Raw genomic sequence first — 72,089 nt, 5'->3', positions numbered from 1 at the left:
ATATTAACCAAATTAATCCTAATCTAGTTTAATAAAAATTGGTTGTTTTAAAATTAAATAAACTAAGCAAATAGTTAAACTAAGCAAAAGATATAAAGCAATAAAAAGATGTAAACAATCAAGGGAAAGGAATTAAGGTTTTGGAATCCGCCTTATAAGTCATATCAGCATATATTTATGATCATTAATTTTTCCCAACTACTACATGATAATCTAGAAATCAATCTTACTATCATGGAAAATATTCTCATTAAAATCCTTATTTTAAAAATCAAAAGCATGTTCTTCTTCGCTTCTTAAGTATAAAATCAAATCATCAATTGTATCTATAGCCAAACAAATTACAAGATATATCCAATTCTAAAAATCAAATCATAAATTGTATCCATTGACAGATAAATCACAAACGATATCCAATTTTATAATCAAGAATTAATAAACCAAGCATTCAATTAATTAAGACAAATCCTAAATCATGAGAAAAACATTATTGAACTCGTATTTAGAATCTCATCTTAGTCAATTGATATGAAGCAAGAACAATTTAAATCATTAAAGAACAACTATTGTGGGAAAAATTAAATCACATAAATATTACTAATAATCTTTAACAAGGTTTCATCCTCAACCCTAATTATAAATTTAGCTACTCATAGTAATTAAAATAAAACACAAGAATAAAATACTAAACATTAAACTAGACAAATAAAATAAAACTAACTGTCATGGAAGAAAACTAAAGAAGTAGCCGCACTCTCTATGTTCAGCCCCCAGCCCTAGCACTCGCCCTCCTTGAATTTTGCCCTAAAAAGCCTTTAAATAGGTCAAGGAATCCTATTATAAGTTGAATTCCCGTTTGGAGAAAATTCCAGATTTTTAGGCTTCACTTAACCGACAATTTTGGCCTATTTAACGTCAGAATTCGAAATTTTGGTAAACTACAAAGTTGTAGCCCTTTAAGTTAAACTTCCAGGTCAACTTGAATCATCTCGATTGGACATCTGAACCGAAAGTTATGCGAAAAATACTAACTGATGTGCAGGCTGGAATCCTAATCCGAATTGAACTTGGATTTGATGCAAATTTCCTTTGATTCCCTGCTCCAATTGGACTTAAATTTAATTGAGTTGGTCTTTTTTAACTTCATCATGGCCCTTGTAAAAGTAAAGTCCATTAGTTTTATTCTTTGCACAAATCCACTTATTTAATTCCATTCTCCTACAAAAGATAAATTCACGCAATAAGATTCAATTAAGCACAAAATTGATTATTCACCATTATTCCAAAACCAAATATAAAATGCATGAATTACCTCAAAATAAGTATGATAATACTTTCTAACAATGATATAAATATGCAAAATTAAGCTATTATCAATGCACATCAGTCACCTACTGAGATTCGTGCAAAGGAGTGAGTCACGTACTGGGATCCGTGCATCAAAGGATGGCGTTCATATATTGAAGAGTTCAGAGGTTCTGAAGCAGTAGAAGGTTTCTGCTGTAAGTTCATCTATGGGGATTGTAGAGTTTAGGGACAAAGGTTTTGTACTAGATCTGAAACTTCTCTTTACTATAGTGAATTGCTTTTTGGGAAGGTTTCCCCCCAGGTTTTTTACTGTGAAACTGGTTGGTTTCATTGGTTTTCTTGGGTCATCATATCTTGTCTTATTTATTTTTCCGTTGCACTTAGTTTTGACATAATATTGATGTTTGTTTGTTTTAACAAGTTTTATGCATTATAAATCTAATTAACAATTTGGATTTAAAATTTGTTAATTCTATCAACCGGTTTAAATTTTCCAACATGTGGTATTAGAGCGGGTACACTATGATTGGATTAATTTCCTGAGTGTGATCCTTGACCCCCGTTGTCATGGATCGTGGACAATCTCTTTTAATTCCTCCTTTATTTGATAGAACTAATTATGCGTACTGGAAAGTTCGTATGAAAATTTTCTTGCAGGCTCTAGGCGAACAAGTATGGCAAGCTGTTGAAGTTGGCTAGATTAAGCCAAATGAATCACCAATGGATTGGGATGATGCAACAATCATAGCGGTAAATTTCAACAGTAGGGCCTTGAATGCTTTGTTTTGTGGGGTGACCAATGAGGAATTCAAGAAAATATCATCCACGGAAGTTGCTAAGGAAGCATGGACCATTCTTGAGACCACCTATGAAGGTACCATGGCTGTAAAGACTGTGAAACTTCAAAGACTCACTAATAGCTTTGAAAAAATAAGGATGAAGGAGGATGAGACATTTGATGAGTTTTATGCTAAACTCAAGGATATTGTGAATTTTGCCTTCAACCTTGGAGAGTCTATAGCAGAATCCAAAATTGTTAGAAAAATCCTTAGGTCCTTACCCGAAAAATTCCATGCCAAGATCACTGCCATTGAAGAAGCAAAGGAAATTGATCAAATTCCTTTGACTGAGCTTGTAGGGAACCTCCAAACCTATGAGATGGGATTAGGCTCAATGGAAAAAGGTGGAAAGAGTAAAAATTTGGCTCTTAAGGGTATAGAGGAAGAGATTGAGGACTCTGAAGATGAAGATGAAAGTAAAGATGAAGATGATGAGGAGGATGAGGATCTAACTTTCATAACTAATGAGATTATCAAGCTTCTTCAATTTAGGAAAAAGGATAAGGGCAAACCTCCTAGGAAATCAAAATCCTCTAGGAATGGTAAGAATGAGAAGCCCATCATCCAATGCCATGAGTGCAAATGTTTTGGTTATATAAGGATAAAGTGTCCAAACTACATTATGAGAGAAAAGGCCAAGAAGTCAGAAGATAAAGGGTTGGTTGCTACTTTGAGTGACACTGAGAATAACTCTTCTGATGAGTATATGAATGAATGTGATCATGTTATGGCCTTTGCTGCCTCAACCGATAAGGTGGTTGTGGAGAGTGCTAGTGACAGTGATGATTCTTCTGATGATGAAGTGTCCAAGAAGATGACCCTTCAGGAAGCCTATGATAAGCTATGCACTGAATTCATAAAATCTGAAAAGACTTCTCATCTTTGTAGAAAAGAGCTTAATGAGGTAAAAACTAAAAAAGCTGAATTGTTAGTCAAATTAGATGAGACTACAAAGTTAGTTGAAACTCTCATTGTAGAGAACACTTCATTAGAAGAGAAGGTTAAGAATCTTGAGGTTAAGCTTAGTCAAGCTAGAACTCAAATAGAGAAGATGTCTAGTGCAAAGCTTGAAGAAGTCTTAAGTGCTCAAAAGCCTAGTTCAGATAAGACTGGCTTAGGATATACTATCTCCTCCAGCCCCTCCTCTTCCACGGCTTTTGGATCAAGGACTGTCATTGTGCCCCAGTTTGAGAAAGGTAATAAAGGTATGAAATCCAAAAATGTTTTGGCTAATTCAAAATCCTTTGTTAGACCTCATGTTTGTCACCATTGTGGTGTTTCTGGACACATTCGTCCTAATTGCTTTAAGTTGTATCCTCAAAAGCAAGTGTCCAAACGGTCACAAGTTTCCTTTCAAGGACCTACACCTTTGTTTGGAGAGTTATTAAAAGCCTTGAGCTTTTTAACTCAATTTCAGGAGAATCTTAATTATTCTATGTCCTTTAGTGGACATACTAGGACACGTGTCTTTTCATCTTCACGGCCAAAAACTCGTGTTGTATGGGTGAGAAAGGAGTCTAAGACTTAATTGTCTTTTCTGTTTGTCCTATGCTTTAATTCTTTCTATCTAAAGTAGGACTCTCTTTGCTTGATTTCTTTTCTACTTTTAAAATCATGCTTTCATGCATCTGCATTCTTCTATCATGCCTTCATGCATTTGCATCTTTCTTTCATGCATTTGCATCTTTCTTTCATGCATTCATGATTGTTTGTTTGTTTTTGTTTGGTTGTTTAGTTTTTTATTTTGTTTTGTTTTTAAAATTAAAAAAAAAAAAAAAAATCAGAAAAATACAAAAACAGTGTGTGTTTGTATACATCGGTTCTTGTGAACCTTAAAATGGCCTTTGAAACAGAGTTTTCTAAATTTTGTATCTCTTGTAACTTAGATAAGCATTCTCTATGCACAACTAAGCAAGTGAGCTTTGTGGCTTTTTGTTTGTGATGAGTAAGATTAAGTAATCTCTTGTACTTAACACTCGTATCACTCTTTTTGACGGGTAGGACTAAAAAATCCTAAGAGAAAGGCATAAATAACCATCTCACCACTGTTACCTGCCAATCATGATATGTCATCTGTATGCTTCGGCATAGCAAAGTGCAATGTCAATGACATTTGTATGCTTCGACATAGCAAAAGTGCAATGTCGAAAGCTTAACATAATTAGGTATTTCTTTTCTCTCCTTTGTATACCCATGCATAGCTTGCTTAATAAAAAGAAAATATGCAAAGAAAATAAAAGCAGAAAGAACAAAAATGCTTTAAATATGATTGCAAGCGTGTTTTCTAGGAGATGTGGGAGTTATAGGATGTACCTCAAAGGTGATAGTCTCCATCAAACAGTTATGATTGTGTGTGAGTTAAAGTGATTTTCTCATGTTTGAAATCGTCATAACATAGAGATACTTATTCATTCTTGCGATGTTTTCACATACAACACGCAATATTCTTTGCTACTTTGGATACATGTGCAGGTACAATGTGATTTGGCCATCACAAGATTTACATGTGTTAATGTATACTCACAAAACTGTCTTGACTTGTTTTTGAAATATAAAATTGGTTAGACCTGTTTAGTGTGTGTATGTGTGTGTTTTGGAATCCATGTGCTCAAAATTGTTGTTGAGAGATGATTTTGAGAGTCTAATATGTTGATTGGATCATTGGTTAAGTTGCATGCGTGATTGCATTCATGTCTGTGTTTTTCTCTTCTCGAAAAACTGCTTTTAAAAGCTGCCTCGACACCTCCTCGATACTTGGCTATCTGTCGAGCTTCTTAGCTTTTTCTTATCGCAATCTTGACATCTTCTCGACACCTGGTGGATCGATCGAGAAAGTTCCTGTCCCCTCGATAGCTTCTCGACAGTTGTTCGATCCATCGAGGTATGCTCGATAGCTTCTCAACACCTCTCAATCTATCGAGATCCTCTGCATGCATTGTTTTTCACATTTTTTGCATGTTTCTCTTATCTTGTCATCCATAACATCTTATTTCATTACATTCATGCATTCTTATGGATTCTTTGTGCCCCCTTTATCATCCTTGATCATCTTTATGTTTCTCAGGTGAAGCTTTCTGGCTTCTTGTACCTTTTGTCAATCGTGACAAAAATGAGGAGAAATTGGAGAATTTGTAGTTTCTTTCTTCTTAAGATTCTACAAGTTAGGGGAAGAAATACATTCCTTGTAAAGGGGAGATGTGTTTCATCTTGTTAGGGGGAGTGTTTACCTCCTTCTTGTTGTAGAAACTACTTTTAGCTTCTTGTTCTTGTACCTTAGGTCTTGTGACCATGTTTACATACATGATGCTTATCGAGTGGTATATGTGATGATGCATGTTTTCTTCACCTACCTCTACATGTGTTGTTTCTCTTCTATCTTTATACACATGTTTCTTGTTTGTATGCAATCTATTATTTCTGTCTCATACTAAGATGACTTGATGAGTTTTGTTTAAAGTGTTTCAGAAATACAGGTTGTCAAAGTCTTCCATGCCATGAACTCTCTTCTTGCAAAAATTTTCAAGAGTTTGTGTTAAGGTAGATTTTATTGTATTCAACAAGTGAATATGAGTTGAGTGATTTATGACTTCTCTCATATGTTCATTTGTTTATTGTGGTTTTGTCACGGATTGCCAAAAGGGGAGATTGTTAAGGACATATTTTATGTAGTTGGTTAATCCTTTGATAAAACGCACTTTACTTGTATTTGGGTAAATCTAGAATGTGCTTAATACTTCAAAGAACATGTTGTTCAAGTCTAGTATTAAAGCCATGAAGATTGGACCAAGAAACAAGTGAAGAAAATGTGTTTACTAAAGCTGGACACCTACTGGACACTTGTGGACACCTGCTCGACAGCTGCTCGACAGATAGCTATTTATCGAGGTTTAATGAGACTCGACACCTGCTATCTATCGAGGTATCTATCGAGGTTACGGAAATCAGAATTTTCAGATCTAATTTTTGGGCCAGGCTTTTGTATTTGTGTAGTGTTTCTTTTCTCACAACCCTAGACATATATAAGGCTTATTTTAGAGGCCGTCACACAAGAGAATACAAGGAGAACATATGCAAAAGGTGACCGAAGCTTTATTCTCTTTGAAAGAAGCTACTGCGTCTTTGCGCCTTAGAGTTTTGTAACCAAGTACTTCTTGATCTTCATTGTTGATGAAGTGAAGAACTTTGCAGCCAACATTCTTTTTCCTCAAGTTGGTGTGTGAGTCACGTACTGGGATTCGTGCAAAGGAGTGAGTCACGTACTGGGATCCGTGCATCAAAGGGTGGCGTTCATGTATTGAAGAGTTTAGAGATTCTTAAGCGGTAGAAGGTTTCTGCTGTAAGTTCATCTACGGGGATTGTAGAGTCTAGGGATAAAGGTTTTGTACTAGATCTGAAACTTCTCTTTATTATAGTGAATTGCTTTTGGGGAAGGTTTCCCCCCTAGGTTTTTTACTGTGAATTTGGTTGGTTTCATTGGTTTTTCTGGGTCATCATATCTTGTCTTATTTATTTTTCCGCTGCACTTAGTTTTGACATGATATTGATGTTTGTTTGTTTTAAAAAGTTTTATGCATAATAAATCTAATTAACAACTTGGATTTAAAACTTGTTAATTCTATCAACCGGGGTCTAAATTTTCCAACAATTTAGATAAAAGGTAATTTTGAATTTCTATATTACTATATATGCATTGTTGTTCTTGTGTTGCCCTATCATGGTTTGTGAGAGAAATAATGATTGGCTAGCATCCAATAAAGGTTGATGGGCATCATCTATTTTTATGTACCTTGACAAATTATTGATTAAACTAATTAGACACTTCCCAAAAACTTATCACTAAAAGCTGAGAAATCAGTGCCTTTTCACAGAAACCTGTTGAACTTGCTCTCAATCTGCTTGATTATCTTTGTTCGTAGAACAAACATGTTGGCTCAATAGACGTGAATACCAAACAACAATACAGCACATTGGATGTTTGGATTTGTTGAAGTCTACCATCAAATGACAAAACATTTGATATCCATGAATTGATTCTCACCAAAATCTTGTCAATTACAGGGCTGCAATCTTATCGCCTATAGCTTCAAACAATTTGATAAACTGGATTTGGTTTGTTATCCATTTATGCTATTTAAGTTTTCTATATTGCTATTTTAGGTTTTTATTAAGTTACAGGAAAGGTTAATTTTAGAGATACCTCAAGTCAAATAGCAAGAAAATTTGCATTTGGAAGGTTTAATTGTTTTTTCTCTCTCTATGAGATATAAACATTATTATGCATATTCATTTCTTCTTTACATGTTTATGACATAAGTTCTTATGCTCTAGGGTATAGGAAAATTATGTACTTTCTAGAATGTTAATTTATGGATTTTTATTTTTATTTTCCTTAAATCGATGGTTGTGTTGTAACACTTAACCAAATTATCTATCGAATGAAAATTTATGGCTATATATGTTTTCTATGTTGGTGCTTCTACTTTGCTTGAACTTGCAAAACATGATCATTTCAGAGATATCTTGAGGCTTGACCACTGAAGCCAAGGGTTTGCATCTAAAAGGTATAATTTTTTCTTTTTCTCCCCGTGGGATCTAAACATTTTTATTTATATTGGTTCCCTTTTACATGTTTATGGCATGGGTCCTTATGTTTCAAGATAAAAGAAAGTGATCAAAGTGATTTTTTAAGTGGCATTGTGAGATGGAGTTAAGGTATTTGGGTTAGAATTTGTTTAACCCAAATAGTGGTCACCTTAGTATAAATATTTAGCCAAAAAAAAGTATTTTGCATATGCATAATAAATTAGACAATTAGTTGAGTTGCTATTTATATATATATATATATATATATATATATATATATATATATATATATATATATATATATATGTAATGTTTAATGTTATATACAGCTTCATCACTACCAAAGCCCCCAATTCCTTTAAGTCTACAACAATTTCTATTCATATGAATTAAATATTCTATACACTATCTACAAAAGAAAGTTTTGAGCCCATGAATGATAGATTATCATTTTCTTAAGCATTCATTTATAAATGTCAAAACTTGAAAACAGTATAATAACGCATAAATTATTAAGTAATCAAATTTATACAACCAAAATAAACCAATTCCATTTCTTATGAACATGGTTTTTTTTTTCAATGGCATATTATTATTTTCTTTAGTGTCTCAATGCTATGAACTTTGTCCCCCCCGGGGGGTTTCTTTTAATGGCAAATTATTATTTTCTTTAGTGTCTCAATACTATTAATTGGTTTTTCCTCTTTGTTTCTTAATTCCTTTCAAAGTTTTAGAAGAGATGCTTTAATCAAATGTTTTTAATTGGGTTTTACAAATTTTTGTAGATTAGCTTTGACTTTGCGTATATTTTTTTTTCTATTTCAAACTAGTGCCATTTGGGTTCTAAATTTTTCACTTCCTTTTCCTGGAGAAAGTTACTCTCAAGAGATTTTGATTGGTAAGTTATATATATATAAAAATATATGTGAATTTTGTTGATAGAATAGTCAAGCCTTATATTACTAAGAAGAATATCCTCCTAACATGCAACAAAATAAGCCTAATATAGCATTTTTCTTTTTATTCTTTCAATTATTATAAAAATGTATGGAATGCAAGCTATTCAAAAAGAGAATTTGCGATTTTCCTTATGTGACAAAAAGCTTTTAGTTTCACTTTTGAATATTTTATTTCTTTTGCATGCAATGATTGATGCTCAGTTGAATTGTAATTCTATTTAGAGTTTTATGCATTGATTTTGTTTAAGATTTGTTCACTTTATTGAACTAACATCATCTTATGTTGATGTTGTTTGATGATGTGCAATATTATAAGATATCAAAATCCAAAAAAGTCTAAGATCTTTTTTATTTTGGGCTACTACATAGTAAGAGCACATAACTATGAAAGACAAAACCTACACGTATTATGCATTTTAATGAGCAGGAGCTTTGTGCATTGAATTTGACCTTTTAATGAGCAAGATGCTATAGCTATAAGATGAAATTATAAGATGTTATTAGCTTAATTATAAGACCTAAAGTGAGTTAGGTTGCTTAGATTTTGTGTAAGTTTGATTTTTACTTGAAATCACTTTTGAAAACTTTCTTATTAAAATTGTTGACGTGCAAGTTTAAAGAAAAGATATAATATTCTAGAATGAGAATGCTTGGGTCAAGATTGTTATAGCATTGAGCAACAATGGTAGTTATAGCTATTGGCTTGTGTAATTTAAATGCCTAAAGTAAAGATAGATGTGGCAATAATGTTTATTGAAATTCTTGATAGTATATGATTTGCAAAATAAGTTAGAGTGAAAAGTGGATTTGTGTAGTGAGGCTGTTGTATGATTTTTTTTTTTTTTTTTTTTTTTGTTGCAAAATTGAATTTGAATTTTGGCTTTGAGCCAAGTAAACATATAAAGGTTGCAATCCTCTTTGCAAATAGTTACCCCATTGTCTTTAATGTTGCTTTAGTTTCCAACATTGCACTCTTTTTTTCTTTTTTTGGGTGGGCAAATCAGTCTCTCACTTATTATTTTAGCTTTTTCTTTTAACTTTTAATTAACATAACATTACACTTTTTTTTCTTTCTCAATCTCTTCTTTTCTTTTCTTTTTTGGTGGCCAAATCAATCTCTCTGATTCTTTTAGCTTCTTCTTTTAACGTGAGGTTGGTTAATTATCATTTTATTTTCGCACAGATTAGCGACTAATTAGGTATAATAAGAAGCATATTTACACATAATTTAATAAAAATTTTACAAGGATTAGAAACTGTTGGTGTAAAAATTATAGTTGACTATGGAGATAAAACCCACATTATGTCAACAAAGGTCATAAAAGTTAGTCCCAAGGTGATCCACACGATTATATAGAGTTGAACGAGTCACCAGCACTGCTTTCACTATATCTGCTGTTACTACTCTCACTTCCACTTCCACTTCCACTCTCGCGACTCTCACTCTCACTGCTACTGCTTGCACTTGAAGTCTGCTCCTTTCTTGCCTCAGCATTCACCAAAGATCTAAGAGCTTCTGCGGCATTGGAGCCTTTTGTCCGTTTCATCATCAGTGACATCTACTTCAGCAATCTCATCATCAATGTCAACTGGATGTGTTAAATTAACATCAATAGCCGAGTCGAATTTCCTTTTGATGGAATTTTCTTTCCCAGACGTTCCACAACCATCATCATAGTCATTGACTATATCTATATGTTCCTCCAATTCAAAATGCTTAGAGTTTGGTGACGAAGTCAAGGGATTTGGATGTGAAGGCGAATAATCTGCATCCTTCTCATCTTTAGCTTTTTCACCTAGGTCAGGACTAAGGAGGATAAATGATCATCAAAACATAAATGAGAAAACATATCCATATTTACATATGGAAAAATAGTCATTAAGGCTGATAAATGCAGACAAAATAAGGCACTTTACTGCAACTAAAATTGCTTAGTGATGAAGATTCAGTTCAGAAAAAAGTTGCATTTTCAAAATTGACATTGTTATATATTTTATTTAGATAAATTTATATATTTTTTTCAAACTTCTATCCATTAACAATAGGGATGCGTTTAAAGAAAAGCAGGAGAGATAACCTTGTGCTAGGTTTTGCATCTTTGGGCAGGGTGATGAGGGAGACATGACTATCAAACATAACTGAACTAATACTCAAGCATATGTGTGGATGTGTAGCTTATGTGTCTGTGTAAGAATTAACAAGAATCTATATATTTACTATTTTTTTTTATTTTTTGATAGAACTATATATTATTATATATAAAAAGGCCGAAACCACATGTTTATTGGTCTAAGGTTATGATATATGCCGCATTCTTATATGCCACATTCTAAGAGAGAAAAAAGAAGAAGAAGAAGAAGATACTTCTCTTTATTTAACATTCCACCTCATTAAAACTTTGCATTTATGTGAAAATATTAATTAATTGCTATGTGTTAGAGTGGAGTAAATGCATTTATTGCAATGTATTAATTATCTATAAATGGTGTATTAATTATTTATATAGAAAGAATTTTAAATAGTTATTTTATAAAATTTATATAAGAAACATTTTATAAATAAAAATATAGATTTAGAATATCACACTCTTCCTCATTATGAATTGTTTTGACAAGAATTGAAACAAAAACTATGAGGACTCAAGGGAAAAGCCCAAGCCCACTTAGAGTAGTGATGTCCAGATCTTCAAACGAAGGCCAAACAATGAATTTTTAAGAGAATGAGCTTCTAAGTCAGGTGCAATGCTAAGATAATCACAAGTCTAAGACTAATAGAACCTAAGTAACAGATAAAGGGGAATAGGCTAACAATTCAGTGTAAACTCCTCATCGAGCAAGTCCGAGGATAGATCTTGTATTGATAAGTAAGGTTGATATCTCTTTATAGGATAATTCTCTGTTCGCACACTTGTTTCTTTTTTCTTGGTAAACGTTCATCCCCTTTTTTTATGGGGGGTTCCTTTCCTTATATAGCCATTTTCCTTACATCTCAGTCCTCTATCTATACATTTCAGAGGAACTCTTTGGATGCTTGTCCCATCAGGTTCCTTCTAGGGGTGGTAGAAAGAGCTAAGCGCTATTAAGTTACTGTTCAAAAGTTATTTCCTCATTAATGCAGCTAGTTAGGTTGGTGTAGAGCATTGAATGAGCAGATGGGAGGTGTTTTCTTCAAGAAACTTCCTTCCTCCACCCTTGCACGTCTTGTACCTTTCCTTTGCCATCCATTCCCTTATCCTTGGGCTTTTCGAGAGTGACAGTTGCCCTTTGGCTCTTTAGTTCTCCTTGGGCGGGCATAGTCCTTGGAGTATGCTTACCTTTTTTTGCTTAGATTGGGCAAATTCATCCTCAGATTAGGTTCCTCGGTCCTCGGCCCTCCCACAAAAACCATCAAAAGGTAAAATTAAATTAGTCAAAATATATAATTGCACACCTAAATTAGTCAAAAATAGTTAAATATTTTTTATTTCAATAAAGTAATATACTAATATGTTCATAAATATACCAAAATTTGCATTTATATTAAAATATTAATTAGCTGCTATGTGCTAATAGAGTTAATGCATTTATTGCAATGTATTGATTATCTATAGATGGTGCATTAATAATTACTAGTATAAAAGGAATTTAAATGGTTTTTTAAATAAAATTCATTTTAAAAAAATTTTGGATTAATTATTATACAAAAAGTGATTTGAAATTTGAAATTCTTATTCATGTTAATTGCTTTTACAATAATTGAAAAAAAAAAAACAAAAGGAAAAAGTAAATTAGTCAAAATAATTAAAAAAAGTTCGTGATTTCACTAAAGTAATATATGTGTGTATGTGTATGTGTATGTGTATGTGTGGAACCAACACTGTAATACCCTATACTTATGTTATGTAAATAAGAAAATATTAAAAGGGTAATGCAATGATTTTTTTGGTTATTTTTCTAAGATTCATATAAGAAACAATTGGTTGTAAATATGATATTTTTTTCTCAAATGTAGTTGTTTTGGCAATAACGTAAACAATTTATTTATTTGAGGGTTTCAGCCAAATCGTGGGCACTATTCATACTAGTTTGGCTGGCACGAGTTGCCCTTTGAGTGAGAAAATTAAAATAGAACTTATATTTGAAGAAGTATGAAACCATGTACCTAAACTTAGAGTAACTATTTAACATATGAGTATCTATTTGTCATGATAGGTTTTTAGAACCTATTTGTTAAAAGCAATATCCACTAATTAAAAACGTCTAAGAATGATAACAAATATTTAAATCTTCCAACAATAAGTAATTGAATAATTTTCTAAGACATTGTCATAATATTTAAATTTTCGCAATGAATAATGTTATATGCTACAGTTGAAGGTCTTCATAAAATACATGTAATTATTTACAATGAAAATTTTGTTATTCATACTTCCTTTTTTATTATCTTACATTTTATGAGTCTAGCTACATTGCTTAGCTTACTTAGTTTTTAAGTAAAATTGTATATATATATATATATACACACACACACACACCCGCACACACACTTTTACTTTAAAATTCAAACAATGTGTAAAAAAAACCCAAGAAAACTGTTCTTGAAATAGTGATTTTTTTTTCTCACCAAATTTGACTAAACCAAAAAGAAAGTTTAGGAACACAACAAAATATCACAACATTTTTACAATACCTTTATTTTCAATTGTGATGGATCTTGGTCTGATATATATGTGTGTGTGTATATATATATATATATATCTAAAAGGAATTTACACCTTAGTAGTTGTAAAAATATTGTGATAATAACGAAATATCATAACGTTTCATAATAAAATACATTTAATTTTAGTTGTGGTAGATTTCGATCTGATATTTTATTTTATTTCGATCTATAAAGAATTGACACCTTAATAATTGTTAAAATATTACAAAAATTTGTTGTATTAGTATAACAACTCCTAAACCAAATTAGGCATTAAAAAAAAAGCTCAAACCAAATTGGTAGCGTACTTAGGGACAAATAAATTTTAAAAAAAAACAAACAAACAAACAAAGGTTTTTTTTTTTTTTTGAAGACAAACCAAAGGTACTTTAGAAAGTAGCATGCTTCCAAAACTTGACTAAACCAAAAGTTACTATTCCTTAGTCTCTTGGCTATTTCCATCTAGTTATAATAGAAATAGAAATAGATTTATGCATTTTGAAGACGTTTGGTTTGCTTGATACTATATCACATGGTGATGTTAGATTATTGTAATGTAACATTCATATAATTACATTAAAGCAATATAACATTACCTTGTTTGGTTCACTAGTTGCATGATATTCCAAAATGCAACATTGCAATGCTAAACATTTTAGAATGAATTTCTACAAATGTCCTTTTAAAAAACCAAACAAAATTAAATTTTTAATAAAAAAAATCATGTAATAACTAAAAAAAAGTTTTACATTTCTCAATTTTCTCACCAACCAAACAACATCAACAAAAAAAATAAAACACTTTTTATTTTCACTTTCATGCAGTTTCTCACCAACCAAAAAATTCAATTTCCAATCCAATTTCACAAATGTCTCTTACAATCAAATTTCAAATTTTGTACATCACATGAAACACACCAAAGATTCAACCATATATTTTTAGAATCTAAAAGTAAAAAGTTGCAATTGAACAAAAAGATACAAGTAAGAAGGAATTCTAATTTTTAGGGAAACAAACAGACTCAGAAGAAAAAAAAATCTTGCTAGATCAAACCAACCATCAATGGTGTTTTCCTCTCCTTTAAGTCCTCTTCTAACAACAAACCCACCACCTGTATCGACACAATGATGTTCCTTACCTGACTGGAGCTTCCTCACTAAATCAATGAAATTGGGCTTCTTCACAATGTCCGAAGCAATGTTCGAAGAAGGAGGCTCATCAAAGAAAAGGATGATGTTAGAGGAGAGAGAAATAGGGGCTCCCTTATCAATCTGGAGGGAGAGAGAGAGAAATAGAGGCTAGGGTTTCAATTTGAAGAGAGAGAGGCTAAGATTGAGATTAGATAGATACAGAAAGTTAGGGTTTAAATTTTTATGATTTGAAAAATATATGAGGACGATTTTGTAATTAAAATTTAATGGAATGGATAATTATGTCCATTGATAAATTATTTCGTTTCCATATATATATGTAATGTAACATTGCCCCCATTTCATAAGATGATGTGATTAAGGTGATGTGATATATTTTGTGACCTTAGATTATGGTAATCTTAGAAAGACAAAAAAAATCAAATGAACCAAATACCTTAATGTCACATTTTCGTAATGTTCATCACATTAAGGAGGCGTTTGGTTTGTCATGATGTGCTATTGATGTGATGTATATTACCTTAATATGACATTTAGGTGTTTGGTTCATTTAATTTTTTCTAATATTACCGTAATCTAAGATTACAAAATATATCACAGCACCATAATCACACCACCTTCTTAAATGGGGGTGATCTTACATTATTTATTGGTGGGGATGTAATAATTTATTGAATTCACAAAATTTCCAATATTTAAAAAAAAAATTACTTCACTCATGAGAATTTTTTTTTATTTTTAAAACCTCTAAAATTCCCCAAAACCTCTAAAATGACCAAAATACCCTTAAAATTGCCAAAACAACTAAAATGCACAACGAATGTCCAAAATAGCCCAAAAACCTCCAAAATGACATAAATGACCCCAAAACCTCCAAAATGACCACAATACACCCAAAACTTTAAAATGACCAAAATACCCTTGAAATCTCTAAAATTACCAAAATAACCTTAAAACCTCTAAAAATAACCAAAAATACCCTTAAACCTAAAACATGACCAAAATACTCTTAAAACCACTAAAATGACCAAAATACCATTTAAACCTCAAAATGACCAAAGTACCCCCCCCCCCAAAAAAACTCTAAAATGACCAAAATACCCCCAAAACCTAAAAATTACTAAAATAACCCCGAAACCTCTAAAATGACCAAAATACCTCCAACACCTCTAAAATGAGCAAAAAAAAAATACCATTAAAATGACCAAAATACCCCTAAACCTAAAAAAACACACCAAAATACTCTTGAAACCTCTAAAATGACCAAAATATCCATGAAACCTTAAAAATTACCAGAATATCCCAAAACCTTAAAAATTACTAGAATAACCCCAAATGACCAACATACTCTCGAAACCTCCAAAATGACTAAAATATCCCAAAACCTTAAAAATTACTACAATAACCCCAAAACTTCTAAAATGACCAAAATACCCCTACACCTCTAAAATGAGCAAAAATACCTCAAAACCTCTAAAATGACCAAAATACTCTTAAGACTACTAGAATGACCAAAATTCCTAAAAATCTATAAAAATACTAAAAATACCCTAAAATGACTAGAATGGTCAAAATGCTTTCGAAACATCTGAAATGATGAAAATGCCTCTAAAACCTCTAAAATGATGAAAATAATCTCAAAACCACTATAATAACCAAAATACCCCCGAAATCACTAGAATAACCAAATTACCCTCAAAACCATTAAAATGACCAAAATAACCTTACAACCTCTAAAATAACGTTTTAAACTAGCCTAAATTACCCGAAACCTTCGAAATAAACAAAATTTTCAGGTATTTTGTGTCATTAAGTGTTTTTAGGGGTATTTTGGTCATTTTTTATTATCCTAAATATTTTTTGGTCATTTTAAAAGATAAAGAGTATTTTGGCCATTTTAAATATTTTTGGTTATTTTAGATATTTCAGTGAAATTTTGGTCATTTTAGAGGTTTGGATATATTTTGGTCATTTTTTAGGTTTTAGTGTATTTTTAGTCATTTTAGAGGTTTCATGGGCCTTTTTGGTCATTTTTAGGTTTTAGGGGTTCATTTTGTAGGGGTATTATGGTCATTTTTGAGATTTTAGGGGTATTTGGGTCATTTTAGAGATATCAAGTTTTTTTGGTCATTCTAGAGGATTTGAGGGCATTTTGGTCATTTTAGCAATTTCGGGGTGTATTTTAATTATTTAGATGTTTAGGGATATTTTGGTCATTTTAAAGGTTTCAAGTATTTTTGCTCATTCTAGCAGTTTCAGGGGTATTTTGGTCATTTTAGAGATTTCGGGGCTATTTTGCTCATTTAAGAGATTTTGGAGTACTTTGGTCATTTTGAGGTTTCGATGGTATTTTGGTCATTTTAGTGATTTTGGGGGTATTATGGTCATTTTGAGGTTTGGGGGGGGTGTTTTGGTAATTTTAATTAGAGTTAGGGCATTTTTGGTAATTTAGAGGTTACATGGGTATTTTGGTCATTTTTTAGATTTCATGTTTTTTTGGGGGGTTTTAGGGGATAATTTGGTCATTTTGGGTTTTCCTAGGGTATTTTTTGGTGCAAGGGTAATTTTGGCATTTTCTAATGTTGAGGTTATTTTCAATCAATTTGTTATTATAATAATTATAATTATTTTTAACAATGTTTATGAATCAATTATATGAATGTTACATTCTTGGATTATGATTGAAATGTAATTTAATGAACCAAATACCTTAATGTCAACATCAAGTTTATGTGATCACATAAATCTAAGATTACGATAATGTAACATTACACCTTGATGTAATATCAAGCAAACCAAATGTCCCCCACATTACCATAATATGCATCACATCAAGAAATACAAACCCACCCCAAAAAATAAAAAACAAAAAAACTTCAGGTGGCTGAATTGCACAACTCGTAGATTGTTTAGGATTGTCAGCTACACCAATCATCAAAGGATGAGCAACAGAACATACAGGGTCAAAGGGATTCAGACCCACAACAGTCCCAGGACATACAGGGTCAAAGGGATTCAGACCCACAACAGAACATACAGTCCTATTCATGGTACCGCTAGAATTCTACACAATTTCGAATTTCCTCTATGTAGAGGGGTAAATGGACTTGAATCAATGGCAAAGCCAATTTTAAAACGAGTCATAAAAAATAGTGCCAACATAATATGAAAGGGGAGGGCTATATTATTTAATATACACGTTAGCAAACTCTTTACCTTTTGGTTCACACAAGTTTGAGCAATTTTGTTGAATCACATTTTGGTTATGCAACTTTGTAAAATAATTCAGGAGATATCATAGGTTTAAAAACATGGATTATAGTTCTTCTAAAGTTCCTACAGAATCTACAACAATTGCATGTCTTTCAACGTTACAAGCGGAACATCTCAGGTTGAACTGGTATTAAAAGTTTAGTTGCGTGCCATTCATAATCACAAAGATGTATCTTTCAATACAACAGTAATATGACACGAGCGCCTTCTTATGGGATGAACTCTTCCACGAGCTTGAGGTCTAGCTTTTTTCCTAGTAGGACCCTCATTGACTTCAGCTTTACTAACTACTAAACTTGCTTCATTCAAACCCATGTTTTTACTAGCATTTGCCGCTGCAGAATAAACCAATTTGAGAATGGGATCACATGCTCGGTAAGGCATGAGTTCCAGTATCATAAGTGACTCCTCATAGGAACGCCCACGAATCTGATCAATTGCTCTTCGTGCTTTGTTAGCAGACATAGGTATGTATCGACCAATTGCGCGTGCTTCTGCATAAGAATCCTGCTTCCCCTTCTTTGTCACAATGCCTGTCGTATTTCATAAGCATATGAAACCTTTTATTTTACAAGTAAATGATCATTTGAGACTAGCTTCTCTGTTTTATTTCCATTAGATTATCCAACTAGACTTATCATACACAAAAGCATGAATACTTAAAGAGTAATATATGGGCATGCTGAAAAATATGAATCATGATTTCTTCAACATTCTCAGACATGTTCTGCATATAAATAAGCACACAGCCATAAATACCTCTTCTATTAAACAAAATCAAACACCACTGTTTCAATTCTCACAGGAAAGCTTCTAAGCAATTAGTCCATCTAAGCAAAGTGAATACAGATTAATGCTAAATTGGCTCAGGAAACTTTTAGATGATAGCAGTCAATAAATTACAAATCAACGATAAGTTGTGCTAAATTAATTAAGCCTTCTACATTTCTCCATTTTCATTCAATGCGTTCCGAGGAGTTAAAATTTACACCTTCAGCCTCATTATAATATGCCCCAGAAATCACCTTTTTGAGTGGCTTTCATCAAGCATCATTCCTTAACCACAAACCTGGACTTTGTATTCAGCAATTTAAAAATTAATAATAATGGAATCACCTATTGGCTGCATTAATTTCAGAATGAGGGTACTTACCTAGTTGCAGGTTGATATCTAATATCCCCAATGCTAAGAACCCAGGAGTTATTTTCCTTTTAGTAAATGATGATGTACAACCAAAGAGAGGAATGTGAAGATTTTTCTTTCTCAATTTCGGTCACTACTAGCATAATAAAGCTAAAACAAGTGCTTATTATTTTCAAATAATCATAGTTTTTGGCATACGAACAAACAGGTGGACAGGCAAAGAGTAGTATGTTAACATGTAGATCCACAAAGCAATTTGCACTCTCCCTATTCTTCAATTTATACTATTCCATCAATCCCCATTCTTACGGAAAAGTTATCAATCTTTTAGCAGTTGGCAATGGAATCATCCACCCCTAGGCTACAATATATCACCCTTCTCGCCACTACCCAGATAGGATATTGTCTAACAACCTTCATGGACTGACCATTCCATCCCAACTTCCATTGCGGCATGATACTGATACTCCCCTCATCACATTCACACCTCCACTATAGGCTATATAGTCCACTGAACAGAAGCAACGGCTCATCACAATCAAAATGATTTTGTTATGAATGCCTATCGACAATCACTGGGGACCACTTTCATTGGGTGGGTTTTTTCCATATGGGAGGAGCTAATCAAAATTCCAATGAAACGCAATTAATACTACAAAATTTCAAGCCAAAAAAAAAAACCTGTGGTGTAACAAGAACACATATATGATGTATCTGAAGCAAACCCAAAAAAAAGAAATAAATCTGGAGCATTAATAAATAAAAGAAATTATTTTGATCTAATCAAAGCAAGCAGATTGAGAAGGGGTACCTACCTTCAGATTGAGGTTGAGCTGTGGCGCGAGGGCGAGTTAGGACAGGGGCGTAATGGGTATTATTGGGAATGAAGGTAGTAGTTTTGAGCGTTAAAAGGTCATTATTAGGCTTTGGGAATCTCAGTGGGTGAATGGATGTGGCAGTGTTGGTGTTGGTGTTGGTGTTGGTGTTGGGAGGAATCTGAGAGTTTCGATGAAAGAGAGACAAGCGAGACATCGCGTGACAAAGAGTGAGAGCCATGGCCATGAGCTCAGTCAGACTCAGCGCAGGATAAGGTTTTTGCTTTTGGTTGAGAGGGGTTACAATTTTACAACATCCACAAAAGTGTGTCAACTAGTGTGCTAGTGTATTTAGGGTGGCGACTGGTTACTGGATCAAAAATAATAAGACAAAATAATTTCAATTTCATTTATTCATTTATAGAGAAAACACAGTGATAGTCTTAGCGAAAGGAGAAACACAACAAATTTTAAGTGATAAATTGTAATTGACTGTTACTTGTAAGCAAAAATATAATTTAAGTAGATTCAAATTAAAACTAATAATAATTTACTATCTAGAAATTATTGTAAGCATTTCTTTAATGAAAATAGTACAATATTATATATTTTACTATTTAAATAAGTTGTGAAATTTTTCAAAATTTATGGTAGCATTATTGTAAAAAATAAACTGCATAAAATATAAAAACAGCCATATAGATAGGGGGCAGTGCTAAGTATAACCAATATTTTTTTTTTTTTAAATATTCAATTTGTTTCTACACTTAACATTATTTCAAAACTATATTACTTCTCCTATTATTTAACTACCATTGGCCTTCCATGTGCCTTGTGTTTTTGCATTTAAATGGATGTTTGAAAAGGAAACAATTAGAACCTGTTTGGTTTCACTAAAAACACGTTTTCATTTTTTATTTTCTATGAGACCCATTACCTCAATGTATTTGGTTTCATTTTTACTCTCAGTTTTCAGAACTCAACATTTAAAAATGAGAACAACATTTTGGAGTTTTCAAAATTTGAGAACTAAGTTAAGTATAATTTTTTAAGGAAAAAAAAATCGCAAATGGGACCCATATCTGTGCCATTACTTGAGTCCAACGACTTTTTTCTTTTCCTCTCTCTCTCTCTCTCTCTCTCTCTCTCTCTCTCTCTCTCTCTCTCTCTCTCTCTCTCTCTCTCTGTTGAGTTTAGTAGTGTTTTTTTGGGTCTGGTAGGGGTGTGGCTGTTGGTGGAGAGTTTTGAGTGAGTCTTTCCATTTGTGGTGGTAATGGGTTTGTCATTAGTTTATGGGCCTCTCTCTCTCTCTCTCTCTCTCTCTCTCTCTCTGCTAGATCTCTAGCCTTCCTATTTTGGTTGAGTGTCTGTTAGTGGTGCTGATGGTGGTAGGTGTGGGTCACACTATATGATGGGTTTTTGCTTTTGCTATTATGGCTATTGGTGGTGTTGATGGTAGTGGGTTCTAGGTTTGTTGTTGGTGATGGTGTGTTATTAGTTGTTGCTAAATTTTTTGCTTTGTTGTCCTTGTAGCTCATGCCAAAAGGATGAAGAAGCTCAATTTTTGTGATTAAAGTATTGGGATTCCACAATAGGTGCTACCAATTCTTGGACTTAAAAAGTAAAAATGATCCTACAACCTTTAGCCTTTTTCATGCTCCTCCTATATTGCTTGCATTTCAGTTCCTTAATCAAGTAGGTTGTAGAGCAAGGTTGGTGACGAGTACTGAAAGTATGGGGTTCATCATATAGCTGGCAAACCTTTAGTCCACAGGCTCATCCATACAGGTGACAAGCATACAGTCCACAAGGTCGTTGTATGAGAAGACAACCATATGACATTGACGATGCAACCATTAATAGTTTCGTAACTAACGAGCTCCAACAGTTAGAAAGGCCAATCATAAGCTATTCAAACCTCCATTTAAATTCAGGCAGACGTTATTCAAACAACCAAAAGAGCCATTAAGAGGCCAACGACAGTTACACTAATAATGAGGCTCCCAACGACTATATCAAGGCTATAAATAAGCCACCAAAAGGTACACAATTCTAAATGTACATAATTACATTCTTTTTCTCTAAGAGATATTGAGAACTCTACTGACTAAATCATCAGAGAATCGTTGGCTACTGCCACTTTGGTGTCTCTCTCAATCTTTGCAAGGAAAGTGACCTCGTCATAAGCTCTGACGAGGCTATCGACTAATGAACATTTTTGGCATCATCAATTTGGCATCGTCTATGGGGAACATAGATCTGAATCATACAAATTTCCGTAGCTTTACCATTCAAACAACACAATGGATCCAAGTTCAGCAACCCCACTTGATCCAATGCACATGACCTAGCAGATTCAAACAATAGTAGTAAGTGTTGAAGAATTGACTAAGCAAAATGAGGAATTGAGGCAACGCCTCTCCCATGAGAATAGCAATATGCCTAATCCTCGCCAGCATAATCGAAACAATGATGATGACAAGGGCCATAGCCCCCCAACCAGCAATAGAGAAGAAAGTTCTAAACAAATGGAATGGTCCAATTCCAAGCAAACAGAGCAGCCCAATCGTAATAATGATGTGCTCTTAAAAAGACATGTGGAAAGAGATGGATGAGATGAAGAATGTTGTGAAAGGGAAATCAACCAAAAACTTAGATGTGATGATCAAAAGAACGGATTCACCATTCACTAGTGAAGTCCTAGAACGTCTACTCCCACAAAAGTTTAGACTCCCTCAATTGGAATCTTATGATAGGCATACAAACTCGTTAGATCATATAGAATCCTTTGAGATACTGTTGAACCTTCAGAAGACACCTGATAAAGTGATGTGTAGATCCTTCCCAACAACCCTTAAAGGTGCCACTAAAGTTTGGTTTAGCAAGTTAGAATCATCATCAATAGCAAACTTCAATTAGTTAAGTGATTTGTTTTTTCGACATTTCATCGGGGCTCAAAGGCACAAAAGGCCAACTTCCCATCTACTGACGGTAGAATAGTAAGAAGGAGAAACCATAAGGGTCTATATGAAACGCTTCAACCGAGCAGTCCTAGAAGTAGATGAAGCGAACGACCAAGTCCAACTAACGGCCTTCCAAGCTGGTTTGATGACTAAAGACTTCATTTTCTCCTTAGCCAAGACTCCACCAGCAACAATGATGGATCTCCTATTTAAAGTTCAAAAATATATGAACGGAGAAGACGCATTAATGGCAAAGGGGATGGATGACAAGCGAAAGATAGACGACCTCAACAAGCCTCAACACAAGACGAAAGAAAGAAGGATCGCTCCCCTAATTAGAAGAGTGAAAAGGGAAGCTCAAACCTCTTGAAAAAAAAATGGTGAATTTCACCCTTATAAATATGCCCATGGAAATAGTTTTGCTGTAGATCAAGGACAATCCAAGCTTGAAGTGGCCAAAGCCTTTGACTTCACTTCCACACAGATGAGATCAAAAGAAATATTGCCAATTCCACAAAGATCATGGCTACACTATTGAAGAGTGCAGAGATATGAAGGGGAAAATTGAAGAATTGATATAGAAGGGGAGATTACAGAAGTTCACGAAGAAGGACCATCATCATCACCAGGAAGAAGAAAAGCCCAAGCAAGCTGACGTCAAGAAAGATGATGAACAAGATGCCAGGGCCACTTTCGGTGAGTCAAGAATGATTACTTGAGGACCCGTCACTGGAGGATCATTCAAATCTTTATGAAAAGCCTACCAAAGATAGGTTAACAGTGTTCATGTAGGGCACCTAATGATGAAGTATAGAAGGACAGGAGTAGAGGAAATTGTGTTTTTGAAACGCGATGCCAGAGAAGTGAAATAGCCTCATGACGACCCTTTGGTAATTATGGTTACAATAAAGGGATATAACACTAGTCGAGTGTTGGTTGACAACGAGAATTCAGTAGACATCATATATATGACGGCCTTCCAACAAATGAAGATCGACCCAAAAAGGCTCCGTCCTTTTGAATTTCCCTTGATTAGTTTTAGTGGAGATCGAGTTTATCCAAGATGGATCATTTCCCTATCTATCACAACTAGAACCTACCTTGCATAGGTAACCAGAAATATTGACTTTCTCATAGTTGATTGCCTATTGTCCTATAATGTTATTTTAGAACGACTAACTCTTAATCGCTTATAAGCTGCTACTTTGATGTATTGTCTCAAAGTCAAATTTCCAACTGATCTTAGGATATGAGAGATTCAAGGGGACTAGGTATTAGCCTGAGATTGCTACCAAGCAGTACTTTTAGGGAAAGAAAACCATACCTAGATAGTCGAATAAAAGCAACAAGAACCAGTAGAAGAGTTGAAGACTGTGGAGTTGGTAGAAGGAGATGCATCCAAAACCACCAAGATAGGAACGACTCTACCTTCAGTAGTAGCAAACGACCTATATCCTTCCTAAAGGAAAGTCTGGATGTATTTGCCTAGACTTATGAAGACATGCCAAGTATAGATGAAAGTATCGTTGAATACGATCTAAATGTAGATCTGAAGAGGAAGCAGTCTAGTAGAGATGACAAGTATTCGCCCCCAAGCGAAACAAAGCCACCATAGAAATAGTAGAAAAGCTCCTGGTAATTGTAGATACAACGGGGAGTCACCACTTAGTTTTGCAATGACTTAGGAACTATGAATATAGCGTCCTCTTGAGGAAGAACCCTTTTTGATCTTACTACCAAAGTATGAGTTTAGAGTTTAGATACGGTTTTGGGAGGTGTTATGCACTCAAAACTGCCCAACCTTAGGGTTGGCTTCCTGTCATTGTGTCTTATGTCTTAACCCTGTTAAAGCCATATTCAATATTGTATTTACACACACACACTAGCATACATCTAAGCATAAAATCATGGCATCAATCATCCCAACACCTAATCATTCATCTATCATGGCATATCACAAAAAATCCTAACATGCATCTATCATGGCATCTCATATCAACTTAGCATTCATCTAGCATCATGTCATCATATCATATCCAAGACAGAAGCATGTGAACATTAAATCAAGGCTAAATATAGGCAGCAAATAATCATGGTATCTTCAATGGATCATTGGAAGACATTAAGAAAGCAAATATGCTTATTCAAACCACCATATTATATTTATCAACCCTAAACAAGATTATGCCACAAACAAATGCATGTACATATGAATGTATGACTTACCTCACTTACCTTACCGCATCACAGCACCTATGACATTAATGCATGAACATGTGAATGCGTGTTCATGGCATCAAAACAAAGATACTAAAGATAAACCCTAATTTAAACATGTGAAACACAAATGAACAATAAACATAGAACAAGAACTAATATCTATAAAAAAAAAAAAAAAAAAGGAATCAAAATAGAGGCATAACATGTGAAATAAGAATAGAAAACAAAGAAGAAAACCTGAATTAGGGTTTTTGGGTAGCAGCCTACGTGCACATGCAGAAGTCTACACATACAGGTCAAATGCATGCCAATGCATACTTTGACTTGCATGTGCATGCATAATGCATGCGTGTGCAAACTTGCTCAAAAACCCTAGCCTAGAAACGCAGCAAGCATAAAAACAAAGCAAACTTCAAAACAATAAATCTAACAACCTAACATACTTAGAAATACAAAGGCTATCTAAAACTAGGCTATGTAAACATATTAAGACATAAAACAAACAAAGAAACAAGATTAACAACAAGATTAAACAGGAAAGAGAGAAAAGAGTTTAGAACTCAATACCTCAAAACAAAAGCTCCTAGGCTTGATTTTGATTGTTCCCCTCAGTCAAATCTATTCACAATAAAAAACAATAGTGATTAGTAATCTTAAACTTAAAGATCAAGGCCAGAAAATGCCTCAATCAAAAGAAAATTAAATTGAGTATGTTTTGTGAAAAACTTCCTTTTTGATTCACTATTTTTAGTGAATCTTAGCATTTTCCTTTAGGATTTTTGTCTGTTTTAAAAATGTATCATGTATGACTATTTATATTGTGAAAATAGGGTTTTTGGAACGGCTCTCAAACAATGTGAGATTCATTCTAAACCTCAGTCTTTAATGTAGAAAACTTGCATTCCATAATTTTTGGAACCCTAAATGTGCACGTAGGCTCAGGCCTACGTGCACATGCATTAAGGCCATGCGCACAAGTAAATTCTTGCATATGTAGGCCAAGGATTCCATTGGCTTTAATTTTCCAAAAATATATTTATTTGCTCATTAAAAGTTATATTTTTCATTTTAACATTTCTCGAGTCAATTTAACATCTAATTGGGACCCGAGTCGTAAGGGGTACAAAATGCGGTGTCTATAGATGCCCCTCTTTTGTTTCGATGTATGGTTGGGGCCCAACCTATGCACATGACACACATCATGCATACATGGGGCTAGGTGCAACTCTAAAGAGTTGCGTGGGATTTGTATGTTTGAATTCCTACCTATGTTGCTCGGGAAATGAGTAATGACAGGTTCATTATCCCAAAACCTGGTTTGCTAATTGCAAGCAAAAGTCGAGTGACTCACTATCCTAGAGTCACTTAAAAGAAAAACTAACCAGGCCAACAACCACAAACATCAACCAAACAAACAAAGGTACTGTTATGAGCTTTAAAGGATACACATTTGTGGTGTCCATTTGGGGCTCTTGCCCCATACTTCTCTAGGTGGTACTTGTCTTCCATCTCCATCTATACCTAGTCTGGTGAGGCTTTTGCCTCGGGGTGACCTTGGTCTCTATCTCTATCTCTACCTCTTCCACTATGCCTGCATATTCAATTCCCAGAGGATATGTGCATAAGTTCTATATGATGCATCTGCATGTTCAATTCCCATAGGATATGTGAAAAATCTCTATATTGTATAGAGCCTGTGCCTTCATATTCGATTCCTGTAGGATATGTGCAAAAATTTGTATGATGTGCCTGCATGTTCAATTCTAGGAGGATATGTGCACAAGTTCTGTATTCTGACTTTTTTTGACTAGTGTGTGACTTGTGTCTGCATATTCAATTCCTATAGAATATGTGCATGAATTATGACTTGCATAGGATCTGTGCATGCATATTCAATTCCTATAGGATGTGTACAAATTCTTTGTTCTTCTTTCTAATTTATATGGGGTTCTGTGCTTTTATGTTCAATTCCCGTAGCATATGTGCATGAATTTTGTATTCTGACTTGTATGGGGTTTTGTGTCTACATGTTGAATTCCTGTAGGATATGTGCACAAATTTTGACTTGCTTGACTATTTTTGGATGAAGGATCCACTGAGGATATTTGAATTTCATGTTCAATTCTTGTAGAAACCCCCCTGGGGATATTTGAATTTTTTTTTGCTAAACTACACATAGTTTAGCGGGGAGGCCTAAATTACGTGTAGTTTAGCCACCAGGTGTGTTCTCGCCTCTTCAGTTTTTTTTCTCCAACGGTTACCAACCGTTTTTTTCTTTTCATTATTTTAATCTCCCTTACCTCTTCATATTCTCTCTAACTCTCTACAAAAACCCTCTACCTCTCTCTCATTCCTCATAATCTGACTCTTATCCCTTCCTTTCTTCAATCTCAACTTCTCTCTCAAACTCTCTCATCTCCTTCAACGGCACCTAAGTCCAAGAAGAGTTCTTACATCCTTTCCACCGATGTGTTTCATCTCACCTGCTGGAATAGAGCGGTAAGTCTGAATGGGGCTCCTTCCTTGACCTACAGATCACAACACCATCTTTCTGAACGTGTAAAGGCTGGATTGGTGAGTTATTCCATTTTTTTCCATTTTCCAAGTTTTTTCTTTTGATCTTCCATTTTGATACGTTTTTAGGCTTGTAAATGCTCGAGTTTTCTAAAGGATGGGTTTAGATGAAAACCTGACACTTTAGGAGGGGTAAGAACATGTTTAAGATGAGTTTTGGTTGAAAAAACATTGAAAATGTTGAAGAATGACCTTCTGTATGCATTCATGCGTGCGTAGGCATTTTCTTGCGCGTGTAGCCTATACTCATGCATACGTAGGCGCATTCTTGCGTGTGTGTATCTGTTTTTCAGTTCTTGCGCACGTAGGTTTCAGCCTGCACATGCGTGCAGAGTACTTGTGCACACAGCCTCATTCCTACGCGCGCATGCTACCTAACATAAACCCTATTTTGAGCATTTAAACTCCTTTTCCATCTATTTGCAATTTTAACATCATTCCTCACCATTTTTCCATCCAATTGTATGTCCCATGTCATATTTTGTCCTATTATGAATCCAATATCACTTTCCCACCATTCTTTTCACCTACTCATGAATTTAATCTCATTTTCTTTTTGCAGGTTTTACCTCCCTATTTCGGCAGAGGAAGTACCAACCAGGTACCGGTATGGTACGAAATTCTCAATGAGGAGACTCGGGGCCATATACATGTTGTGGGCTTCGAGCCCATTGTCCATTTTCTACCAGAGAGATCCGTTAGTGTTATCTTGGTGCAGACCTTGGTTGAGAGGTGGTGGGGCACTACCCACACCTTTCACATTGCTGATCGAGAGATGACCATCACTCCCCATGACTTCCACCACATGACTAGCCTGCGGTTTGATAGGGCCTTGATAAACTTGGAGGGCGAGTCAGACACTTGAGTGGGTCTAGAGTTACTTGGGAGGAGTTATGCCACAAAGATGATCCGCTATACCGACCTTGAGGTGGATTTCATGCGTCATCTACAGGAGCATGATGAGCTTGTTTAGCTTATGGGGAACCTCAAGTTGGAGGTGACCGAGTATTCCAAGCACCTATACGGTGGTGAAGGTGCCAGTGATGATGATGGTGATGGTGGTGGTGGTGGTGATGGTGGTGGTGGCGGAGGCTCAAAGTCGACTCCAAGCTATCAGTCGAGGAAGAGGCGTTTCTAGTGATTCTGCAGATAGACACAAACATAGACACAGACATAGATAGCATAACATAGCATACATTCTTACACTTTGGATTTGATTTGAGACATTGGGTTGAATTTAAGAACATCTTTCACATTTATGCTTTTATTTGGGATATGTACTTAAACTACAAACTTATGGAAACTTTATGCAATTATGCTATTTTTGATCTTTGATATTTGGAAATTCTAAGCTTGAATTCTGTTTAGAGTAGTTTTTAGGCTGTAAGAACTCACAGGAGGAGCTTTTGGAGAGAAAACACACTCAAAACAGGGGAAAACTTGGTTCTGCCTTCCTTCCTGCATGCGTAGACATGGGCCTGCGTACGTAGGTCTTGACCATGCATGCGCAGTCCTGACCCTACGTGTGTGTTCTGAGGGCTAGAAACTCTAATTTCCTCTATTCAAGTCCAAAATAACCGTTAAGGTCTCCAAACCTTCACCAAACACATCCTAGACTCAGAAAACACTTCTCAAAGCTTTCCAATGGCAGAATTCTTTCCTTTAGAGGTCTTGGCATGGATCAAGAAGCTTGGCCCTAGTTTCAAAAAGGCTCTCATCCCTTTTGGTCTTTCTTGCATCTTCCCATATCATCAAATCGAGGCGGATGAACCTCTCCTTCATACTATTGCCAACTTTTGGATTCCTACTTGGCTGAAACCCTCAATCCCTAATTTTTCTGAGGTCCTTAACCTAGCAGGATTCCTCTAATTTTTGCATGGATTGCCTTTCAGTTTTCAACTCATCGAGGCTCCTTATACCGTCTCTGAATTATATATATATATATATATATATATATATATTATATATATATATCTCTCTCTCTCTCTCTCTCTCTCTCTTTTTCGTTTACTCATGCTCTCTCCTTCTCTCTTTTCTTTTCCAAATATAGCCATATGAGAGGCTCCGATTGCTTCATCCAGCTTTAGGGTACAAGAAATAACTTAAAGGCTGTCATGAAGTGGGTTTACATAGCTGAGAAAGTTTACAAAAGTCCAATCAAAAGAAAGAAGGACTAATTGACCACCTTGATATGCCCCAAATTTTACTTTTTTGCATTTTATGATTCCCATGTCTTTTCTTATGAATTTAATAAAGGATTAGAATGTTCCAAGTCCCCTATGGAAATAGTTTATCATCTTTTAACTTAAGCAATGAGAGAATCATCCATTTATTATAAAATTTGGATTGTAATCAAATTAATATTTTTATCAACTTAGAAATCATAAAAGAAGAAGATAAGATTAAAAAAAAAAAATATTTATTATCTTAATAATCTAAAAAAATTTATGCAACCATAATGGATCTTCATCTTCTCTTGTTTTTTTATTTAAACGTTGTTCAACCATTTAACCCATAAGGAAGAAACTTATGCATGGCAACTACTGAAGTCAATGTACTAATAATAACAATAGTTTTTACAGAAAAAAGAAAAAGAAAAAGACTTGCCTGCAGATCAATTTCTTGAATGAAGTTTTTCTTTTGTTGGTACATATTATAGAGTCCAAATCATCTGTCCCAACTTATATGCTCCACTTTATACTCCACCAAATATATCAAGCCACGTGGACATCATTTATTATATAGAAACGGAAGAGTTAAACAGAGTCAATCTCCTCAATCTTAACTCACATTCCAAACCCAAGTAAGTTTAAAAAAAAAAAAAGCACTACAATCAAAATACCCAGCCAACACCGGATTCCACCACCAAAACCACTATTGGAGAAGATGAAGAGGGGATATCATAGCAAAGAATAGAGCTTCCAAGCCTTAATGATCAAGCTGTCCCTCTGATTTTTTTTTTTATTCTCTCACACAAAACCCAAAAAAATAAAAATAAATAAATAACAGCTGACAGCACCACCATCAAAATATCCAGCCACCACCAAAGTCACTGCTAGAGAAGATGACGAGGATGAATCTCCTCAACCACCAACTCCTATTTCGGTACACCTAAAACAAATTACTGGACCACCACCCATGGTAGTGCGTAACAAAATTCTTTGCCCCTACACCATTCCAAAACCAACGCCAATGCTGGTGAAGAGAAAATTCTTAGCCCCTACCCATGGTGGTCTTCTTGGCTAAAAACCCATCAACCTAAAAATAAAAAATAAAAACCCAAAGCAAAGGAGCCCATCACTTAACTTTTGTTTTATACATCATAGAAAGCAAAGGAACCTACAAATACCTTAAGTCCAAATCTGTAATCGATTTGGTTTCCATTTCCATGTGAGAAACAATCTCACATGGGTTTTGTGTGAGAGAATAAAAAAGAAAATCAGAGGGACAGCTTGATCATTGAGGCTTGGAAGCTCTGTTCTTTGCTATGATATCCCCTCTTCATCTTCTCCAACAGTGGTTTTGGTGGTGGAATTCGGTGTTGGCTGGGTATTTTGATTGTAGTGCTTTGTTTTTTTTTTTTTTTTTTTCCCCTTACTTGGGTTTGGAACGTGAGTTAAGATTGAGGAGATTGACTCCGTTTAACTCTTCGTTTTTGTATAATAAATGATGTCGACGTGGCATGATATATTTGGTGGAGTATAGAGTGAAGCATATAAGTTGGGACAGAAGATTTGGACTCCATATTATAATATCACGTCTTTGCAAATTTGCAACAACAATAGCATCCTGGTTTATTGAAGTATTCATAATTCAAGATTAGTTTATTGAAACAAATTTCTTATAAAATAAATGTACACAATTGAAGTAGATAAATTTGTAATTCGATACAAATTTACTATGTAAAATAAATGTATAATTATATTGGTTACATTCAATTGTTCATTGCTTATATGATCTATTTGCAAGACTATTGTTTCTTTGCTTTTTGTTGGCAAAATCTACAGATCTTGATAGTCGTAAATTCATAATAGATTTTTGTTTTGAAAGACAAATCAAGTGCGTGTAAAGTGTAAAAAAATACTTGCCAGTGGTGGTAGTGACATCTTCCATGTCAAACGACTTCTAGGAGAGGGAGAGAGATTTTTTTTTTTTTTGAAAACCGAGAGAGACTTAGTTTGAAAATTAAAGGAGTCAATGTATAATAGTAAAATATTAATATTTGGAAGTGGTATTTGATGTGGATAAGATTTCAATTGTGACCAAATTCATCTTCTCCTTTTTGTTTTTTATTTTTATTTTTATGTTTTATGCATCTTAGTCTTCATATAATTAGTTTTTTTTGTTCCTTGTAATTCATTTTAATTAGAAATTTTTGTATTCCTATTTTATCTAATTAGTTTTGGGATGATATTTGATTCAGATTGGGTTTATCTAATTAGTTTTTGTTAGTCGTTGTAATTAGAAGTTGACATAAATAAACAATCTAATGCTAATCTAATATTAGTTGGTTTTAAATGTTTTCTTTTTAAAATCTAAAAAAAAAAAATTCAATTTGGTGAAGTCACTTTGCGTAACCATAACTTCTAAACCCAACTTTTATTGTATAGTATATAATGATATGAAATGATATAGATTATTTCAAAAAAAAAAAAAAAAACACGTGGCACAACAGTGAGTGAAAGCCCCACCCCATTATATATAAGATATAACCCAAAAATGAAACGAAACACAGAAACTTATTGATACAGCAGTCAATGATAGAGAGTAGCGGTGATGGAAGTGGAATCATCAAAAAGTGGAAATTGGAAGCACAGTTTGGTGTACTTGGCATTTATCACCTTAATCATACACCTTATTCTTCATAAACACAAACTATCAGGAAACGACACCGTTCGCGTCAAAAGAAACCCAAATCTCCCACTCCGGTTCCGCTACGACGGTACCTTCAAAATCCTTCAGGTAGATCCGTTCATTCTCTTTCTCTTTCTTTCTTTCTATTTCCTCAAAATAAAAAAATTAAAATTAAAATTAAATAGGTGGCTGATATGCATTATGGTAATGGAATAATGAGTCGATGCCGAGACGTGTTAGATGAGGAGTTCCCCTACTGTTCCGATCTCAACACCACTCACTTTCTCAACACTTTGATTCTTTCCGAAAATCCTGATTTCATTGCTTTCACTGGTATGTATATCTCTCTTTATCCATCTATATTTAATTCTTGTGCCAAATGTGGTTTAAATTTAACTATTACCTAATCTGCACTTGCGAAAATTAAACTATGTGTTGGATTCTCACTCATTAATATAAAATATAACTAACATTGCATAAACTCCAGATTGGTTGGGAGTTTTATTGCTCCATGATATGTAGTTTTCTCTTAATGAGTCATGTGACTTTTTTAAATACTCTAATACTAATATACATACATGAATAATCATACAACTCAGCTCCAATTACTAGTTTTGAGCTAAACTTTGTCCTATTGGAAGTTGGGTATTTAATTTAAATTTTTTTTTTTAATTTTTAAAAAAGAGTGTATTTGGTTTATTTATGTTATGATCCTAGTGTCCTACATGGATACATGGATTAAGTATAAGCTTACCTATGTGTTTATAAGCTTTTGGGCACCCTCCCGTAAGCCGGTTTTTAAGGGTGAGTTTTAGCCATGGGTTTATAACAATTTTAAATCAATCTAATAACTAGAATGACCTTGATATAATAAGAATTTTCTTCCATATTAAGAAAATTAAGTTAAATCATATGATACAATTACTGCTTATTTGTTTTGAAGTCAATTTCTCCTAGGTTATACATACATACATGCATGAAAATTGGAGGCTGAACAACGCAATTCGCATTGGGATTTTATCTTCTTCTTCTTCTTATTATTCTTTATACATCATAAGAGTTGGTGACAATAAAAGTGTACCCCCTTAGTGTATGTTATATGATCTAGTAAATTACTTCATAGTAATTCTTGAAGGCAATAATCGTATAAAACTCCTATCATGATCTCCCACAAGCTAATGAGGTGAAGACCACACCCGCCTAGATCAAAATCTACAGCATAATGGAAGTAGGGAAACCTTTGGTGAAAATGTTTGTTATATGACTGGAGAAGTGAACATAATGAATGTCAAGGTAGCTCTTGCAAACCAGTTCTTGAACAAAATGGTAAGAGATTTCAATATGCTTTGTGTGAGAATGAGAAAAGAATTAGCAAGAGCAAGTTGAGTAGCAAGCAATTCATCAAAATAAAAAAGGGCTTGGGACTTAGAGAAGATTTAAGGTAGCAAGAGAAATTTCCTATAAATAAATAATAGTTTTTTTTTTTTTCATGGTAGATCAAGAAATGGGGTTGCTGCTGAAAAAGATATAGCGACCCATTCTAGAAGCCCAGTATAAGGGCACCCAACCCATTTTCCATCTACGTTACAAGATAAACCCATTGTGTATGAAAGAGAAATGTATAATCCAAAACCAATATTGCCGGTTGCCCTTAAGATAACGAAAAAGACATTTGGCAGCTTGGACATGAATGTCATGAGGAGCATGCATAAATTGACAAACTTGTTGGACTATATAAGTGATGTTTGGATAAGTGAGAGGTAGATGCTAAAGAGGGCCTACAAGTTGCCGATATTTAGTAGGATCACTATGAAGATTTCCATCATTCAAGGGAGCTTGACACCATGAGCAATTGGGGTAGAAATAGGTTTGTAGCTAGGCTTTGTAAGCTAGGGGTGACAAAATTGGACACATCCTGCGAACTTGACACGACACGAAATTAGCAGGTTATGGGTTGAGGTTTAATTGGTTATTGTTATATTCGGGTTGACATGACTGAACTGTTTAATAAACGGGTTGGGTTAGGTCCAATTTATGAAACCCGTTTGACCCGTTTAATTAAATGACATTTTACCAATATACCCTTCAAACTCTAGGTATATAAACTTATTAATTGTTGTGGTTTATTTTCTTTAATATATTATGATTGATTATTTGCGTTATTGAGATATGCTTTAGTTTTGAATAATTATTTGTGATGCAGTTACTTATTAGTTCTGACTTTTATATTAAAAATATTTATATTTTTTAGTTTTTCATAAATCATATCAATTTGGTTAAAACTATATATATTTAGGTCAACACGACTGACCCATTTAATAAATGAGTTGTGTTAGGGTTGAGAAATCTTAACCCATTTAATAAACATGTCAGGTTAGTGTTGACTCATATAATCGGATACTCACAAGTCGACATGACATAAACCTGACACGTGAACACAAATTGTCACCCCTATCTTAAGCTGCTGAAGATAGTGAGAAGATACTTGGTTTGAGTGAGTGTAAGTGAGCTAGCATTAAGGATAGCTCAAGTCTCTAAAAATGATACTAAGTACAAGGTTCCTTCATTACAAAACAAGTGTGAAGGTGGAAGGCTTTCAAACATATAGACAATAAGGGCATCCTGCCATATTTTCTAGAGGAATAAAAGGGAACAAGAGTAGAATGCGTTGATAGTAGATTGAAAATTGGGTTGCCAGGGCTACTTTGTAAATTAGATGTTGAAACGGCCTTTGATTATGTAAACTGGGGATTTCTTATGCAGTTCTTTTGTATATCTACAGTTCGTTTCTCTATTCTGACAAATGGCTTTCCTTGTGGGTTTTTTGAGAGTTTCAGGGGGTTGAGACAAGGTGACCCATTGTCCCCTTTGTTGTTTGTACTGGTTATGGAAGCCCTTGGGAGAATGTTGGATAAAACTGTCCATGATGGTCACATGTCAGGCTTTAGTGTGGGTTGTGAAGAGGGAAGATCATTGGCAGTGTCTTATCTTCTCTTTGCGGATGACACTTTGATTTTTTGTGGTGCTGATTTGGATCAGGTTTTGTTTTTCCGTATGATCCTCATTTGGTTTGAGGCGGTCTCTGGTCTAAAGATAAATTTGGGTAAGTCAGAGTTGGTTTTTGTTGGTATGGTGGATAATTTGGACTTATTGTTGATTGTCCTTGGTTGTAAACAAGGTACTCTTCCATTGAAGTATTTGGGTCTTCCTTTGGAAGCTAAATTCAAGGATAAGGCAATATGAAACCCAATTCTGGAGAAGATAGAATGGAGATCAGTGTAGTCAAAGGCGAGCCGGGCGCTCGCCTAGGCGCCTGGGCGAGGTGAGGTGCCACTAAGGCGCCTCAAAGGCTCTAAGGCGAGGTGCCTTTTGTGAGGCGCTCGCCTTTAGAGCCTAGGCAAGCAAGGCGACCGCCTTAAGCCATGAAAAAGGCGCTAAGGCAAGAGCCTCAATTTTTTTTTTACTTTTTTTTAATAATAATTTTAAAGTTTTTTTTTATAGAAGTTTGTTGTGAAACTTGTTTTTAGACTATTAATTTCAAAAGGTATGTTATAAAACCTATTGTTAGTTTAATTAATTTACAAATTTGTTTTGTAAGACTTTTTGTTATATAGAAGCTTATTGTAAAATGTACTGTTAGAACTAACTAATAGAGTCTAAACCATGTTAATCCTATTTTGAAATAATTTGATAGACCTAATTTCTTCATGCTACACATTGAAAAACACTTCATTATAATATTATAATACACTAGGTACATATGATTGAAGTTCTATATGTAAAATAAATATATTAAGAATTTGGCCACCTTGCTTTACTCGGGCTAGCACCTTTTTGTCGCCTCACGCCTCGAGCAATACAAGGCCTTGGCGCTTTAAGGTCGCCTTTCGCCTTTGACTACCTTGATGGAGATTAGCAGGATGGAAACATTTGTATTTATTCAAGGGAGGTAGAGTCACTTTAATTAGAAGTACTCTATCTAATTTACCCATTTATTTTCTATCTCTATTTCCTATTCTTGCAGCTGTGGCTAACCAAATTGAGAAACTCCAGTGAAATTTCTTATGGGGTGGCATTGGAGATGAACCAAAATTCCATTTGGTTAAATGGGCTACTGTTTGCAATCCCATTGCTTCGGGTACCTTGGGGATAAGGAAGGTAAGACTTTTTAATGAAGCTTTGCTTGGGAAGTGGCTATGGAGATTTGGGATGGAGAGGGCTGCCCTTTGGAGGCAAGTGATAGAGGTGAAATATGGCAGTGAATGGGGTGATTGGTGTACTAGGCCTGTTAATGGTCCATATGGTGTTGGCTTGTGGAAATATATTAGTCGGGGATGACCTTCTTTTTCTCGCCACATTCTATATGATATTGGGGATGGGTATAGGGTGAAATTTTGGCAAGACCATTGGTGTGGTGAGACTTCTCTTGCAGTCAACTATCTTGAATTGTTTAGAGTTTGCCGAGACAAGGAGGTTAGTGTGGCTGAACTTATGAAGCTTGATCATGGAGTCCTTTTTTGGGATGTAAGTTTCTTTAGGGGTGTGCATGCTCAGGAATTAGAGGCACTAGCTGGTTTCATGGATACCATTTATGGTACTTCGGTGAAAGGGTCCGGTGAGGATAAGATGTTGTGGAAACTTGATAGGGAGGAGGGCTTCCTGGTTTAAGACTATTATAGTCTCTTAGTGGGCTCTAATGACTATTGCTTTCCTTAGAAAAGTATTTGGAAACAGAAGATTTCTTCTCGAGTAGCTTTCTTTGTTTGGACTGCTGCTTTGGGGAAGTGTTTAACAATTGACAATGTACGAAAAAGGAAGGTTTGGATATTGGATTGGTGCTACATGTGCAAGTGTAATGGTGAATTGGTTGATCATCTTTTTCTTCATTTTCCGGTTGCAATGGATATGTGGGCTATGGTGTTCAGATTGTTTAGAGTGAGCTAGGTTATGCCGCAATCTGTAGTGGAGCTTTTAGCATGTTGGCAAGGCAGATTTGGTTGTCATCGAAATGGGTATATATAGTTGATTGTTCCCCATTGCTTATTGTGGTGTCTTTGGAGAGAGAGAAATAGTAGGTGCTTTGAAGATAAGGAGAGATCAATATCAGACTTGAAGCTATTTTTATTTAGAACTTTAATGGATTGGTTGGCTTCATTGTGGAACCAATCATTTTTATCTTTTCTTGATTTCCTAGATTCTTGTAATTTTTGTTATTGATTGTTTGACCCCTTGCCTAAAGAAGCATGGGTGCGGGTACGAGTGCGGGTGCGAGACTTGGCAATTTTTGAAAAAATAGGGTGCGGGTGCGACGATTAAAAAATTATTAATTTTTTTTTATATATTGCTAAGCATGCTTTTTTATATAATAATAATAATAATAGAAAACTCATATAAGTATACACAAGTTTTTGACACTTGAATTATTGACAGAGGTATTAAAATAGATAAAGTTTCCCATAAATAAATAAATAATAATAAAAAATGTGGCTTAGTGGCTCACCTATTTGGTCAGCCCAAAAACAAAATAAAAGATATATGTGGCAGTAGGTGTAGCTTCTCATTAAAAAAAAAAAAAAAATGGCTTAGGGCTCACGTGTTTGGTCAGAGAGGCACAACAAACAAAATAAAGCCTTTCTGACCAAAGGCGTTTAACCATCCTTTTCAAAAAAAAAAAAAAAAAAAGACAAAACAAAACTTATCAAAGAAGTGCAGAACAAATGCTGGGCTCGCGAGAAGATGAAGAAGCAAAGAAGATGAAGAATAAGAAGAAAGGGGATAAGGTTGGTGAAGACGGCGACAGCAGCGTGTCATGTATTTTCTGTTTGAGTTTTTTTTTAACCGGCTGATTTCCTTTTTCCGGCCGAAACACACCGATATTCGGCCGATAAGATCTGAGTCGACGCGAATCGGCCCAGTTCGGCGTGGATCGGCGCACGTCAAAGCTGAATCGGCTCGAGTTGGCGCAAATTTGGAAACGAAAAAAAAAAAATCCGACGCGGCATTGACGCGCAGGCAACCGCGTTGCTCGCCGCACCCTGCATCGGGCTGCATCAGACGCGGGTTCGGCTGCCATTTTGCCGCGTCGGTGCTTCATAGCCCCTTGTACACTCCTTGTGTACTAGGGTGCTCCCCTTTTTGATATCAATAAATTTATTATTTATAAAAAAAAACTATTATGTTGCATGAGGGCATTGTATTCATTAGTCATAGCATTGATCCAATCAAGATTCTTGTTTGAAGGTGGAAGGCATTCAACAAATGGAGGAGAGAGCAAGGCAGTGTTGGCTTAGAGGAAGAGAATGTTTGTTTGTAAATAGTTGAGGACCTCGAGTGCCATCTTTCAAATGTGTGATCATAGAATAAGATTGAGTTGGAGGAGGTAAAAAGGTAGTTGATCAGGCTTGTGTAGGACCAAATGAAGTGGAAATAAAAGTTGTAGGCACATGTGGCAGGACATCCTTTATTTAATATGGTTGTGATGAGGTGAATGGAGATATAGACATCATAGTTTAAGATATTGGAGTTGAAGGGAGGGTATGGAAGGAAGATTAATAGGCAGGAGTGATAGAGGAGGAAACAAAACCATGAGGCGTAAAACATGCAATCTGAAAAAGAGAAAATTTTCATGAAAATTACATGTAAAGAAGTGCACGTGCTACTAGCTTGTGGATCCATGCATTGATTGCCTAATATTACTATAGCCCAAAGAAACCACACCAGATTTTGGATCTAATTTGTCATGACGATAAGATCCCAAAAAGATAAGAAGCGTAATAGATGAATAATCTAGAGAAGAACCAAATAAAAATTTATGTTGAGAAACATTACCAAGCAACTTGAAATTTTCAACTTTTGGAGATAAAAGAAAAAGATTAGCCACCTTAGCCCAAGACTTTGATGGGTTTGAAGCATGCTCTTAAAAATTTATGTTGAGAAACATTACCAAGCAACTTGAAATTTTCAACTTTTGGAGATAAAAGAAAAAGATTAATAGCCACCTTAGCCCAAGACTTTGATGGGTTTGAAGCATGCTCTACGACTCATCACGAGAGCTCTGTCTCTTCGATAGCATTAAATTGACCTGCGATATCTTGGAAAGAAGTCGTTTGCATCATCTCAGATGAGATTCGCTCTTTTGGTTTCACGTTAGTGCCAAGTAGGCCAGTCACGATGGTTCTGTGGTCAATGATTCTTCGATCTGTGCTGCGGTCGTTTGGCCTCTCCTTTCTCAATCTTTTTCTGTTTTGATGAGAGTTAGATTTGTGGGCTTGGGCAAAAAGGGTGGGGATGAGGTCAAAGTGATTAGGGTGGGGAATCTAAGTCTTGTGATGGCTATAGTTGGATGTGAGAGCTATGCGAGTTTGTCTTAGGGGGTGGAAGTTTCTCGGATCAAGCTGAGTTCTAATTTTGAGCTTGATCAATCCAATCTCACGGTGATACCTTTTGAGTCTGTTTGTGGTTTTTCTGAGGAGTGTGACTCGATGGAGGGAGAAGTTGTTTTCTTAGTGTTGGATTAGGCAAGAGAGACAATTTTTCCAGATGTGCTCCTTTGATGGCTGTAGCTTCTCCATGGTTGGCTATGTCGGCAAAGTTGGATGTTGATACCGAGGTATTGTGTCTTGATGCTAAGTTGGATATTTCTAGATGGTTGAAACATAGAATTCCTGGTTTCAGTAAATTGCTTGGGACTTCCTTTGAGTCGATATGAGAAGTTGTGTATTGCTTTTTTACAAAGGCTAGAAAATGAGAAGTTGCGTGTTCCTTTGAGTCGATGGAGGCAGCCAACTTGTTGTACAAAGAAGTCACTAGTAGTTGAAAACTTGCAAAATCTAAGAGTAAGGGAAGGAGAGAGTTGAGGAATTTGTTTTCTTCGGTGAATTAGGATGGGATATAGAGAGTTGGTTGCATAACTATGACCGTAGTTGGGAAGAAATTGTCTTTATGAAGCTAAAAATGATTTTGTGGAATGTTAGAGGATTGAACGATCCTCAGAAACATCTTGTGGTAAATTTTTTTTTACATGAGTGGAAGAGTGATGTAGTCTATTTACAAGAAACTAAGTTTGTTGGCATGGATAGAAAAATGGTTTGTAGCTTGTGGAGTTGTCCTTATATGGATTGGGTTACGATAGATGCAAATCAAACTGCAAGTGGGGTCTTGATTATGTGGGATAGGAGGGTTCAAGAAAAGTTGGAAGATATGGTGAGAACTTTTTTTGTATTGGTTTGGTGGCAAGGGGTGGTGGTTGGTTTTATATGGGCGTGCTTAGGGGTTTGTGGCCCAATTGAAAATAGCGAAAGGGGGGTCACATATGGGATGAGTTAGTTGGTATTCAACGATATTGGAATTTACTGTAGTGTTGCATTGGGGATTCCAATATTGTACGTTTTCCAAGTGAGTGGATGGCAAGTTCACGACTGACTTCGGCTATGGAAATTTTTTTAATGATTATTAAGGATGTTAATTTGATTGATTTTCCTGTATACTTGGTCTAGTGGTACAGATCAACCTTCAATATCTAGGATAGATAGAGCTTTGATTTCTCATAATTGGGAGGAACATTATCCGAATGTGATTCAACAGATATTACCTCGTCCTATTTCATTCCATTGTCCAATTCTTTGAGAGGCAGGGGGAATAGCCAAGGGGGGGGGGGGTAAGTCCTTTCAGATTTGAGAACATGTAATTGAAGATGGATGGGTTTGCAGATAGAGTTCATTCATGGTGGAATTGGCATTCTTTCTTTGGTACACCTAGTTTTTTACTTGCCAAAAAGTTGAAGGCTTTGAAAGAAGACATTATTTAGTGGAATTGTAGAGAGTTTGGTATCGTAGGTCATCATAAGAAAAAATTACTAGGGTAATTGAAAATTTTAGATGCTAACGAAGGGGAATTTGGATTCACTAATGTGGAGATATGTGAGGGTTGACGTGAGATCCCAAGTAGAGAATCTCCTTTTCTTGGAAGAAATATCATGGAGATAGGAGTCCAAGATGTTATGTATCAAGAAGGAGATAATAATACTAAGTTTTTCCATAAGGTGGCTAACTCCCATAGAAGGTATAATCATCTGGGTATTTTGGAGGTGGATGGGGTGATACATAAGGACTTAGAGGTGGCTACTCAGGTAGTATAGTTTTATAAAACTTTGTATCAAGAGACAGAGGAGTGAAGGGCTTGAAGTTTGACCAAATTGGGGTGACAGAGTGGGGATGGCTTGAAAGGAAGTTTGAGAAGGAGGAGATTGTTCAAGTTGTTAAAGATATGGAATGGGATAAAGCTCTAGGTATGGATGGTTTCTCTATGGCTTTTTTTCATCATTATTGGAGAGTTTTGGAAAAAGATGTTTTAGCTATTTTGAAGATTTTTATTTTTTTGATAAGTTGTCTTTGAAGAGTTTTATCAACATTATAAGTTTGAAAATTCTCTCAATGTTACTTTCATTGCTTTAATCCCTAAAAATAATGATGCCTCCATCATTAGAGATTTCTGGCCTATAAGTTTGGTGGGGATTGTGAATAAAATCTTGGCTAAGGTATTGGAAAATCACCTAAGAGTGTGTATAAAATCTTGGCTTACTACGAGGGTTCACGGCTAATGGTAGGCGTGGTGATGGGCAATGTGTTTCACATCTTTTATCTGCATATGATACAATTCTTTTTGTGATGTTGATGTGGACTAGATCCTATATGTATGAATGTTGCTACCTTGTTTTTAGGTTGTGACAGGCTTGAAGGTTAATGTGTGTAAGAGTGAAATGGTTCCAATAAGGGACGTTAATAATATGCATGCTTTGGTAGAGATTTTGGGTTGTAGGGTTGGGACTTTGCCTATGTCTTATCTTTACATGCCATTGGGGGTTTCTCAAAAGTTAACTTATATTTGGAATCCTATCTTGGAAAAAATTGAGAGAAAGTTGGCCGAGTGGAAGAAGCTCTATTTGTCAAAAGGTGTTAGATAAGACTAACATTGTTTAAGAGTACGTTATCTAGTTTTCCTACTTATTTTTTATCGCTTTTTACTATTCCTATTCATGTGGGTAACAAAACCGAGAAAGTTGCAAAGGGACTTTTTGTGGGGTGATTCCAATTCACATTTGGTAAGATGGGATAAAGTGTGTGCGCCTAACACAAATGGTGGATTAGGAATAAGGAAACTGACTACCTTTAATACAGCTTTACTAGGGAAATGGTTATGGTGTTTTGGGGTTGAGGAGACACGACTTTGGAGGAGGGTGGTAGCTTTAAAGTTTGGGGAGGAGTTGGGGGGATGGACTTCTAAGTTGGGTAGGGGTGTACATAGGTGTGGTTAATAGAGAGGCATTCATATGGGTTGGGAGGCTCTTAGCAAAAACACTCAGTTTGAGCTTGGGGTGGAGAATAGAGTGAAATTCTGCCAAGATTAGTGGTGGGGGATCAATCTCTTCAATTGACCTTCCTAGTTTTGTATGAGATTTCCATTAATAGAGAGGCCTCAGTGGACTTTTCCTTGGCAAGGCAGAGAGGATGGGGGAGAGGAGTTGGGATCTACATTTCACTTGGGATTTGAATGATTGGTAGTTGGATTTAGTGGTGGATTTCCTTCATATTTTGGAATCCAAAGACCTTCAATGGAAAATGGAGACCACATGAGATGGAAGTTGAAGAAAAAATAGGATTTTGACATCCATTCGTTTTATGAGTTGCAAGGTTACTTCTCTGTTTTCTTTCCTTAGGTATTTGGAAAGTTAAGGCTTTCCAATCGAGGGAATCAAAAGAGGTAGAGGGAATCAAAAGAAGTAAAAAATTACATTATAATTAAAAAGGTGGTAGAGAGTGTGATTTGGATAGGAAAAAATGGCTGAAGAGAATATATGTGGCAAACCACGATTAGTTTGTTGAGGGTGTATAGCTGATCTCAAAGTTTTGGGACTAAGACTTGTATTTGTTTCCAATCGAAGTCCCAAACATAGACACAAAATAATGAAAAAAAAAAAAAATCATACAATGAGATTTGCTTTTCACAAGATAGATCCAAGCATAGTTGTCAAATCATGAATCGTATCGTGAATCGATTTTTGATTTTTTTTTTTATCGTGTATCGTAAGATACACAAATATTTAATAAAATTATAAAATAATTCTAGATATACATATATAAAAGGTATATTCATTATAAATTCGAAATATATTCAAATAATGACCAATTTAATCATTACTTATGTAATAAAATTTAACAAAGCTAACTAAATAAGGATTTTTTTGCAATTTAACAATTTTGTTAGTTAGCATGTTTTCAAAACTATTTAGGAAACAAACATCTTGAGTGTAATAAACTCGAGTTTGATGTGTTGAGTATTTTGAACACGATTTCAACATCGAGCCTTTAAGGCTCGAGTTCTATAAAGTGAAATGACGAACACCGCAAGTCCACAACGAAGCAAAGAGATAAACACAAACCCAAAAAAAGAGATAAACAGAAACACAAATCCACCAAGGGATCAAAAACAAAACCACAAACACCCAGAGAGATCAAAAATGGAAACCACGAAGAAGGCTTCAAGTGGCGGCTCGAGCTGAACCCAAGCAGCGGCTCGAACTAAAGCCAGGCGGCGAAGGTTCGGACTGAACCCATGAACCCAGATCTCCCTAATCCAAACCCCTTGGCTTAGATTGAACTTAGCGGCAAAGGCTCCAACAGCGCAACGAAGGCTCAAGCGAATGTTTTCTTATTCCTTCGTTTTCTTCTCTTTTTTTTTTTTTGGATTGCATGAACAACTTTGTTTGTGTAGGGATCGGTTAGTTTCATTTAATTTTTTGATTTGGTTATTTATTTATTTATTTATTTATTTTTAAGGAAATCGAGTCTATGAGACTTGATTTCTAAAATTTCAACATAGAACTCAAGTCTCTTAGGCTCGAGTTGCTATAGTGAACTCGAGTCTAAAAGACTCGAGATGTTAGTTTTCTAAATAGTTTGAAAACATTGCTAACTAACGAAATTATTTGAAAAATAATGTTATTTTGCAAAAAAAAAAAACCCCTTATATAAATTAAATCAACTTTGTCTATGACAAGTATGATCAAATTGATTAAATTCAAAAGTGATAATAAATGATATATAAATGAAAATAATAATATCTTTTCATCATCTTGGCTAATCAACTCCATCTAAAGCCAATGTTATCATCATGTTCAACATTTTGCAAAATTATTTTTTCATAGACATTTTCTTCCTTATTATCAACATTTTTTTTTTAATTCTAATATTTTTTTCTTTATATTTTTTCTTGGCATTCTAGTTTTTTATACTCATAATAATAATAACAAAATAAAAAAGAATTATTTTTTCATTTAATACATTATTAATAGCATATAATAGAAATTTGCACATTTGCACATATGAAAGTGAGTGTTATGAGTATGGTCTAAATTTTGTAAGAGAAAGCGAAGGGAGGGAAAAAAAACTCATGGACTTGCTATTTTATTAGACTCAATTAAGTTTACCAATAATTTTGTGTTAAAAAAGCCCAACAACTTGTTTAAATCAAATAAAACCACAAATTTTAACAAAAAAGAAAACTCATTTTAAACTCACATGTCTATGTATCGTACAATGCATACGTTTCACCGATACGATACGATTCATACGATATGCACTTATGTATTGGACAATTCATAAACACTTATGATACGCCCTTATGATATGAAACTTTTTGTACACGATATCATACGATACTAACAACTATGAATCCAAATATACCAGCTTAAAGTGATATTTACAGAGCTAGCAATCGGTGGTGGTCCTCTTATGTCACTGCACAAAATGAAAAAATGGAGAAACTTTGTCTCGTAGGTAACGTTGGTGGCAAGTTTTTTCATAACGAGCATCACAAAGAAAGCAATAGAGAAATTGACTCAAGATGGATATATTTTGCGGCTATGGCTGACGTAGTGAAAGAAAATTGGAAACTGGATTCAGTGTTATGACTTAGACTCTAATCTAGGGTTGTCAGGCCATGATCAAGGAAGAAAACGAGATCAAAAATTTTTAGAGCATTATAATCAAAGAAATATAACAATCAATGAATTTCTAATCCCCTCTTACACCCTTATTTATATTAGCATCTCACCCACCAAAGACTCCTAACAAAATTGGAAAGTATTAAGGTTAGAAACAAATTAGGAAAATAAAATCAAGGGTTAAATTACATCAATCTCCCTTGAGATTTTACAAAATGATACTACCCCTTCGGAGTTTATATAAATGTACAATTTAGTTTTCACTAATTGAATATTCCATTTTTTGATCTCAAGGGAGGGGAGTGTCATTATATATATATATTTGCACTAGCCTAACTTCAGGTGGTGTAATTTACCCTGAAATCAATTAGAGATCCGAAATCAACTAGAAGACCAATAATAAGCAAAAATGATACGTGTAATCAAATAAGGTACATTATTTGTAATATTCTTTAGCTTCCAGTTATTCTGCCAAGAATTTTGCTGTAATATATCATTTTTCATTTGCGGCTGCTGAACCCTAGGAGTATTACTATTGAATTTTCTGAATGGGAGATTTATCACTAACAGCAATACCATTGAACGTGTAATTGGTTCATGCCTTTATTGCTCCTGCATTAAGAGTAATCAGAGTTATCCATGTGTATAGATCCTTGATACAACATTCGAAAGAAAAACAAAGAAGATAAAATGTCATTCTTGAGCTTGGAAATAGATTAAAGATCAACTTTAATTGCAAGAATGTATGCAAAAGAGTTCAAATATAAAAGAGAATTTGGAATTGAGAGCAAATCATTGTCAGCATGTAAAGGGTTGATTACCAGAGCATGATGGTTCAGATAACATATGGCTTGTTGCACTAGAATTAACAACTTAAGTATCAATATAATCAGATTGAGTATCACCTGATGCAGGAAATGCAAGATGAAGGCCAGAAAAGCCTCAGAGAATCAACATCATGATCATAATATGACCATTTTGATTGGAATGGTATATGCCAACCATCTCCATTTGCAGCGTGACCTGATTTTTTGTGAATTTGGCAAAGTTGTGAGTAATGATTGACATTACAAATATCAGTCACTCCAACCATCGCAGGAAAAGTTGGGATCATATCGGTGGCCATCACAGTTATAACCTTGGGATTTTGCCATAATGTGCCTTGTTAGAATAATGGCAATGCCCATTATGTGTTTGGTTTTGGTTAGGTGCTTGCTGGGTTGCTCCTTTGCCCATGGATAAGGAGGTGAGCTTTTGAATCATAGAATGGAGTTTCTTAATTTTCTGTAGTAAAAAGTAAATGGTTGGTAATCAGTTTCATTTGGCAACCCAATTTGGGTGACCAATTCAGACTCATGAACAAAGTGATTAGTGGGTGCCAAGTTGTCTACAATATGATTGTTATAATCGAGATTCTTCTAGTTGATTTGGAGCTTTTCTCAGCATTTTGCATTTAGTCCCTTAGCAAGTTAAATTTGGCATGATATTGATTTTGGAAGAGTTTTTCAAGGTTCTCCCAACCTGTTTAAATGTTTGATGACTAAGAACTTGTGCATTTGAAGCAGGTATAGGAGTTGCTTTAATACAACTAAGAAGGAATTGATCTTTCTTGAGCCATTGAGTTCAAAACTTTTCAACAATTAATTTTAAGATGCTTTAGTATCTCCTTCATTAAAACCATGATTTCTATCATAAATAATATAGGCATAAGTTGATCCCTGTGGTTTTCTGATGTAACCTTAATAATCAAAATGTGATTTGCAATATTTGTAATTGGAAAGAAAATAATTTTGGGGATTTGAAGAAGAGAAGTCATATGTAGAGAATTGGTGTGGAGAACTTAGAGAGAGAGAGTTGCCGACTAAAGGTGATGAAAAGAATCAATAAAGAAAAAGGAGGAACTTCATTAGAGCCACTTGTGATATGAGCCCATGAAGCTGATACCTTATCATAAGATAAATAAACAGAGGCTGAACAATCCAATTAGGATTAGATTTTTGCTATTATTTGTACATCATAAGAGTCGGTGAAACTACAAGCACACCAGTGTAAGCTATATGATCTACTAAATTACAGCAAAGCAATTCTTATATACAAATAATATATTACTCCTATTGTGTATGTGTGTGAGTGGAGAAATGAGGTGCTAATAGAAACCAGTTCTTGGATTGAAGGTTTTGTAAAATCACAGTACTAATCTAAAAAAGAAAAGAAGATACTTATCAGCAGGGAAAAAAACCTAAAACAAGTTTGTAACTGGGTATAAATGGTAACATAACCATAGAGAGCCTTCTTATTAAATCTTTAGGTTAGTGGCTTACAGTTATGTTGATTGGTTTTGGTATAAACTTTGTTGGACTCTCAGAATTGCAGTGTTGGTAAAGACAAAACTAGTGTTTCGAGTAAATATAGGAAATGTAAAGGAAGGAGAAAAATGGACATGTGTTGATAAATCTGATAACTAAGATTGAGCCCAAAATTTTTCTTACTTACGTAGCTACCCTTGTGTTTCTTTTCAAGTCAGATCTTTTGATAAGATTGGCAATTATGAAAAGACATAGTGGTTTCATAAAATGCACCATTGCTTGCTGTGGATTCAAGTGAAAATTGTTGTTGGATTGCATTTTGTATAACCAGTTTCTGGGGATTAAACTTAACTGATCAGGTTAGATACTCTCTAGTTTGGGATGGTTCCTATATGTTTACTCAGTTCCTTAACATCTAAACTGGCAATTTTGTTCATCTAGAACCTTATAACTTATGTTTAGTCAAGCTACTTAAAACACTTTCTTTCATTGGGACAAAAAATCTTTGGTGGAGAATGATGAATATTTGCTGTCTCTCTGTGTCTCTATAAAAGGTTTAGTTTTTGTAATTAGGAGACAATATATTTGGGCCCAGCACTGCTGATGCAGCTGAATCCCTACTTGAAGCTTTTGGTCCTGCCATGGAATCTGGTCTTCCGTGGGCTGCAATCTTGGGAAACCATGACCAGGAATCTACAATGAATCGTGCAGAATTGATGTCCTTCATCTCCCTTATGGATTATTCTGTCTCGCAAACCAATCCATCAGCTGAAGGTCCTACTAGTTCTCTTAAGGGAAGCATGATGACAGACATTGATGGTTTTGGCAATTATAACCTAAGAGTGTATGGTGCCCCAGGTTCGCATTTGGCGAACAGCAGCATATTCAATCTTCTCTTTCTTGACAGTGGAGACAGGGCAGTTGTTCAAGGAGTTCGAACTTATGGATGGATTAAGGAATCCCAACTTCGTTGGGTCCGTGGCATTTCTCAGAGATTTCAGGTATACAAAACTAAACAGTGCCAATGCAGTTAAGACACACTTGGTCTACATTTTTTCTCATTACATTGATCAATTTTATACTTATTTTATGCTTATAAAAATCAGGAAACAGCTAGGACTTGATTTTGAAAGAATTGAAAACTCTTTTAGACAACAAGTGATTTTGTGCTGCTAAGTTCTTATACTCCCATACTTTCTCAGAAACACAGTTACACACATCTGAATATAGTATTTCTTCTACCTTTTCTTTTAATTCCCAGAAGGGAGTCCCCTAGATTTAGATTTTAACATGTTGCAAGTCACACACTAACAGGGCCAAACATCGGATACTGACCAATCTGCTGATGCTTTGCCCCTTACAATCCCAGCACTTGGATTTTTTCATATCCCAATTCCAGAAATTCGGCAGCTTTACTACAAAAAGATTGTGGGCCAATTTCAGGAGGCAGTAGCTTGCTCATCAGTGAACTCGGGAGTCTTAGAGACACTTGTCTCCATTGGAGATGTGAAGGCTGTGTTCATGGGCCATGATCATACTAATGACTTTTGTGGGAATCTAGATGGTATATGGTTTTGTTATGGTGGAGGCATTGGATATCACGGATATGGAAAGGCCGGGTGGCCAAGGAGAGCAAGGGTCATATTAGCTGAACTTGGGAAGGGGGACAAGGCCTGGATGGGAGTGGAGAGGATTAAGACATGGAAGCGTCTTGATGATGAGAAGCTGAGCAAGATTGATGAGCAAGTCCTGTGGAACCACCGGCCATCAAGATAACTCAATTACAGTTTACCGGCGCTGGAGAAATAGCATTCAGCATTCCATAATGTTGTATATGTTGTGTGTTAAAATTATTTTGATAAGAAACCTCCTTGTGTGATTTTACTGCATTCTTTTGCAATTTAACATTGTAAATTCAACTTGATATAAGAGGAAAGAAGGTTTAAGAGGGTATCCGAAGCTTTAATTTTGTTTAATTGTTCTTAGCAACTGCAGAATACTTATTTGTTTGATAGTTCAATTGATGTTTGCCAAGTTCAAGTAGCTCGGGTGATTGTCTAGGGCAGATTTCCTCTTGGGTCGGTATCATTGATATCACAGAAAATATTGAAGTTTAATATAGAAATTAAGTTAACAGAATTCTAATTTTTAAAATAATAAAGTCTTCTAGATGTTATGTTTGGTAATTAACATTTCCAAGTCTTATGATTAAATTTCCCTTAAATCAATACATATGTTCCCACCGTCTAGGTCATTTCTGTGATCAGCCTGCACGCTAGGCTTCAAGGCACTGAATGACATTGTTCTTGTTATCGTATTTCTGTCATTTTTTATAGGAATATTTCTGTCATTTGATCCTTCTTTTCATTGCCAAATTCTAACACAATTGTATGAAATGAATTTTTATTGATTTGTTGATCTATTGATAGTTGGTTAAAGTATAATAATAACTAGAAAAGTGAGACTTCAAAAAACTGTAAAAAAAAAAGAAGTTAAAAAACTAAAAAGAAAATGTCGTACCCAAAAAGTATCACCAGGGGAAGCTGTACAGCTGTGGAATAAACAAATCTCGTCCCTCAGGTTCACCCACAAGCAATGACTCTCAAACCGGTATTCTAGCCTAGCAATTTGTTGATAAGTGATGGCATAATCTATAACAATGGTATTTTTCTCACATGTGCCATTACTAGATGTAAATATTTGAATCTATACACTTTGTTAGGATTTTAGTAATGCAATCTTTGGCCTCAATTCCAGAATCTGAAGCAGACCAACATGAACAAACACAAAGGAAACAGTATTAAAAATGTGAAATTGCTTCCGAAAACAAATAATAAAAAAACGGAAACAAAAAAATCATGGAAGTGAACTTACACGCCTTTGTTTCTTGGGCTCGGCGATGAACGGAAATTTAATATGTACATGCATTTTCAGGTTCTCGCTAAAAAATGGTACATATTTAAAAAAAAAAAAATGATGAAATTTTTACGAGATTAATAGGTACAAGCTTCATTTTTCTCACTCTATGCACCACCTTTGCAAACAAAATTCGGGGCTTGAAGCTGAAGCCGTAAAGCAAGTATGACGATTTGGTTTTGTGAGCATGCGAAACGTCTTCTGCTCCATCACCCCTAAAAGGGCAAACAAGTTTTCTTGCCTAGCCTAGCCTAGCCATTAGAGTGAGAATATGGGTTTTAAGAAATAAAATTGAGAATCAAAAACCCTAACGTAGGCACTCCATGGTTTTTGACTCGGTGAGTGAGAGAGAATGGGAGAGACTTAGTATAGTATTTACTATTTGGAAAATGCTAACGAATATCCTTAGGGCAATGATTAACAATCCATATAAAAAAATTATGGGAAAAGAAAAAAAATTAATGTTTTGACAGCTTTTTCCATTTCCTATAAAAATTGTGTTGAAACTTTTCTAAAGTGAATTGTTGACCATTGCCCTAAATGCACCCGTTAACATGACTCTTACAATTTAGAGTGTTTTTTATTTTTTTTATTGAAGAGAAGAGAGGAAAGTGAAGATTTTTTTTTTGGGTAGACCTAAGAGAAGAGAAGAAAGTGAGAATTAATTTAATTTAATGAGAGAGAGAGAGAGAGAGAGGTGTTTTTTGGGACTATGGAGAGAGGTGATGGGGTATTTAAATATACATATTTGTTGAAGTTATTAAGAATGATCAAGGGAAATCGTTGCACTATTTTTAGGAAGAGAACTTGTCTTTTGCTGAGATGTCACACCAAAATCAATAACGTATTTTTGTGGTTAATATTATCGTTATTTTCTTTTCATCTCAAATCACACTCACAATGTAAAAATGACCCAATATGCTTAAGGTCCCCCACGTGTGACAAAGTGAATACTCCTACATGTTCTTAATATGTTGATTTGTTGGGAGAAAAATAAATTTTTCTTTATTAAAATATATCATTTCTTTTAAATATACTTAAAAATTTTTGACATTATTTATATTGAAACTTTAAATAATTATAAAATATGAAATAACTAAATAAAACATACCTAAAACATATTTTAATTAATTGGGATATCCACACTTTGAGATGGTCTTAATTTTTTCTTATAATAATTTCCTGATTTCTTTCTTCTTCTTGTTGGTTTTTTCCGTTTCCTATTGTTCATCATCATGAAAAACTTGTATCTTTCCTTGCAATTTTCACTAATAATATTTCTCTGATAACCTCTCTCTCTCTCTTTATATATAGGGCCAAGAAGAAGCTTTATTAGGTCCCGAATTTTCATGTATACTCTACTCTTTAATGCACCTTGGTCAGATGAAACATTGATTAGTCAGTGCATAATTCAACTCTATTCAGCTTTGAATCCTCGTTATTTTTATTTAGATCTGTGTTCAAGTTTCCATTAATTTTGTGGTTTTCACTCTCTCTCACCTTTGATTATTTATGGGCATCGAATGTAGTGGTAAACCATAATTCATTTCCTCTGGTTATTAAAAATGATGCTTCATCATTCATATTATTCACTTGATCATTCTTACTCATCTGTGTAACCTCATATGTGGCACAATCAGATTGAAATTAAGCTGAACGACAAGAGGATCTTACTAAGATTTGATATCTATCTAATTTTTTTATAAATTTTTTTAAATTTCATTTGGTTTCTAGTTTGACAAGGACTTATGAAATCAAATGTATGAATTTGGCAGGTATAGTCAGCATTGTTTTTTAGTATATTCTACAGCCAACCATATGACTCTTCATTTGGTCTCCTAATTGCTTCTATTAAGTTCTGTAGGACAGGCATCTTTTCATATTCTGAAATATGACCAGTGATATTCAGATTGTCAGGCTTCCCGCTTCCATTTTCACTGCTACTACATCTTGGATTTCCTCTCATTATGAGAAAAAACCTGGGACAGAAGTCCGGATTGCGAAGCTTCCCTTTTCCCCTGCATCATGGATTGCCTCCCAATTATTACATTTACATGAAAACTTGGGACAGATTTTCAGCACATTGTCATTGTAGGACTACATCAAAGTAGATTGGGGGGCTTTCCCATGAAGAGTAGAGCCCTAAATATTGCTCTGCAGCTGTGTCCCTCACTTTGAATACAGCCATCATCTGTCTAATCTTTTGTGGATTTTGATTTTCTAGCATAAGTGGAGACATGAAAAATATGATATTTTTCTGTTTGCCTCCTTTCATCATTAGATAGCATGTTGGATACACTGTTATGCACATGATATTAAATGATAGGAAAATTTTCAGCTGCACATTTTTACACTTGTGGGTGACTTTGCCTTTGCATGACAGAATTTTTCCTGTTAAGCAGTCATTACACTGTAACAAGCTAACAGCAAATGCTCAACACTTGTAATTGAGCCCATGGTTGATCGCATTTCATTCAAAACTAGGAGATGAAATTTGTTGATAGGATTTACTGATCGCTTTGATTTTTCTACTGTCTCAAGTGATCCATCATTTGGAAAATAGAAGACAGATTCTCAACTGAAATGTTGTAAAGGCATTAAAGTAGTTCTGATTCCTTTACCATTTCCAAAATTTTAAAATCAAAGCACAATTAAGGTCTCTATTTACATTTTCAACAATGTTAGGCCAATGTCTCTGCAGCCAAGTAATTGTAAATGCATCAGCAAGCTTATCTCTATACATGAAGAAGTGATCCACATTAGTTAAGTTGGTTCTGGTAGCAATATACATATCTCTATTAGAGTTGTATTTATGCATTTAGTTCGCTAGCTGAATGATGGAATTTGTTTAATTTTGCTAGTGCAGTATTTGAAAGGATCCATAGCCAAAAATTTTAGAACTTATTGTGGCCAACCATATCCTCTCCAAGATCCCGCAAAAGTAGGGGGTAGGATACGACCTTTTTTTCTTTTCTTTTTTAATTGTGACCGTCCTTGACTAAAATTTTAAGGATTCATAGCGGATCCCAAAATTTTGGGACAATCAAAGACATTGGTATTGAATTGAGATGTTTGACCCCAAGCTTAAGGTACAAGTAGCAGAGACACCTAACCGAATTGGAAGAAATCTTAACACAGAAAGTAGTATTAGTATGTCCAACATAAATAATATTATTTCTTACAGCAGCACTCATTATTTAGAAATACTACCCACTCATTATTTAGAAAAAGTTAAGTTAATAAACTCAACTACTCTATAGCTTTTGGTATTGTGGAAATGTAATGTCGCTTACCAAGGTTTCTTCTTCTACTAGTGAATTTTGTGGCCACTGGGTAGTGGTCGGTGATCATATATATATTCTTTAATCAATTGCCGGTAAGTTGTTCCGACTCTTAAGAATAAAAAATAAATAGCTAAAATACATTTGTTGATGTCCACTTTTAACAAAAAGCCCAATTACAAAAGAAGCCCAACAATATTAAGAAAATGGGAAGAGAAAATAGTAAAGTAAGCCCAGTAGGCTGGAATGGCAGGAATAATGGTCAGCAAGCGCACAAGAATAATAAGAGATAAAGAGGAAGTAAATGGGCCGAGAAAGCCCAAAGAATGAAGTAGTAAACTTATGGGAATAATAAGAGGTAAAGAGGAGGTAAATAGGTCAGGGAAGCCCAAGAAATGAATTAGTAAATTCATTGGGTTGGCTTAAAAGCAAATAAGTCCAAAAAGTAATAAAAAGTAAAGGTGTGGTAATTGGATCGAGAAAGCTCAAAGTATTTAGCAAAAGCCCATAGGAGTAAAAGAGGTAAAGAAGAAGCAAATGGGTTGAGGAAGCTCAAGGAGTGAAATGGGTTGACATAGTAGGAATGTTGGCCAATAAAACCCAAAATAGTTAAGGATGTGGGAAATGGGCTGTTACAGCAAGAATGCTGGCCAGTAAAACCCAAAAGAGGTAAAGATGTGGAAAGTGGACTGGTGGGAGCATCAGCTTGAAAGGCCATGGGTAACAAGGAAATAAAGGAGAGGTAATGATATAATAGGAATAATGTAATGGCATGGTAGGATCCTTAGCCAAAAGGCACATGGACATAGGAAAGAAGATGGACTAGGCAAGAAGGAGAGGACCTTCACCTAACCAACTCAGTCCAAAGAAGAGATGGAAGGCAAAAAATGTGAACTCAAAGGCCCATATGTCTTGCACGCCGCAAGAGTTAAACACCTACCAGAACGTACTATAGAATCAGACAAACACGAAGGTAATTGCAAAGGCACGAAGGCCAGAAAAGTAATGGACTCAGACAGAAGTGGAGCATACACATAAGGCCCATGCACTACCAACTTGTACCTAGTCAATACATTGGAGGTGGGCCACGGGTCAAGGGTATGAGATGGTGTGGTCTGGTGGTCGAGAGAAAGAGGGAGTCTATTTTGGGGTTCCCGCTCAAACTTCTTTGGGGAGAAATGTCCTGCTGAATGTCCTACTGGGATGGTATCTCACCCAAAAGAAGTAAGTATGAGCTGGAACCATCGGATACATGCCATAGAGGTAGGTGAGGAAGATGTTTAACCCTTATCCAGATAAGAGTATTGAGAAAAAAGAGAGGTAAGGGATAAAACAAGCCATTTTTTGTCTGGAAATAAGGCGTGACACAACCAACACAATGTAATGGTAGTGGTGGGCAGTCGGCAGACTAGTGGGTAGTCTTGGAAGGACACCCACAATGAGCCAAAAGCGGTTAAGGGATAAAAATGGTAAATTATGTCATGGCAGACAATATAAAATGAAATAGTTGTGAACAGTGAAAATGGGGGGGGGGGGGGGGACAACCACGACAAAAAATAGAGATAGAACAAGGAAGAGAATGAGAGAAAAGAAAAACATAGAAATTAGAGAAAAGCATGAGTGATAGGAATATAGGCATGCATCAATAGGCTACCCATTTCTCTCCCTCTTGACAGACCCACCCTCTGAGAAGTTAAGAATTAGAGTTCAAGCCATCTAGGTCTTTTTCTAAAGTGTGTAATCTCTATGGCAGGAGCCTTCTTTGAGGTTACACACATTGGAGTTTGGCTCCCTTTTTGGACTTGTGTTTGATGAAAAGCTAAGCTCATTTCTTTGGTAGACGAGTTTTACTTTTTGGTTGATGAATGATAACTTGTCATCTTATTACTGAATTGTTTGTTGTGATCTTGTTATTCGTGATTGTATTATTCTGCCACGACCTTGTTGTATTCCTTTGTTGTGTTATTTAGGCGTTAGTGTTATTCATAAAATGTTTTAGTTATCCTGCTGTATTGCGTTTTTTGCTGTAATTTATGTGATAGTTATTCTTGCCGTGAGCACGCTGTACATTTAAGACCCCTGCCAAGACATGTCTATGCTAAGATAGCTCAACTTGTGCACAAGCTGGCCTAAGGTGTGTTTCACTTAGACTAGTCCCAACTTTCATACCTCAGAATCACAGGCCGTGGTATAGTAGGAGAGATCAAAGCCCAACAACACAAAAGGCCCACCACAACATTTTAAACAATTAAGTTTGATGTCACTTCTATATTAGCTTTCTGAATTTCAATTTTTCGTTTTTTTCTTTTTATTTTATTTTAATTTTTTAATTTCAAAAATTGCAATTTATTCCCTTAAGAATTTCAATGATATCAATGTGACCCTTTCATTAAAGTGATACTAACAAAATACCACATTAACATCATTTAATACTCGAAATATCAATTTGGAATTTTCAAATTTCAAATCCTGATTCTCAGTTATCAAACTCTTGACAAATGATCTTAATATAGGGTCTGCTTGAGATCCACTTATTTTGCTGAAACTGTAAACTTTTTGCAGAAAATATTGTAGATAAATGTAAAAATTAGTTGAAATAGTACATTAAGACTCATGGATAGTACCAAAAAGTGTAGTGGGGTCATGAATAGTAGCAAAAATAAGCTGAATTGTAAAGTAAACTGACTTTTTAATTTAGAGCCAAACGCACACTTAGAGTGTCTAAAGTGCATCTAAGAATAATGTGATTCCTATACATTTTCAGCGGCGAATGTTGGTATCAAATATGTTAAATGTGCTAGTTATAAAAGAGAAGAAAAGGACAAATGACTTCAGAAGCATCTCTACGAGTCTAGAAGTAAATATAATGCAAACGTCCAAGAAAGTGTGAGCAAGCTTAGGGTTCAAGTAATTATATGAGAAGATGCAATACAGAATTTGTTACTAATTTCATCCTAATTTGATTGAATATCCTAGTATTTAGCTATTTTTGTACAAGATGTTTTTTAATTTGGTCCTTCTAAAAGGTTTGGGCAATTAAGAATAACTAGTAAGTTGCCCGTGCGATGTATGAATAATTTTGTAATATTTTATATAAGACGGTTTTGGATAGTGTTATACATATATTATAAAGAAAAAAGTAAACTAAATTAGAGTAAAGAAACATATACATTTTGATATATTAAAAATTAATTTAGTAGTTTCAAAGCATATTTATAGCATTCTCAAGATAAGATTAATTTTTTTTAAGATCATGAAACCAAAAATAAATGCAAAAGAGTAACGGGACCATGAAAATCCACTAATTTGTGTTGTGTTCACATATTTCATACTATGAAATGAAAGTATGTCTAACTCTCTCATTTTCGTCTACTCATTGATAGTGCAACATTAATTAAGATATGGTGTGGGCAAGTGTGTATGCATTTGTCTTATAGATGATTTAAAACCATGGTAGAATATGGCTTTACATTGCGTACCAAATATTCTCTCTACTTATATATCCAAAACAAAAACTATCCAACCAAATTACCCAAGTCTAAATGATATTTAAGCCCCTAATTTAAAAAGAAAAAAAAGAACCCCGTAAGAGTTTCAGCGTCTTGATGGTGGTGGGAGGCTAATATGGCGGAGGCGGCGGCCCCTCGGATTTCTTTTTCTCTCTCTTTCAAATGTGTTGTCAGTCTCAGGTCTTTTATTTTGGTAATATGTAATGAAACAATGCATTTTATTTAACAATCTACAACATTTTTGTGTCTCTCTGTCTCTCTCCGGGGCTTTATCTAGTTAGTTATTACTATTAATCCTTAATTATTAATTATTTGCTGTTTTAAAAAAAAAAATATTAAAACGGTGGGTATGCTAAAAGGTGTGAAGAAGAGATAAACGTGTGGTGCAAGGACTAATGAAATAACAGTAAAATAAGTTAATGTAGACTTTTGGGTAACAGTAAAAAAAAACTTAATGAAAGAGGTAAAAAAAAGGCTCAATGCAAAATTAGAGTGCCACTTGGCAAGACCTCATGTAGTCCTGCATGAGGTCTCTATTTTTATATATACTAGCTGAGGGCCCGCCCGATGCCCGGATAATGTTGTAAGCTGCTATATGAGAAGGTTAGATAGAATGTTTAACATATTTTTAAGTAATAACATGAAGTAACACATTTTTCCCAATTCTAATAGTTGTAGTCAAATATTCAATTAGAATTGCTTACTATACCAATGACGTTAGCTAATTAAACATTATATAAGAAGCTCACTTGGTCTTGGTGATGTAGAGATATAGAACCAAAAGAGGGTGAGTTAGACTCATTAGAATGCATGGTCTCAAATCTCCTTATTTTCCCAATAGCAATATTCTCATAAAAGAAAAAAGGAGTTTATATGGTGTGCCTAAACATTGGTATTTTACTGATCCAGTCAATTCTTCCACCAAAGAGAAGATGGAACAGAATTCACCTAGGTTTTATGATTTGCACGATATGACGCCCATTGAAGCATAAATTCATTGCTCATTTTTCCTACAACCAAACCATTAAAATTAGGAGAATTTTTTTTTAATTATCTTTTGGTCACAACTTGAATTAAAACACATAAAAACAACACCCTGCCTACTAAAATTAGAACCTTAAAACTCATTCAGCCACCTAGTCTCCATAAAATTTTGAACTAATAATGGGAATCAGACAAATTTGCCCCACGCTATGCAATATTGAAATAACACAATACTTAAATAGTTTTGCTTATAAAATTTTAAGCTTTATCTATGGGGAAAAAAAAAAGTTAGAGGAAAGTACGATCAATGGACCATATGTGTACTCCACGATCTGTTAATATAATAAAATGGATGTCCTCCCTCAAGCTCATTACTGACCCAACCACTTCAATCCATTAAAGATCTAGCATTATTACATTCTAATTAAAATAAGAATAAAGATTTGTAAATTCTTGGCACTAAGTAACTAATAAAACATCTCCTTAATTTTTATGTGTCACACATTTGGCATGTGTAACTCCAATATAAATTGCATGTCCATCTTAATAATCTTTGCAAAGGTAGAAATTTTTGGACGGAGGTAGGGGAAATTTGGTTTAAGGATTTTTTCAAATACTATTACAAGAATTGAGAAAGGAAAGAGAATAGGCCAGCAAACCTCACTTTGTCATTGCCAGTAAAGAGTACTTTGGACGCAACAATTGCAATGGCAGCTTTTGTATAGTTAAAGCAGACATTGAAACCAATTTGACCACAGGTGACATTGGAATTGTAATTGTACTGTAGCCCTCCATAGACACAAAATGCCATTAATTGATCCTCAAAGCCTGCAAAATTAAACCATTAATGAACATGAGAAAATGAAATTTGGAAGTCAAATGTATGGCATAATTAACTTAGCTATTACAGTAGTGTTTGTGTACAGTTGACTTGAACTTGCAAAAGTGAATGAAACATTTTATCAAACACATGGTTTGCTTATTACAAATGGGAATGGGATGAATGTTTTGCAACATGAATCCACTCAAAAATTACACCTTAGACAAAATAAGCATAGCTAAGCAAAAACTGTTAGGATGTGTGTCCGTAAATCCTATTGTATGATGCTATGTATAACATTATGTATGACTTAATGTTATGATTAATAAAATTGTTTTATTATTATCTAAAATAATGGTAACATGAATATTTGGACATTATTATATAGTCCATGAGATGCATAGTATGTCATTTATGTGAAGAGTTATAGAAAATATAAACCATAAGTTCTTTGTAAATTCAGAATTATAGTTCGTAGTCGGTGATGAAATTGGGCATTTCATCTGCGAAGACTATAACATATCAACTAAGATGATTTGTCTTGATCATGGAAGTGGAGACTTCTAGTTGGTATGTTGATATGTTTTAAGAGTTAAGACATATTGAACTAGACCATTGTGAGATTTATTATTCTCCTAACGACTGTCAAATGAATAATAAATTTCACGACTTTTATTTGCATGAACTCTTAATCCTGAGAGAATAATGGACCTGATCATGAGGTGTATGTTACTTTGATATATCAGGAGCGAGATCTAAAGTAATGGTCAAAACCTCAGTATGTTGGGTAGCTACATTTAGTGTTGATGGAACATATATTCTCAAGATGAAATTCATAATCTCTTAACGGAGATATAAAATATTCTCTTGAGATAAATTTAATAGGTTTGGTTATTCAAAATGTTAGGCCTAAGCACTTTAGTAAGGAAATACTAAAGTATATATTTATGAAATTGGATTTCATAAATATATGATGAATAACTTAAAGGATTAAACTGGGTACTCAAGGATTAAGATGTAGTAATCTTCAAAGTGGCAGTCTATATTTATGATTTTGTATTACTACGAATATTTTATGAAGGGTTGCACATATAATAAAGTCTTGGGATATAATTTATTAATAAGGCCTAAAGTGCAATTACATTTATATAGTGGTATTAAATATAATTAATAATAACTTTGGACTTCTCAAGAGTTGACAGAAAAGCCCAAGGTCCATTGGAGCTAGTGTCTTATTGGTCCCTTTTGGTCCCACTCCAAGCTACACACTAAAGCCCACTTGGAAAGACCCAATAAGCCAGCCCAATTAGATAACCAGTTAGTTATAAAGGGAGAAATATACATAATTTTTTAATATTAGAAAAAGAAAAAGAGAGACATCATTGTGAAATGATGTATATGTGAGTGAAGCCACTCAATTATTCTCCCTTGGAAACTGATTGAGAGACCACACTTCTTGGGGGTAAAGTGGAATTGGAGTGGAGATTAAAAGTGTTCCCAAGTACTTTGAATTTCACCACACCAAGGTACGCTATCTTGTTCTTAAATTCTGAAATTTACATAGTGCATGTTATCAATCATGAATGAAATAGATCCATGTTTGTTGCTTCCACTGTGTGTTTTGTATGAGATACAAAACCAAATTTACCAACAATTGGTATTAGAGCCAGGTTTTCATCTCATGCTTGTATAACATGTGATTGAGTTTTAGAATCAAAGAAATCCTTTTCATGCTTTAATGGTGCCGTATTCATGAAGTTTGATATGGCAAAAAGTTGAATCCGTATGATATAAGTTTGATATGGCAAAAGGTTGAATCTGTATGTCATAATATGGAATTAATCTATATATGTGATTGTTATCATTTGGTTATATTCATATGCCACAATAGTTATTGGATGTAAGTGGGTAATTGCCATTTGCGTGAATTAATTGATTGCATCGCTTAGCTTTGAAAGATCATTTTATAGTTATTGGCTTGATGGCCATCTTGTATATGCGGATTCTTTATGGCCAAGGATATATATCCCTTGGATATAGTTATTGACTATTGAATGTAATTTTCTTGTGCGTAAATGATGTTTTGCACCTCTTGGATGTTATTGTTAGGATTAGTGCCCTTAAATCCTATTGCATGATGTTATGTATGATATTATGTATGACATTATGTATGACATGATGTATGACTTAATATTGTGATTAATAAGTTTGTTTTATTATAATCTAAAATAAAGGTAACATGAATATAAGACATTATCATATAGTCCATGAGATGCATAGTATGTGATTTATGTGAAAAGTTACAGAAGATATAAATTATAAGTTCTTTGTAAACTCAAGATTATAGTTCGTAGGCGGTGATGAAATTGGACATTTCATCTGCAAAGACTATAACATATCAACTAAGATGATTTGTCTTGATCATGGAAATTGAGATTTCTAGTTGGTATGTTGATATGTTTTAAGAGTTAAGACATATTGAACTGGACCGCTGTGAGATTTATTATTCTCCTAACGACTGTCAAATGAATAATAAATCTCACGACTTCTATTTATATGAACTCTTAATCCTGAGAGGATAATGGACCTGATCATGAAATGTAGGTTGCTTTGATATATCAGGAGTGAGATCTAAAGTAACGGTCAAAACCTCAGTATGTTGGACAGCCACATTTAGTGTTGATGGAACATATATTCTCAAGATGGAATTCATAGTCTTTAAACGGAGATATAAAATATTCCCATGAGATAAGTTTAATGAGTTTTGTTATTCAGAGAGTTAGGCCTAACTACTTTAGTAAGAAGTTACTAAAGTATATATTTATGAAATTGGATTTCATACATATATGTTGAATAACTTTAAAGGATTAAATCGGGTACTCAAGGATAAGATGTAGTAATTTACAAAGTGGCAGTTTACATTCATGACTTTGTATTATTACGAATATTTTATGAAGGTGTTGCATGTATAATAAAGTCTTGGGATATAATTTATAAATAAGGCCTAAAGTCAACTATATTTATATAGTGGTATTAAATATAGTTAATAGTAACTTTGGACTTGTCAAGAGTTGACAGAAAAGCCTAAAGCCCATTGGAGCTAGTGTCTTATTGATCCCTTTTGGTCCCACTCCAAGCCACATACTAAAACCCAATTGGAAAGGCCCAAAAGGCTAGTTCAATTAGATAATCAGTTATAAGGAGAGTAACATACATAATTTTAATATATGAAAAAAAGAGACATCATTGTAAAATGGTGTGTATGTGAGTGTTGGACACTCTCTCATTCTCCCTTGAACAAAAACTGATTGAGAGACCACACAACTTGGGCGTTAGTGGAATTGGAGTGCAGATTAAAATTATTCCCAAGTACTTTCGATCTTTGTTTTGAAATTCACCACACCAAGGTACCTTTCTTGTTCTTGAATTCTGAAACTTACATAATGCATCTAATCAATTACGAATGAAGTAGATCCGTTAAATTTCCGCTGCGTATGTTTTGTATGAGATACAAACATGTCATTTTCTTACAGTTATTGCATCACTTGGATTCTTTTTTGCACCGCTTGGCTTGGAGTGCATGTTCTTAATGGCCATCATGCATGTAAATTTATATAATGTAATAATTTGCATGAGTCAAGGCCTAACTGCTTGTTTATTACCTTGAATGTATCCAATCCGTATATATTATATATATATATATATATATATATATATATATATAAATACATATGGGTTTATATGAACGTAGCATTATTGCTTGCCTTGGTTTATATATATATATATATTAATGCTAGGATTATGAAATTTATTCCTAATGAGATTAGGATTATGTTTTCAAACTGTCTAGCATTATTATGGTTCTTAATCTTAAAAAATTTTAATTTAAAACATCTAGTGAGAGAGAGATACAAGGGTTGGATCTCAAGGCCTTCATTATCGGTTCATAGTAGTGTGGGTAAACACTTCGTCTTGGCGTATATGCCTCACGATCCCAAAGGAGGGTGTTTACTTCATAATATTACAAGATTGAACTTACTCGTTTAAAGTAGTATGGATAAACACCTCGTTTTGGTGTATATGCCTCGCGATCCCAAAGAAGGGTGTTTTGTTTCATGATACTACAAGTTTAAACACTATAAAAGGGAGATGAAATGTGGTACACATGGCTTTAGATAATGGTGTACACTAGACTAGGTGTAACATTAACCTCCCAAAGAAGCTATGTCATTATTACTTAGAGGCTAAAGGTAATATGGCATATTATTAATGTTTGATAAGAGTTATCATGATAGCACTGATAATGAAAATAGTTCTCAACCAATTAATATGTTTATAATAAACTTGCTACCAAGGAATTATAGACATGTATTGGGTTGTTGTTGCATATATTATTTTATGGTTTATTAAGGTTCCATATTATATGCTTATATGCTAAATTGATAATGTCTAGTTTACTTATTATATTCATGTTTATTATTTTCAGATTTAAATCATGACATCATTTAGCCCACTTGTTTCTATTCTTAATCAAAATAAACTGACTGGATCCAACTATGTTGACTGGAAGAGAAATTTGGATATTGTTCTTACAGTTGAAGAGCACAAATATGTGCTTACTCAACCATGTCCTTACTTTCCATCATTAGATGCTTCTCTTAAGGAAAAACAGTGATATGATCATTAGCAGAAATCTAATGAGATGGCTAAGTGCTATATCTTAGCATCTATTTCAAATGTTCTACAACATCAAATTTAGGATGTAGAACTTGCTTCAAACATAATGCTAAGTCTGAAGGAGATTTTTGGTGAGCAAGGCCGTTCTGCAAGGCAAGAAACTATGAGGCAGATTTATAATACCAAAATGGCTGAAGGTACTTCAGTGAGAAAGCATTGTCTTAGGATGATCTCCAATCTGAATACATTGGAAGTTTTAGGTGCCGATATTGATGGAGAATCCCAAGTGGATATGATACTCTAGTCACTACCAGAATCATTCAGGGAATTTAGACTTAACTATAATATGAACAAAAAGATTTATTCATTGTCTGAATTGATGAATGAGTAGGTAGTGGCGGAAGGCATCCTTGGTACTTCTAGTGTTAATGCCAATATGGCTAATGCTTCTACTTCTCAACCTAAGTCGAAAAGCAAGGGTAAAAAGAAGAAGAAGAAGAGGGACTTCACCAAGAAAGATGGTGAACAAATTGCCCTAGCAGTTGCCAACAAAGGAAAAAAAACCAAAGGAAAGTGTTTCCATTGTGGTGAGAAAAGACATTGGAAGAGGAATTATCCAATATTTAAGGTTGCCAAGAATAAGGGTATGAAGAGTTCATTTCTTCTTGAAATATGTTTGGTACAGAATCCCACGGATTCCTGGTGTGTGGATTCAGGTTGTAATAATCATATCTGCAATTCTTTGCAGGGGTTCCAGGAGACCAGAAAGTTGAATGAGGGAGAACTATTTCTTACTTTGGCTGATGGAAGCAGGATTCCGATTGTAGCTGTTGGAGTGTTTAATTTATGTTTTGAGTCTAAAATTTTAATATTGGAAGACTGTTTGTATGTACCTAATGTTCGTAGGAATTTAATTTCTGCAACTTACTTAGGTAAACATGGATATTGTGTTATCCTCAAAGACAATGTTGTAATAAAGAATGATAAAATGTTTATCTGTTCTGACAATATTGTGGATGGTCTTTATATTTTAACTCCTAGAAAGCATGAATTATACAATTCTGAATTAGATAGTAGCTCTCATGTAAAATCATTAAAGAGAAAGTTTCCTTCTACTAGTGATGCATATCTATGACACTTGCGTTTGGGTTATATTAATTCAAATAAGATTCAAAGACTAATCCAAGATGGACTTTTACAACCCATGGACTTTGATGGATTTCTAGTTTGCGAATCTTGTTTGGAAGGTAAAATAAGCAAACGGCCTTTTAATGCAAAAGGTGGAAGAGCCCAAGAGTTGCTTGAATTAGTTCATACAAATGTATGTGGTCCTATGTCAACCCAAACAAAATGAGGTTATCTTCATCTCTTTTACGGATGATTACTCAAGGTATGGTTATGTGTACCTAATGAGATGTAAGTCCGAAGCCTTTGAAAAGTTCAAAGACTTTAGGGTTGAAGTTGAAAATCAATTGGGTAAACGCATAAAGGCCATTCGATCTGATCGAGGTGGCGAATACCTTCTTGGGGATTTCAAGGATTACCTAATTCAAAATGGGATTGTATCCTAATTGACTGCACCTGGAACTCCCTAACAAAATGGTGTAGCGGAAAGAAGGAATCGGGCTCTTTTGGAAATGGTTAGATCCATGATGAGTTATTCAACTTTACCAATTTTCTTTTGGGGATATGCACTAAAAACTACTATGCATATTTTGAATCTAATTCCATCAAAATCTATTCACAACACACCTAAGGAATTGTGGAGTGGGCACAAGCCTAGTATGAAATATCTCCACATTTGGAGATGTCCAGCACATGTGTTGAAAGGGAAGTCTGATAAGTTGGAAGCTAAAACGGAAGTATGCATGTTTTTAGGGTATTCGAAGGAAACTAAGGGTTATTTATTCTATAATCATAAGGATAACAAAGTGTTTGTTAGCACCCATGCCAAATTTTTGGAAGATGATTATGTGAATAATTTTAATCCTAGAAGTAAAGTTCTATTGGCTGAATTAGATGAAATTGTAATTGAACAACTAATGGATGAAACTAGGAATGATGTGGTTTTTTTGGATACACCACAAGACATTACTCATGAGATGACTAGTACATAGGTGCCTCGTCGTAATGGGAGAATTTTTCGGCCTCCTATAAGATTTATAGGTTTTGGAGAAACTTATGAAGCTATCTTAGAAGAGGCTGAATTGGATCCCTACACTTATGAAGAGGCAATGAATGATATAGATGCATATCATTGGGTCCAAGCTATGAAATCTGAATTGGATTCTATGTATTCCAATCTAGTTTGAGATCTTGTGAAGGCGCTTAACGGCATTAAACCTGTTGGTTGCAAATGGGTTTACAAGAGGAAGAGAGGGATATATGGAAATGTTGAAACCTTTAAAGCAAGACTAGTGGCGAAAGGATATACACAAAAAGAAGGTATTGACTATGATAAAACTTTTTCGCCAGTAGCCATGCTTAAATCTATCAGAATTCTCTTATCCATTGCTGCTCATTATGATTATGAGATTTGGCAAATGGATGTCAAGATTGCATTTCTTAATGGCAATCTTGAAGAAGAAATCTATATGATGCAACCGGAAGGTTTCATAGCAAAGAACCAAGAGCATATGGTATGCAAGTTGAAAATGTCCATTTATGGACTTAAACAAGTATCTAGGTCATGGAACATCAGATTTGATGAAGCAATCAAATCATTTGGTTTTGAACAAAATCTTGATGAACCATATGTGTACAAAAGACATCGAGACAAAATAGTAATGTTCCTAGTGCTTTATGTTGATGATATTCTACTCATTAGAAATGATGTAGGGGTAATGTCATCGGTAAAGGTTTGGTTGCCAAGCCAATTGGAAATGAAGGACTTGGGTGAAGCTAACTTTATTCTAGGGATCAAGTTTTTGCGAGATCGCAAGAATAAGATGTTAGGTTGATCACAAACTGGGTATATAGATAAGGTTCTAGAACGGTTTAGCATGCAAAACTCCAAGAAAGGATTACTACCTTTTAGACATGGAGTTCCTTTGTCTGATGACCAAAGGCTTAAGACTCTTGAAGAAGAAAATACCATGAGACAAGTTCATTATGCTTCAGCAGTGGGAAGTCTCATGTATGCCATGCTATGTACTAGACCAGATATCTGTTAATTAGCTGGCATGGTAAGCCGATATCAATCAAATCCAGGACTTAAACATTGGCAAGCTGTAAAACATATTCTCAAGTATCTACGGAGAACGAGACATTATATTCTTGTTTACAATAGTGAGGATTTGATTCCTATTAGTTATACAGATTCATATTTTTAGTTAGATCTTGATTTTAGAAAGTCCACTTTAGGTTATGTGTTCACCTTAGGAGGGTGGAGCCATAAGTTGGAGGAGTGTTAAGCAATCTTGTATTGTGGACTTCACCATGGAAGTTGAATATGTTGCTGCTTGTGAGGTGGCAAAGGAAGCTGTTTGGCTCAAGAAATTCCTTTATGATCTTGGTGTTGTGAGAATGGAGCAAGTTCTCATCACATTGTTTTGCTACAATAGTGGAGCGGTTGCACAATTCAAAGATCTGAGGAATCATGAGAAAGGAAAGTACATTGAGAGAAAGTACCACATTATTCGAGACATTGTTGCTCGAGGAGATGTAGTAGCAGCAGCAAAGATTGATAGTGCAAGTAATCTAATGGATCCCTTTACCAAAACCTTGCCACAAAGGACTTTTGAGTCACATTTGGAGGGAATGAGAGTTAGATAAGTGCACAATAGTCTTTAGGGCAAGTGGGAGATTGTTAGGATGTGTGCTCTTAAATCCTATTGTATGATGCAATGTATGATAATATGTATGACTTAATGTTATGATTAACAAAGTTGTTTTATTATTATCTAAAATAATGGTAACATGAATATTTGGACATTATCATATAGTCCATGAGATGCATAGTATGTGATTTATGTGAAAAGTCACAGAAGATATAAATCATAAGTTCTTTGTAAACTCAGAATTATAGTTCGTAGTCGGTGATGAAATTGGGCATTTCATCTGCAACGACTATAACATATCAACTAAGATGATTTGTCTTGATCATGGAAGTGGAGACTTCTAGTTGGTATGTTGATATGTTTTAAGAGTTAAGACATATTGAACCGGACCGCTGTGAGATTTATTATTCTCCTAATGATTGTCAAATGAATAATAAATCTCATGACTTCTATTTGCATGGACTCTTAATCTTGAGAGAATAATGGACCTGATCATAAGGTGTAGGTTTTTTTTGATATATCAAGAGTGAGATCTAAAGTAACAGTCAAAACCTCAGTACGTTGGGCAGCCACATTTAGTGTTGATGGAACATATATTCTCAAGATGGAATTCATAATCTCTTAACGGAGATATAAAATATTCTCTTGAGATAAGTTTAATGGGTTTGGTGATTCAGAGTGTTAGGCCTAACCACTTTGGTAAGGAAATACTAAAGTATATATTTATGAAATTGGATTTCATAAATATATGATGAATAACTTAAAGGATTAAACTGGGTACTCAAGGATTAAGATGTAGTAATCTTCAAAGTGGCAATCTACATTTATGACTTTGTATTACAATGAATATTTTATGAAGGGGTTGCATGTATAATAAAGTCTTGGGATATAATTTATTAATAAGGCCTAGAGTACAATTATATTTATATAGTGGTATTAAATATAGTTAATAGTAACTTTGGACTTGTCAAGAGTTGACAGAAAAGCCCAAGGTCCATTGGAGCTAGTGTCTTATTAGTCCTTTTTGGTCCCACTCCAAGCCACACACTAAAACCCAACTGGAAAGGCCCAATAAGCCAGTCCAATTAGATAATCAGTTAGTTATAAAGGGAGAAACATACAAAATTTTTTAATATTAAAAAAAGAAAAAGAGAGACATCATTGTGAAATGGTGTGTATGTGTGAGTGAAGCCACTCAATTATTCTCCCTTGGAAAGTGATTGAGAGACAACACTTCTTGGGCATAAAGTGGAATTTGAGTGAAGATTAAAAGTATTCCCAAGTACTTCTAATCTTTTATTTTGAATTTCACCACACTAAGGTGCACTATCTTATTCTTAAATTCTGAAATTTATATAGTGCATGTTACCAATCATGAATGAAATAGATCCATGTTGTTGCTTCCGCTGTGTGTTTTGTATGAGATACAAAACCAGATTTACCAACAAAAGCATCGTGGGATTGCAACCAACTACTTGAGCTTATTAATAAAGGTATTATATAAAGCAACTAATGAGGTTGTAGATGTACAAGCGCTTGAAATTTTTAAAATGTAATGTGACTTATATTTTTAACATTGTACCCACATGATGCAGGACCAAGTTATAAATTATAGAAATGATGTGAGTTAGTAAATATCTCAACCAATAAAGAAATAAAAGCAAAACAAACAAACCACTCCGATTCGCAAAAAACCATTACCAAACAAAATAAAATGAATACTAAAAGTTAGTTTGTACCTCTTAAATACAAAAGAAGGTTTTGATATTCATTGCCCGATGGCTATTCCTCCTTCGTTTTAGTATTTTTTACCACAACCGATAAAGTTAAACCACAAACTTAGTACCTGGAATAAAAAAAAAAGAATCGAAAGAAAAGAGAGAGAGAGAGTCAGCAAGCAATAGAAGGAGAGTGGTGTTCCAATGAATCTTATGTAAGGTATGGACTTTTGAGCAAAGGGAACCATTCAAATTGAATGTGATCTAAGATCTACCAAATAAAAGTGGAATTAATGATACAAACTATGCGGTTTTGAGTTCATCAAAGCAACATACATACATGTATCAACATCACAACACAAATAGCAATATAACAATCCAATGCACATGTGGTGGGCTTTTTGTGATTTTGGGTTGGGCTGGGCTGCCTCCTCCCGTACTGGGCCCAAGTATTCTGGATAAGAGAGTCGGGACCGGCCCAACTGCAACTCACTTTGATCTGGCTTGCGCACAAACTATGCCTCTATTTGCTGAAAATATTGTCACATGCTCATGGCAGGCGAAGCTGCTGCAGAAGAAAGTTGTGGCGGAATGGGTACAACAAAACAATGATAAGTGAGATTACGTCATTGTTAGGCAAACTAAGTAAACAGTCTTTCACAAAAATAAAAGAAAAGATCAAGTTGTAAAAGTAATAATAAAGGCTGGAGGAGAAACTATAGCAATAATCAATGAAGTTAAAAAAAGAATATAACTAGCTTGCCACATTCAGTTTAGTCACGGGGCTATGGCCAAGGAGGGAACCATTTCCTCAACGTGGATAACCTTGCAGGAGCATCTTACCTTGAAAATTACACACTTTGAGGGAGCGGACCTGAATGGCTTGTGCCCGAAAGTATTCCTTAGCAGAGGGTAGGCCATAAGAGGGTGAGAAGGAGAAAACCTATTGGTGTATGCCTGCCATTCTAATCTCTCTCGCTCTTTTTTTCTAACTCTCTATTTCTTTCCCCTGTTTTACTATTTCAATTCTTCCTTTTGTTTTTTCTTTTTTCTTTAGTGCTTTCTTGTGCGGCGTGATAGTGATCACTTTTGTGGTGATTGCCACCGTTGCCTCCCCCCTTATTATGCTCGGCAATGACTCTTTATATACTACCTGCCGTGACTATTTTTTTTACCATTTTACCCCTTAACAACTTTTGTCTGGTCTGGGTGTCCTTGTCGACCACGATTGGTCTGTCAGTGCCCCAGCTGCCACCACTTACCTGTGCTGGCTGTGCCACTCCCTATTACCAGACAAAGAAGGTTGTTTTGTTTGTTTGCTTACCGTGGCCTTCTCATCTGCCACAGTATGGGTGTTCTCTCTTCCTATCCCTCATGGCATGCACCTAGTGGTTCTAGCTCATCCTCCCTCTTTTGGGTGGTATGTCATCCCAGCAGGACATTTCCCCTAAAAGAGCTTGAGCGGGAATCCTAGAATAGGCTTCCCTTTCTCCCCACCGCCAGACCATATCCTCTCTTACCTCTGACTCATGACCCACAACTCCTATATTGGCTGGGTACAGGCTGGTAGTGCTTGGATCTTGCGCATGCTCTACTTCCTGCTTACGTCCAAAACCTGTTTGCTGCTTATGCATTTGCCATGGTGTAGGGCTCGTCTGTGCATTCTGCCGTCCATTCTTGACCTCTTATAGCGTGAACCGTCTTTTAGTCTTTCATTCCTTATTGGTCTGCTTCTTTTCAAGGGCTGGGCCTTGCTTGGGCTTCTCCTTTTAGTCCATTCCTTGCTTCACCCGTAGTCTTGTTGCCATTCCTGCCACACCATTCTGCTATTCTTGCCACGGTATTATTGGACTCGTGTTTGCTGGGCCTCTTTGGCCCTGCTACCCGCCCTTCTTTCAATGACTCCGCATGGTCAGTCATGCTACTTTGGGCTTTCCCAATCTAATACATTGCTTATGGGCTTCTTCGTCCCATTTCTTTCTCCTTGGGCATCCTTGACCCATTTGCTTTCTTTGGGCATCCTTGGCCCATTTCTTAAATCTGCATTCCCATGGGCACCTTGCTAACTCTTTTGGGCTTCCTTGACCCAATTACTTTATCCTTCATCCTTGGGGCTCATAGGCTTTCCATCAACCCCTTTCTTTCTTGCTTCATTACATCGGGTCTACTGGGGCCCATTCTTGCTTTTCTTCATTACATAACACCCATTGGTTTACTACTTCCTCTTTTGGGCTCCTCTGGGCCCATTTGCTTTCCTCAAGACCCATTTATTTATTTTATGGGCTTATGATCCATCATTCCTGCCGTTAATGGTTCCTTCTTATCAATCCACTAACTCTCTTCTTTCCCATATTGTTGGGCTTCTTCCAACTGCTAAGCTTTTCAAAAATAAACCTCAACATTTAGTCCCCCTGAGCATATGAAATGCTCTTGCGGTTCATTTGTGAATAAAGACTTTCCTGCCCTTCCTGTCTTTTCTTCTTCTTTTCCTTTTCGGGGTTTTTTGAACAGTTGACCCCATCTCGTATATACATATATATATATATATATATATATATACACATATTTCTTTTCTTTTCCTACTATGAACAATGTTGTCTCTTCGAATTTCCCAGTTTAGCAGTTATTTTGAAACACGGCCTCCGCTTCATTAATTCCATCCCTTATCCAATAATTGACCCATCGCATCCCTTTGTGTTAATCTTGATGAAGTTGGTACTTAAGAAAGAGTCCTT

The 72,089-nt window shown here is 34.9% G+C and overlaps 2 protein-coding genes across 3 annotated transcripts; one reads left to right on the top strand and one right to left on the bottom strand.

Annotated features, from left to right (window-relative positions):
- Nucleotides 1–17,754: 17,754 nt before the first annotated feature.
- Nucleotides 17,755–20,097, bottom strand: LOC142621817 (large ribosomal subunit protein uL22c-like). Its single transcript, XM_075795182.1, has 2 exons — nt 19,754–20,097; nt 17,755–18,327 (listed from the first exon to the last, which is right to left on the bottom strand). The coding sequence occupies exons 1-2, from the start codon at nt 19,998–20,000 to the stop codon at nt 17,954–17,956; spliced, it is 621 nt and encodes a 206-aa protein (XP_075651297.1). The 5' UTR covers nt 20,001–20,097; the 3' UTR covers nt 17,755–17,953.
- Nucleotides 20,098–32,236: 12,139 nt separating this feature from the next.
- LOC142615653 (putative inactive purple acid phosphatase 28) lies at nt 32,237–49,646 on the top strand. 2 transcript variants are annotated; one of them, XM_075788396.1, is made up of 4 exons: nt 32,237–32,472; nt 32,550–32,697; nt 48,244–48,671; nt 48,985–49,646. In XM_075788396.1, the coding sequence occupies exons 1-4, from the start codon at nt 32,287–32,289 to the stop codon at nt 49,444–49,446; spliced, it is 1,224 nt and encodes a 407-aa protein (XP_075644511.1). In that variant the 5' UTR covers nt 32,237–32,286; the 3' UTR covers nt 49,447–49,646. The 2 variants fall into 2 exon arrangements, with proteins under 2 accessions (XP_075644511.1, XP_075644520.1); XM_075788405.1 differs by having other exon boundaries at nt 32,243–32,472; nt 48,298–48,671.
- The last annotated feature ends 22,443 nt before the right edge of the window (nt 49,647–72,089 follow it).

Source organism: Castanea sativa, chromosome 1, assembly GCF_040712315.1.
Source record: "Castanea sativa cultivar Marrone di Chiusa Pesio chromosome 1, ASM4071231v1".
Taxonomy (NCBI): domain Eukaryota; kingdom Viridiplantae; phylum Streptophyta; class Magnoliopsida; order Fagales; family Fagaceae; genus Castanea; species Castanea sativa.
Note: the sequence above shows the minus strand (reverse complement) of the source record. Positions and strands in the feature narration are given on the sequence as shown.

Bases quoted from the DNA above. Each gene is read 5' to 3' on its own strand.
- LOC142621817 (XM_075795182.1), bottom strand. From the start codon at position 20,000: ATGGCCATGGCTCTCACTCTTTGTCACGCGATGTCTCGCTTGTCTCTC. The intron at 18,328-19,753 runs GTAGGTACCCCT...GAAATACGACAG, and splicing joins AGCTCAACCTCAATCTGAAG to GCATTGTGACAAAGAAGGGG.
- LOC142615653 (XM_075788396.1), top strand. From the start codon at position 32,287: ATGGAAGTGGAATCATCAAAAAGTGGAAATTGGAAGCACAGTTTGGTG. The intron at 32,473-32,549 runs GTAGATCCGTTC...AAAATTAAATAG, and splicing joins GTACCTTCAAAATCCTTCAG to GTGGCTGATATGCATTATGG. The intron at 32,698-48,243 runs GTATGTATATCT...TTTTGTAATTAG, and splicing joins TGATTTCATTGCTTTCACTG to GAGACAATATATTTGGGCCC.